The sequence below is a fragment of the Pan troglodytes genome, chromosome 3, assembly GCF_028858775.2.
Source record: "Pan troglodytes isolate AG18354 chromosome 3, NHGRI_mPanTro3-v2.0_pri, whole genome shotgun sequence".
Taxonomy (NCBI): domain Eukaryota; kingdom Metazoa; phylum Chordata; class Mammalia; order Primates; family Hominidae; genus Pan; species Pan troglodytes.
This window is the reverse complement of record NC_072401.2, coordinates 138,215,052-138,287,140: the sequence shown is the minus strand read 5'-3', so window position 1 is coordinate 138,287,140 and position 72,089 is coordinate 138,215,052.

Here is a 72,089-nt window from a genome sequence, read left to right as displayed (position 1 = left end):
ATTAAAAGCCTACTTCAAAGAAGTAACATAAAGAAAATATTTTAATTTATTCTGAGTTTTATTCTCTCCTCAAAGGTATCTAAATTCTGTCTTTGGAGCTAGTCCATCCTTTGAAAATCTATGCATTCTAACTGCATTAGTTTTGTCCTCATAGAACCGTCATTGCAGTGTTGTGTTTTATTGTTCTGTCCTTTATTGTGTGATATAAAATCATATGAAAATGAAAATATATTTACTTTTGTATTGTAAAAACAACATTTAGGTATTTCTCATAAGTCTTTATATTTATTTTAAATTTTTATGGGACGAAGGAGTTAATAATTCAATGCAAGAAAAATATTACTTTTTCTAAGTAAGTGGTATCATATTCCATTTTAAACAATGTATATGAGAAAGCTCAGACTAAAATATAAACAACAAATATTACTATATTTTGTGTAGCTTCTAGCCACTTTTATTTTTTAACTAGTTTACAAAGATATATGTTTTATTATGTGTTTACTCCAAAATTTATATAAATTGTGCTGTCTTTGTGTATCTCTGCTGAACAATTTAAAATTCTCTTTAGGCTAGATATGGTGGCTCATGCCTGTAATCCCAGCACTTTGAGAGGCTGAGGCAGGAGGATCACTTGAGGCTAAGAGTTCGAGACCAAGTTGGGCAACAAAGCAAGACCCCTTCTTTAATAAATAAATATAAAATAAAATAAAAATCTCTTTAAAATATGTGCATTATAAATGATGCCTAAAGAGTTCACAAGAAATAAGAATAAAACACCAATGGATAAACAGCAGAATTCATTTACTATATAGAAAATTATTAGAGTTTGCAATGTTTGAGAAAAGTTAAAATCGAGTTCTTAAAATCATAATTGCAGAAGTTTATGTTTATAAAAATTAGAAAATATAAAGAAGCTAAAATAATTAAAGGAAAAAAACATACTGGAAATTCCACCACCCAGAAGTATGTATTATTAACATTCATTAGCACATGTATCTCTAGATTTATATAGATGTTTATCTTTAAAACTTAATTTACCTTTATATTATTTAATTTCTTGTTTTTATACTTATTTAATGATTATTGTCTGCCTTGATACCCAATTCTTTATTTCCTTTTCCAACTCTTCCAATAAACTTAAATGTTGATTAATAAATCTAATATACCTATGAGAATAAATACTCTCAAGAATTGCTTGAATATTTCAGTAAAGGCAAGTTACTCTCTTTAGAAGGTTGATTATAATTTTATAATATTATTTCACTTTTGTCTTGTATTTTCCTCCATGGTGATATCTATTTCTCACTATGTATAATCAACAAAGTATTAAATATTTTTATATGCCATGGTATATAATATTGATACAATTATTTAAAATAGATATGTAAAAATCACAAAAGAACAGGAAGAAGTGATAAAATGTAGAAATACAAAGCAAAAAAATCATCAATTTTCAGGGTTTTTTTTTTAGTTCAAATGCTGTGTTCATTTCACAGTAACCAAAAAATTTAAAAGAGCAACCATGCAATCATGGTAGATTTTATAAATCTCTATCGTTTCTCAACAGCACAATAATATTCACAGTTTTGCAGCTGATAGCATACTTGTGAATTGTTGTTTCTATTTTCAGTAAACTTGGACTTGAGGGACTAAAGCACAGTAAACCTGAATAGCAGTCTAGACTAGTGTACTTCGGTTAATTCTGTGCGTATGAAAGCTGCTGAAAATCTTCAGAAACTGTCTTATCCTCCCCGGAATTAACAAACAGCCTAAACTCTTTCACCTGAGAGTGTCATTGTTCCCTTCATTTGGATTCACCAAAAGAGAAGAGCACTTAATGTAAGACATGCCTTTAAAGGATGCATAAATGTGGGGATTATCTCCCTTTTTCCAACAGTGCTACTTTATCAATTGTCATAAAGCAGAGAAACCCTCATCTTATAATAAAGAAAAGTTTGACAGCAATTTTGATAAGACAATTTTTTTAAATGCTTTTGTGGCCAAACCCATTAAAACTAAGTCTTTCTCAAACTGAGAAGCCTAAAAAGAATTTAAAAACTATGACTGCCCATGACTCAACTCTAGACAGTAAGCAAAGAGGCAGCATGGCGTCTAGATAAGAGAAATGCTCTCTCGAACATATGCAGTCTCTTAAGGAGCTAAAATCATCTTGTAATGTTTGCACTTAATGAATTAAGAATGGATTTGAGTTGTTATTAAAATTGTCTAATAAGGTATTTTCCCTTATCAAACCTTTATGAGATATATGGTCTTAATTGAAATATTCAGTCATTAGATCAGGGCACTAAATCTTTGTATTAAATAACATGTGATTTTTTTTTTTTCTGAGAGGGCTTTATACTATATAATTTGTCTAAATTGCCTAGAAAATAGCCTGACTTAAAGATGACATAGGCTTAATGTTCTTTTCCTTTTTGTTTTTCTATAAAAAGTAAAACAAGTTTCACCTAGGTTTATCATAAATCTTACAGTAAATATTATGCATTGTTAATGCATTTACTTCTGCTTAGTACTTACAGCTTGATGGATCCCAGATCCTTTATTACACACTGCTGCCATTTCATCTCAGAACCAGAAAATATTAAAAAGAGAAAGAAAAGAAGGAAGAAATGTAGGAAGGGAAGGGAAAAAGTAAGAAAGGAAGGAAGGAAGGAGGAAGGAACTGCATTAGCATTATTTAACAGTGAAGTTATCTGTATGTATGAATTACAAACTTTCTGCAATAGATATCCAAGTACTTATTATGGATTAAGAAAGGTACATTATGTTATCAAGGTTTAAAAGAAAGCATGATTAAAGAAATAAAAAGACATTGTAGAGTTCTTTTTAAGAGATGCCTATATTGTTTTGGAATCAGCTGTCCAGTGAGATCAGCTATCAGTATTTAGTTTCAGTACTTGTCAGGGAAAACAATGTTAATATTCCAATTGTGCTTGACTTTGCTGTGACGTCAGTCACATCACTAAGTCCCAAGGCCTCAGACTGATGAAATGGCTGACTAAATTGGAGTTTGTTTCATCCTTTCATAACTTATATGCATCCTTCCTGAGTGCTTCCTTCAGAAGAATAGAAAACATCCATGGTACTTAAAAGCATTTTTAAGTACATTTTCAAATCAGTTAACTCAGATTTACCTGTTCAGTGTTTGTTTTTCTGGTTGTAAAGAATTCTTACTGTTTTCTGGTGAGCTGAATGCAACGTGACATGATAGAGCCAACAGAAAATAGAATAATCCAGAAGGAAGCTAAAAACCTGGGAGGTTCCGAATCTGAGCACCCACAGCCATCATAATTTTCTTCATTGTATTAGAAATACACAGGTTACCTGAGTATGGAGACTTTAGCTTCATTCTCCTTCCCAGCAAATTTCCAATGTGGTATCTGAGGCTTGCATTTGGGGGAAGGTGCCCAAACAGTGTAGTCTATACATGAAAAGCACTGTAATTCTTACCATGTTGGAGTATTCCTTAGAGTGAAATAAGTAGTTGATAAAATTTATCTAACCTTTAGGACTGTTGGTTTAGAATTATCAGTTATCCACATTAATTCAAAAACTGTAATGGGATGCAGAATCAGTACAGAAACCAAATGAGGCTCCTAGTGATAAATATAAGGTACTATGTAATTTTTCCTAAATTTTCAGATTAAAAACTTTAAAATACATTTTATTTCTTTATTTATTTATAGCTGTTGGGCAATTACATTATTTCCTATACTTTAGTGAGTAGGACAATTAGTAATTGTCCTTACATTAATAATTACAATTAATGTAATTGTCCTTACATTAATAACTTAATGTAAGATTGCAGGCCTGAAATCAACATTCTATAACTAGAGATTTGATACAATCTTAATATTTTTCCAATTAACTATGTTGGACATTTTAAAATTCAGGTTCTACCATGAATCATTTATAATTGTGTTACAATGAACATTTCACAGTCTTTCAAATTTTCATGAGTTAATTTTTTTTAATTTTCCAGAATCAATTAATTTTACAGCCAGCTATGTATAAATATATATTTTGTTCAGCTGGTTGAGACACAGATTGAATCAAGTCAAATACTTTGCTCTTAAAAAAACTAACTTGTTTTAAGCTGTGTTAATCACCAAAGAGTCTGGTTAAAACAAGTTGAATGAATTCATGAAAATCCATCACCATGCTGGGAAGCCATACAGAATACTTTATTTATAGATGTTGTGTCAATACCGTCATCTTTGTTTACAAAAGACAGAATTATAATTAGAATCAAATAAAGTAGTTTTGGCTAATTTGCTCTACAACTCTACAAATTCATTACTAGTTTAAAGTTTAATAACTAAAGCAAAAAAAAAAGTCATTTCTATTGCACTCTTCTTACAGTTTTCTACATGATAATTAAAATTTTAAAAAATGACCACTTTGCCTGCCATGCTAGTAAAATTAGTGAGCATGAAATACATCATTTTGACAATATTAAAGTAGAAGAACATTTTTAAAATGTAAGATTATTTAAGACAAATGCAAAACAATGGGGCATGACATTAAAGCAAATGAGATAACATTTTAAACAGGGTGACACTTATTTTATTGTTTTTCAAAATTTTTGAACCAAAGTAGGTATAAATAAGACTAAAAAATTGATTTTTTCTCATTATTATTTGTATCTATTTGTTGTAAAATTAAGATAAAATGTAAAATAAGATTGAGAAAAAGACAGATTAAGAAAGAGAGAAATACAATGCCTTCAAAATATATATTTACTCTCTTTACATATAAAGGCTGCTTATTGAATAAAGTTGGCCAATTATAACTTAAGTCCCAAAAATATAATCTCTTATGAAAAAAGAAAACTTCATTTTAAGAACTGATATACTAAATCAATGATAAACTCTCTGGTAAAGGGTTCTCATTAGTAAATTTAATTTTTAGTGAACAATGTTGTAACAACTGTTTTAAAAAAGGAAAAGTTGAATCCATACCTCACTACATCTAACAGAATGACTCCAAATGAATAAGAGATCCTGAAAGCATAAACATTCTTAAAAAAATAAAAATGGGGACATGTCAGAGTACAGTGGACCTAACTAGAAAGCGGACCCCATGGGCCAAATTAGAGATAATTATTCACCACAAAAATAGTGAGAGAACCAATTATAACACACTGAATTATAACATATTATGCATGAGTTCATTGACCTACTACAAAAAAAGGAAAAAAAAGATTTGTGAAGGAGGAAAGCTCTTTGTTAACAGAATATTAGCTAAGATGTAGGAAGAAAATAGACTTAAATTATCAAGGGTTGTTAAAATCCACTTATACAGGTTCTAAGCGTCATCCTACATATTATTTATATGATACCAAAGGAAAATTCTTCCTTTCCAATAGAGGGATCTAACAGATGACACCAGATAAAATGATCAAACTTAGCAGCACTAATAAGGACCAGATGGTATCGTATGCCTCATAATGTTTTTCAATGCAAAGTCACCCATGTAGTTTTTTGACAGACACAAAAAATGTTTAATTCAATTCTACTTGACAAAGAAATAATTGGAAAAATTCATATTACACTATCTTGCACATAATATTTGGTTTGCAGTCTTATAAAATATCTCATGCTCTACATCCCACCTTGCTTGAAGGACCGACCCTCTAGCATTTTTATGACTATCCATTATGGCTTCAAAATAATTGTTTACTCATTGTGAGAAAAAATGCTTTGAAGTTTAGGCTATCTGAATATTTCTCTACTATCTGTCTTCGTTTTCAGGTACAGAGACTTCACAAAAACTATTGCCATTAGCCTGAATGTGTGAATTATATGTTATGTCCAGTAGCCCCATACTCTTCACTTCATTCCCAGTGATTCCCCTCTCACCTCACTTTGGTACTCCATTCTTATCACAGCTCCATGAACCTCAGCATAGCCAGAAGTACTCAAACGACAAATGTAAACTTCATTATCCAGCCTCTAATGAAAATGGACTTATTATTTCTTCTGGTTTCCTCTTTCATTTAAAATAACTGTTTTAGTATCATTGAGACCTTCAGGCCCTTGGCCCACTTTTTCCCTCAGTGTATGAACTTCAAATTTCCCATTTTCATGACCTCTTGGTATAGGTCCTAGAACTTTCCCTTCAACTTTTCTTTTCCTCAAAAACCTCAGCTTCTGGTCTCTCTGAACTTTCCATGTACATGTTCCATTGTGGATTAGTCCATCTCAGTAAAGCCAGCACTACTGTCAGCATGCTAATGCTGCAAATAAATATACAGTATTGTAAGGTCATTAGTATATATACCATCAAGAAGAAACCAAAAGTAATAAACAAATATCTAGTAAGTTTTTTCTAGTTAAAAATGTAATGTTTACTCTAAAGGGCAGAAAATTACTTCCTTAGTGAAATAAAACATATTTAATGAGCCTAGGCAAATTTATTGAAGACAAAGAGTACCATGCACTCTTTTGCATAAGTAGGAATTTAAACTGGTACTATATTTGGGGAAAATTTTACAATATCAACATGCATTGAAATTTTTATACATTAGACTCAATAACTCTACATATGTGAATATATGTGCCAAGAAAAAATTCTGAAATATCACAAAAATGCTCGGATTGTTTACAGTAGTTCAATTTATAACTAAATATCAACATTAAGACATCTTTATATAAATTATTTTGCTGAAATATGATGGAATATTATAAAACTATAGCAACTATTTTTTGCAGTGTCCTTAGAGCCTAATATGCTAGCTCTGTTCAAAAAGAATTGTTTCAAGAAATTTTGATAATTTTGCCAGAGACCAAGAGGATATTTTTGACAGAAACTGAGATAGGGGACATTTTTCAGTCCCTAAGGCGTAAGAATGTGCCACTAGAGAGAAAAACATAATGAATACAATATCATGTTTTTCTTAACTGTGGATAAGCTGCTGTCTGAATTCACAGATTTCACCGTTCACTGCTGTGAAAGCACAGCTTTCCCCAATGACACCTTCTATTCTGTGTTCCAGGGAAATCCTGGGAAGCCTATTAAAAAGCCATTTGGGTTCTACATAAAGCTGCAATACTTTTATGAACCAAGGTGGGTCCTAGGGAAAAAATCAGAAGGGTCATATTTCTTGCATCCTGATGGCCAGAGAGGAGGAGAGAGGCAAACTGGCTGTCCTTTCGGTGATGATCACAGTTTTCTACTCACTCTTCTGAGAATGTTTCACAGTGCTGCTTACGACAATACAGGGAAATCTGCAATCCACTTTCTTCTATAGAAGGAAGATAGAGGTGGCTGGTATGCTACAAAATAAGGACACCTTCATTTCTTCTTTTCTAGAACGATCTACAATCAGAAAGTGATTCAAAAGACTCTCAGCTAAGTGCTACATAATGAGCAACTCGTACTCCTCAACCAAATGGTAATATGAACGAAAGACATTTTCTATTTGCATAGAGATGCAGATTAGAACCCATCCGTGACTTCTCACTGGTCACTATGCAGGTTGAATCAATCATTTGAGGTGAAGCCAAGGGTGGCAAAAGTTCGAGCGTAAACGATGGAGTACAACCATCGCTTCTCTTGCCACTGTCAGAATCAGCATATATGCATTATTTTCTAAAAGTGATTTTCTTAAAGCATTCTCTTGAAATGGTCGCCTCGTTATGGTGGAAGCAAGGTTTATATGGCTTAAAGCCTGTCACCAAAGACACCAAGTTCTGCCCTCCTAATGATTGTAGCAATGGTCGTCCTGAGTGGGGAGGTGTGGGCAGTGGCGCCAGGCTGCGGGAGCAGCAGTGGCGGCAGTGGGTCCCCTGTGCCCTGCGTCCCTGAGGCAGCTGACTGCAACGCTCTCATCCTTGCTGGGCCAAGTGGAACCTGCTCCCAGGTTAGGAGCCTCTGTAGCACTGGACCCTGGTCCACTCTCGCCCGCCGCTGCTGCAGGGAGAGTAAGGGGTGGAAGCCGAGGTGGGCCCAGGGCAGTGCTGCACTCCCGGGTGCTGGCAGGAGCCAAGGACAAGCGGGAGCCCCACTGGAGCCCGCCATCCTGGGGGCCAACGCGAGGGGGCCGGCCCAGCTGCCTGCCAGCAGGGGAGCGGCACAGTCAGGCAGAGGTGGGCCCCCAAGGTGGAGCTGGGCTTGGGGCAGTGCCGCGCTTGTACGCGGAGCTTGGGGGTCGGGCCCGGGGTGGCGGAGTGAGGAGCTGGTACAGTGCTTTGGCGGCCCAGGGCGGAAAGTAGGAGTGGCGCGCCGCTTCAGAGGCCCAGCCAGCGACCTGGCCAGCGGCATGGCCTCCGCCTCCAGCTTACTGAGGGCCCTGGGTTCTTGGGCCTCAGGAGAAGACTCTGGGCTGGGGTTTCCTGGGCTGCATCCGCAGAGTCCGCCCCGCATCAGTGTGACCGCCAAGCCTGACACTCCGGACGGCCGTGTCCGGGGCCCACAATCCTCTCCCAGAGACGCCCTTGGGCAGAGCCGCCAGCTAGATGACTGGGAGCCCCAGGTCGCCACTGAGCATTGGGGCCACGGAGGGAGCTCACAGCGATATTTCTTCTGCCCCAGAAGCCGGCCCAGGCACAGCAAGGACCTGGAGCCCCCTGCCCCAGGCTGCTAGTAGGCTTAGCTAGGGCTGCCTGCATGCTCTGCAAAGTGGGTGAGAGCCCCACTTTCCCAGGAATAAGACCCGGGCATCTCTGCATTCTGCACCCTCAGGGACCCAGAAAGGCTCCCCCTTCCCCCACAGGCTCGGGGTGTCTGCTTCTGCTCCTGGCCTCTCCCTGCTCCCAACTCCAGTTCCAATCTCAGAGTGGGGTTGGGGCCGAGCGCGGGCGCTGTCGGTGTGAGAACGCTTGGGACCGCACTGACACGCTAGCCCCATGCTGCCTCGTTCCTCTCTGGACTTTGGGTGCTGACTAGCACAGGGGGAAGCCAAGGGAGTGCTGAGGGCAGCTCAGCACTGACCTGCAGGTGGCCCTGGGTGCAAGCAGCCTGGGCACTATGAACAACAGCAGAAAGCAGACAGGCTCCTTGGAAGCTAGCAGGTCCCCAGTGAGGCTCCACCTTCAGGCCAGTGTTGGCCTGAAGGCTGGGGGCTGGACTGCCGGTCCCAGGGACCAGAGTGGAGACTTGTGGAGCCTTTTCTGGGCCCACCCATTGCCTCCCATGGAACAATCGGTGCACACTTCCTCCCCTCTGAGGCCATGAAGGCCCTAGGCTCAACCAGGGATGAGCAGACTAGGAGATGGCCAGTTGTAGAGAAGAGTTACCCTCTCTGCTGAGAACGAAACACTTGTTGAGACAGCCTGCTTGCAGAGAGGAGCTACGCTCTCTGCTAAGAGCTGAACACTGGTCGTGAGGACCTGCTTGCAGAGAAGAGCTGCCCTCTCTGCTGAGAGGTAAACTCTCATTGGGGTGACTTGCCCAGAAAAGAGGAGCTACCCTCTGCAGGTTTCCTCTGAGCTGTTCTATTGCTCAATAAAGCTCCTCTTCCCCTTGCTCATCCTCCACTTGTCTGCATACCTCATTCTTCCTGGTCACAGGACAAGAAATTGGGACCTGCAGAATGGCAAGGCTAAAAGAGCTTGCCATTCTGTAACGCAAACAGGACTGAAACATGCCCTTGCTCGCCACGTTGTGGGCAAAGAGAGGGAGAGAAAAGCTGTGGCCCTTCAGGGAGCCTACACCTGGGAGCTCCCTGACCCAAGAATGTAACTCCCTCTTTGGGGCCCTGCGGTTCCTGGCATCTCCAAGCTTCTGGGCGCCAATGCACCACCATTCCAAACTGCTTGCAGTGTTGTTGGTCCAACCACAGCCTCACACAGCCGGTGACTATGCCAGGACCTATGCCGGCACCTGGAGCTGCCCTCCCAGTGGCAGCAGCCGGCATGTCGTACTGTGCAGTGGCCAAACACCAGGCTTGCTCACACCCCCATCATAGCTCCATTCCTGACTCACAGTCTCTCTTGGAGGCGTGGGATCCAGGATGGTAGAGTGAGCCATGCACAGCCTTCCAGGCCAAGTGAGTGGAATGAGCCCAGCAGGCCCAAGGAAAACTCAGGCAAAGGTACCACCAGCCACAGGTTTCTGGTGAGAAGAGCAAAACCCCAAGGATCCTGCAACACTAAGAAGCCCAATAAAGCTATAGGGAAAATGAATTCCCCAGTGAAACGGGGTCTCTTGCTGCCAGTTCCACTAAACAGAGGAAACCTATCTCCAAGCCCTTCAAGTGATTAATCCTGGAGCACTGGACAGTGATGCTTTTCTTGTGAATGGAGATACAATTTCAGTCAAGGCTCATATTGAATAGGTGGCCCAGACCCAGAAGGCTGGCTTCTCTTATATAATTGGAAATGAGAGAATTCTACTTGACTAAATTACTTCTCAACCCATTATAAATGTTGGTATGAATCCATTAGTAGATGGCCTGCAGCAACTTCACTCTTTTGTATTGGTGTACATCATGTAATAAGTGATATTTAGAACCTTTCCAAAATGCACAGACCAGTAGTCCAAGCATGCTTCAGTCCTTCACAGTAGTCACACCTCTACCCTAACATGTATTTGCCTAGGTGTTTTAAACATAAATCAACAATACTATACACCATGCCCACATGTATGCTTGTTTTCAGAAGAAGGTAAACTAGTGCTCAATAAAGAAAATCTTTCATATTTTGTTTGCAGTATTTCAACACAATGGTTGAGACAATTTAACCAAAAAGAAGTAATGCTGTAGACTGAATGTTTGTGTCCCCCCAAAATTTATGTGTTGAAAATCTTATCTGCAATGTGATAGTATTCAGAGATGGAGACTTTGGGAGGAAATTAGGTCATGAAGGTAGAGCCCTCATAAATGGGATTAATGCCTTTCTAACAAGAGACAGGGAAGAGCTTGCTTCCTCCATCTCTGCTAAGGACCAAGGAATTTAAACCTCAAATATAGCACCCTGGTATGCTGATTATTTTAAATTAAAGGCTCTTGGAATCCAGCAGATACTACAAGAAGGTTTACTCTGATATTCTCTTATTTGCTTAAAGTTCAGACCAACCAAGGAAGAAAACAACTACTTTAGGTTCCTCCCCTGAGTTTTCATTAACTTAAGCCATCTTGCAGAAAGACTGAAGTATGTTACACTTGGACAGACTTTTGTCACAAACCATTTTCTGCTTTGTGGGCCCAACAGACGTGGTTCCAGGCCACTGTGTGTTCTCCAAGCCCATTGAATCCCCTTAAAAATAATAATATCTCCTTTAAAATCATCCATATTTCCCCATCTCCCTTTCTCCTATGAAAAAAAAAGAAGTATATAAGCATCTACACCCAATTAAGTTATTGAGTAATTATTGAGTTATTGAATAATTTTTCTGCTGCAATTGGCATGTGCTATGCACATTAAAATAAATTTCCTATTCCTTTTTTCCTGTTAAACTTTTGTCAGTTGATTTTCAGTGAAACTTCAGAGGGCAAAGGGGCAGCTTTCCCTTCACCTCTACACTACTTTCCTCCATGTTAAGGCACAGCAAGAAGACAGCCATTGGTGAAACAGGAAGAAGACCTTCATCAGAACCCAATCTTTGTGGCACCCTAGTCTTGGACTTCCCAACCTCCAGAGTTATGAGAAATAAATTTATGTTGTTTAAGCCATTCTAGTCTATAATATTCTGTTACAGCTACCCAGACTAACTGAGACAACTAGAAATCTAAGAATTGTACAAATGCAGCTGATCCTGTTTACTCTGTTCTTTAAAATCCCAAAATTATATTTACCAGGCAGTCATAAATACTTTATAATTTCAGGGATCAGGATAAATCACCCCACATCAAGAGAGCCTTTAACTGAGTAATTCTACAACAGTTGGAATTAGCCCAGGTAATCAATTCTAAATAAACAACCAGCTGCTAAATACAGCAGTGTCTCTTCCTCCTCTGTTCTCCTTACATTGGATTTATTCCTCAAATTCTCACGTCAACCATATCTACCTCCTTGTTATAGCTATAAAATCTTGTTTAAAAATCTAGACATGTCACTGCTTACTTTAAACTCTCATTATTTGCTCTCTCACCCCTTAAAAATCAATAGCAATTTTTAAAAAAACTTATTTTCATTAAAAGCATATAAAATTGAGATATTCTAAAAATGAAACAAATACATAACATTGCTTACACATGAGAGTCAATTTTACAAGTAATAATGGCTTTTAAATGAGAAAATGCTTTCGGTGCCAGGACATATGACTCAGGTATGGTCAAATAATTATCATATTGTTATCAAAATTAACACAAGGGGTCATATAATGTCACAGGGTTTATTTCTACTCTATATAATCATATCTCCATGCATTATGTGTATTTTATGTATTTTAAATAACAGTTCAGGATAAGTTGGACCTTGTCAAAATAATGAGGTTTTACAAAATCTGTTGAGTGGTGATTTGCAACTAGATAATCCACAATTCTTTTCCATGATTGATGTGCCACACACGAGTAACCCTAAAAACGTAAAAACTTTAGCATTGAGGCCATTCGTAGGGGAGACTTGTTACTTAACATTTACATTTTTTTCTATTTAAAGGTTCTTCATGGTGAGAACCTATGAAAGTTCATGCCTGCTAATTCATTGCAAGTGTGTCTGATGCCCATAATCCTAAACATAAATTCATTAAAGAAAGTACCCAAGCTGCTTTGACCCGGCCTAGGCATTTCTTTTTTTAACAGTTCCATGGAACTTTTTCAAGAAGTTCAATGCTGCTTTACAGTATAAGATTATTCTGTAATAAAAACAAAGCGTTTTCCAGCTCTTTTTATTTTTTAAGTATCTTCACATTTAAAAAGTAATATGACATAATCATTATAATAGCATGGGTTCTGCAGCTAAATCAAAATCTGGGTGTGAAACCTATCTCTACTCTCTTTGTTACATTTAGCACGTTATGTAGCGTTTTTCTCCTCTTCAAAATGGGCGTGATAATAGTACATACTTATTTCCCACCGCTGCTATGATCAGTAAATAGGATAATTAATTTTAAGCTCTTTGAGTCTAGTGCATTTTTAAAGCTAGAGGTAATTATTGATTATTCTCATAACAGTTTTATTCAATCAGTATCTGCTGATCATCTATTACGTGGAACACATTCTGCTAGGTCTTGCAGGGAGTTAGCCCTGGTAAGCACAGTAAGTTTAACTATAAAGAAAATTGGTAATTTACAAGATTCTAATACTTAAAATTATTTTAGCATTCTAGTAGATATTTTTCTAAAAACTATTTCACAAATATAAACTCTCATTGCTAAAAATAATATTAATGTCTATAGATCTGCTTCTAAAGACATAGTTTAGTAAAATAAAAAAATAGGCATGGCAGACATACTTATCAAACTTATAAAGCTCTCATGTAAGTTATATCACTGTATTGCAGTTGTTATTTCATGTTGGCAACCATGGCCTGTTTTCATCATAATATAATGCATCAAAGTCTCTCAATTGACTAAACACAGGCAAATGGCACAGCAGCAGGATACACAATATTCTAGAAAAGCTTTAAATGTTCTAGAGAAAAGACAAGTTGCAAAATGTTGTGACTGTGTCAAGATCTTCTTGTGAAACATAATTAGCTGAATATGAGAGTAGGCCAGTGGTCAGACTTGCTACCGTGTACCTAACCATTAGAAATAGCCTTAGGGAGCCAAAAACTCCATATTCTAAACCAGATTGAAGGAAGACTATGAATATGCAAATAGGCCTCCCACAACTGCATGGCTTAAAAAGCAATAAAAGTAAAACAAAACAAAAAACAAACAAAAAATTCCAAATTTAATCTGCCTTGGGAACAGTTTTCTATCAGTATAATTGTCAACCCCAGTATACATGGATCTTGTGGAAAGTAAATGTGTTTTCAAGATACGTCCAACATGGTCACTGATGACTGAAAACATTATCATGTTCACGTCGGTATTTACCACATAAAAAAATGATAAAAAACCTTTGTATGCAGTTACTTCTGTAGTGGTTTTATAACAATGGAGATGTTACATGGCTTATGAAATTTAAAATACAATTATGTTGAGCACTGACACGCAATATGTGAATTATCTTTGACAATGATTTGCTTTTCTGATAAAAATGTTATTTGCTCATAGAGGTACAATGTGTATATTTAAAATTTACTCTTCATTTCACGAGTAATGCATGATAATTTAACTCATACTGCAATTTTTTAAAAAGTGCATGTTTTATAATTTTGCATGTTTCACTGGAAGGTGAGTTTTACTTGCATGTTTCACCAGAAGGTGAAAGAGATCTGCTAAGGTGTGATTGCATGTTTCACCAAAAGGTGAAAGATCTGATAACTACAAAACACACCTAGAAAGAGTAAACTATGCCTGCCCTCTGTTGCAGGGGTTCCATCAAGATTTATACAGTACTAGTGTTTCAGTCTCCTTTTGCCCCTGGTGTTCAATGAGGTCTGGGCTCTTGTCCTACAGCCAAGAAGAGTAAGGCACATGGACACTGGGGAGTGAGTAAAATAGAGTAGGATTTATTAAGTGAAAGGAAAGCTCTCAGCTGTGAGAGGGGACCCTGAAAGTAGGTTGCTTCCAGGGTATCTGTGGTTGGGGACCTTCATGTGGAAGAAATAAGGAAGTCTTCTGTGGGTTTTGCCTTAATGGGAGGGGTAAAATTCCCTCCTAGGGTTATTGCATCTGCGCTTGCCTGGGGTTGGCCATAGTGACTCCATCTTAGTTGTTACCTATGAGTGGCTAAGCAAAACCCATGGGTGGGGGGACTAAAACCACAATGCTAATGTCATGTTAATGATGTTATAATGAGCTGGGTTAAGTTAACGGCATTTAGATTGATTTATTGTGCCTGCACCTAGGTTAGGACAGTCCTTCTAAGCAGACATCCTGGCATAGGAGGAAGCTCTTAACCACATTTCTTTTGCTAGCTGCAGAGGCAGTGTTGGTGCTGTCCCGCAGGTGTTCCTGTGACTATTGCCTCTCTCCCGAGACCTCTCTGTCTGTCTAACCAGTCTCTAACTGCCTCCTCTCTCACTAGCATGTTCTGCTTCTGATTTGGCTTTGTAATTTCTGCAAGATTTTCAAAGCACAATGACGTTGGTTTTCTAATGTAAAAAACTGGGTTCCAGAGCTAACATTCAATGATTCTACCTTTATAGCCAATACAACAATAACATTTTAATTTGAAAATATTTCAGAGAGCTTTAATATGCATAGATTTCCATATTCTATCCCAACAAACTTTTTGATAAGTGCATGTTTCATCCCTCAAGCAAACTTTAAATTGTTTTGGCTATAGATTAAAATTCTGACTTATTCACTAGTTATTTTATGATCATATTCTGAGTTGAATTTGCCAGCCCCCCTAAATTATGTTACCGATATGTTGAACTCCTACCTCTCAGTACCTCATAATGTGATCTTATTGGAGACAGAGTCTTTACAGATATAAAATGATGTTGCTGTAGGATTTTTCTTGGCCCCTTTGCCGGACTCATAGCAGGGGCTTGCTATGCTCAACCCCTTAGAAGAGGGAGCATGTGAGTGAGCAAGTGCAGGATCTGGCCAGCCACTCCAGGTGCCAAACACAGGAGCAAGCTCTGTACAGGGCCCATGACCAGAGAAGGTGCTGGTGAGTGAGTGTGGGATCCTGCCAGTCGCTCCAGCCGCTGACACAGGAGTGAGTTCTGCAGGGCCCACAGCAAGACAAGGTGTATTGCCTCAAGGGGAATGTGGTAGTGCCCATGTGAAGGTGCCTGTGGCCCCAAAGCAAAGTTACAGTGCTCATGTAGTCCTGCCATCCACGAACTGGAGTGTGTTGGCAGCTCAGTTGGCCCCTTGCCTCATTGTATGGGGCAACTGCCCTCCGCCAGCGAGGGCAAAGGGCCGGTGTGACAGCCTTTCTGGGTACCCACAACCAGTGGTTCCCGAGCTCTTTTCTGGCATCCAAGAAGAATGAGATTACGCAGACAGTTGAAGGATGGTGAAGTCAGAGAATTTTATTGAGTGATGAAAATGGCTTTCAGCAGAGAGGGGAGTTGGAGGGAGGACAGGAAGCACAGGTCATCTTCCCCAAAGTCAGGTTGTCTCTTCCCTGAAGTCAGGCTGTCTCCCCTTCTACTGACTGAGTCTGTGGTCTTTATAGACACAGGATGGGGAGTGCATGCTGATTAGTTGTGAGTATGCAAAAAAAGGTTAAAGCAAAGATACCACTCAAAGGTGGGCACAACAGTGTAGAAAACCAATTAGTAAGGGGTAGGTATATGTAAAATAGGTAAAGGGTAAGGATAAATCAGAGGAAAGCACACCAAATGTGAAGACAGTTTCTCAACTTGGTCCAAGGATTTAATTTGTACCTTGGCTCTCAGGCTTTAAACTATCTTTGGCTCAGAGGTAGGGTTTCACCAGGGGCCCGCTCCTATCTGCATAGGCATTTGACAGTCTCCTGCTGCTCTCTATGTCGTTATGGTGGATCCTAATATGATTGATCTTATTTTTTTAAAAATAGGGGAAATTTGGAAAACACACACACACACACACACACACACGGTGAATGCCATATAAACATGAAAGCAGAGATGAGGGTGATGTTTCTCCAGGCCCAGGAGTCCCAAAGATTGCCCGCAAACCTCCAGAAGCCATGGGAGAGATCTGGACTTCAGAAGTAACCACGCCTGTCCGTACCTCGAGGTCAGATGTCTAACATCCAGAACTGAGACAATAATTTCTGTTGTTGAAGCCCCACTGTCTGTGGAACTTCCTTATAGCAGCTGTAGCAAATATACAAATCATGCCAAGCTAAAAAGAGAAAATACAGATGAACTAATTATATTGTTGATTTTCCTTTAACATAACTGTTCCCACCAAGAATTTAGTTTCTTATCTCTAAATGATTCAAGTCAAAAATTAATCAATGACTTGGGTCACTTTAGCTGTTACTTAGAATTACCTTCCATACTGACTTTGGGGGGTAGGGGCCTGGGGCAATCCCTCTCTGGCCTCTGGTTGACACACGCGCTAACTGGAGCTGTTGATGATTAATGCTACTCATCAGGTCGGCTCCTTCCTGCTCATGTATCATAAAGGTCTCCCGCAGCTCCCAGCAGTATCATACTAATTCAGTGCCCTAGCAAAATTAGCAGCAGGAAACAAACCTTTGTAATTTTCTTCCTTTATAAATAGCATTGTTCCTTCAGTAAAGGATAGCAGCTCCTGCTGTAATTGTTTCTGCACTGAAAAGTTACTTTCTTTCCATCAGTGTTAAAAATCAATCAAATGAGTGTATATAAAATTAACCAGCCTACTGAGAAAGAGAACATTCCTTTTACTTTTGAACTCTTCTGATTTCATCTCTCAGAGTGGGTCTATTGTACTGGTATTTTTTAGGGAGCACTCAATACTTTTAATGTGCCTTGAGGTTGTCATAGGAGAGAGAGGAACAACAGACGGAGCGTGAATGATCCTATGACACTGGTTTTTGGTGTTTTTTTTTTCTCTCAAAATTTATTTTATTCTCAGCAAAACAGTTAATAATGACATTTGAATGTGAAATCCGGGACTTTATGGTTCTTGAACATGAGTACAGAAATTATAGACCAAAGGTTGTGTTATGTATAGAAGGCAGTTATATAGAAACTGTAATTTCTTGGTGTGCAAGGGAATTCATCACAAGCATCCTCTGAGGTAGTATAATACATCATCTTCAAAATTGACTGGAAGTTTAATGGACATAGACCACAGTAATTTAAGAGCTTAGCATTTTTTCTCACATTGCAATTGTTGTGGAAAAAAAATATCATGTGGGTGTCAACCCACTTCTACTTAATCTTAACTCCAAGTAAATAAAATTGAAAAAAAAAAAACTTTTTTTTTTTTTTTTTGAGACGGAGTCTGGCCTTGTCGCCCAGGCTGGAGTGTAGTGGCGCAGTCTCGGCTCACAGCAAACTCCGCCTCTTGGGTTCACGCAATTCTGCTGCCTCAGCCTCCTGAGTAGCTGGGACTACAGGTGCCCGCCACCACACCCGGCTAATTAAAAAAATAACTCTTAATATAGACAATAACAAAGTGATCCAAAAGAAACACTTAATACAAACAACAGTTAAAAGGAAAAATATTTACAATAACAAAACATAAAAACCCAAATGTTAGAGAATGAGGATGAAAATCAATAAAAGTACATTTATCATTACATTTAGTATACAATAGAATTGGCTGGGCATGGTGGCTCATGCCTGTAATCCCAGCACTTTGGGAGGCCAACGCGGGTGGATCACAACGTCAGGAGTTTGAGACCAGCCTGACCAATATGGTAAAACCCCGTCTCTACTAAAAATACAAAAATTAGCTGAGCATGGTGGTAGATGCCTGTAGTCACAGCTACTCGGGAGGCTGAGACAGGCGAATTGCTTGAACCCGGGAGGCGGAGGTTGCAGTGAGCCGAGATCGTGCCACTGCACTCCAGCCTGGGTGACAGAGCGAGACTCCATCTCAAAAAAAGAAATAAAAAAAGTATACATAGAATTAAGAAAGATTGTGGGCGAGGCATGGTGGCTCACACCTGTATACCAAAGCCTATCATGAGCCTAAACTGAACTCTTTGTCAGGTTGTAGGCATTTATGGACTTTTGGGAGAGAACTGAAGTGCCAGGGCAGACCTTCAAGCAAAGGAGATTAGAAGCCTCTTGGGAAAGAAACAAAGTCCTGAAGTAGAACTCTCCAAGGAGAGTCTTGCACACCTGCCTGAAATCACAAGATGGTAGCCTTTCAGTCTCTGGGTTTTATAAGTGCTATCTGTTGCTTAAAATTCACATTTATCCCCACCTTCACTATACCATGCCCCAACACCTACGGGCTCATGACTGACTTTAAGATCGAGATAAGTCTGTAAATAAAAACTGAAAAGGGTGTTTTTGTTAAATTTCCATTATATGTCTAGAGAAAAATTAGCATTGTTTTGAAACTCATCTAGCATAGTGAAACTGCAAAATGTAAGAGAAACATCACTATCCCTGTATTGGCATAGAACACAACACTGTATTCAGGAAAACTCTGTAACTCATTCTAAAGGTCCAGGGTCCAGCATTCTTGTTCCAAAGGCACGGGGTGCCACAGCATAGCACTGCCTCATATAATGATAATGAAAGCAGATGCTAAAAGCTGGTGTCATTAAATGGTTGAGTTTGTTTTGTAGAAACATCTCAGGAACAAATACTGATGACAGTTTGCAGGCACTTTCAGGGAAGAGTAGCTTTAATAAGTGAGTATGATAAAAAAATGAGTTGCATTGTAAAACAAGTATTTTTCCTTTAAAAGTTTAATTTAGGATTTCTACATTCTATTCTATAATTTTCTGTTTTGCTGTAAGCTTACCTTACTTTTATATTACAAAATGTTAAAAAATAATATTATACCAGCAAAATTTTGGAAAGAAAACTTGCCCTAAGTTGAATCTTCCTGCTAGTTTGTGAAGAAATGAAATAATTGCTCTATGACAATAGATTTTGTTCTACACAGTGTCATCCAAAATCAGAAAAATAGTGCTATATTCAACAACTATTTGTAATGTTAATTCAAAAACTGCAATCATAGAGACTGTTCAGGATCAGTACGGTGTTATTTAATATTGTGTTCACATCACTGAATTTTTGAATGGCACCAAATTGGGTGATTGGTCTGAACTACCTTGTTGTTTTGGTATCATGCAAACATCTTGCTAAAGGGACTCTATTTACGTGCTCTCTTGTGATGAAGTTGGGTTATACATTACTATGAGCAATTACTAATAGCATATTAAATTTTAAAGACCGATTTTATCTACCAAGTCAGGAGAAGTGATAGGTCATGAATTTAAAATAGGAAAGTAAACGTCCAAGTTTTTTTCAAACTTGACTTCCATGTTTTAGCTGCAATTTCTTACCCTTATATAATACTCTCTAAAATAGGCAATTTACTTCATCAAGGCAATAATTTAACTAACATTGTGTTTAACCTCTAATGACCAAATATACAAAAAAGAAAAAATACCCACAAAGGTAAGTATTCTTTAGGCTTAGCAAAAGTGACTTGCTATTAATATTATTCTCAATTTGTTTCGAACCTGTTGAGTTGAGCAAAACGGCATGAATGAGGTCCTAGCTGAGATTATTTATTGAAGCAAAAAAAGAATTAGAAAGGGCGGTGACACATATATCATTGCCACTGTTACAAACAGCTTCGAAAATTCAGTCTCAGTTGAGTATATTAAACTCTATGAATGACTGGGCAGGCAAAATTATAGTCCACTAGGATAATTATAGTTCACAGTCATATCTAATGGGATCTGCATAAATCAGGCTATTGTTTGCCACAAAGTGTATTTATACTTGTCAAATGATTGTAATTGGACATTTACAAAGGACCATTTCAATTTATAAACATGACTTTTTAAATGAATATTTATAAAGCACTTGTTAAAGAAAATAAATTTACTCAGGTAATTTTGAACTGTGATTTTACAGCATGTAATGTAAAACCATCTCTTACTAAGAAAATCTCCACTAAGTGTCTGTTGATGGAAAACCTCAAAATTAGATAGAGAAAAAATCCTTTCAGTGGTTCACAGCGAAAAATTATTTTGTAGTACCAAAAACAGTAGCATTAAGTTCAAATTCCAAGCTGTGGGACTAATTTTTATGGCGGGAATAGCACCAAGCCTATATACAATGGCACACAGATGCAGATCCCTTATCTATACAACTTACATAAAGCCTATCAGGTAATTCTACCTATATTTTAGAACTTTCCAAAAAAATTGAGTACTAATTTATTCCAAAATAATGAGTAATTATGACATTAAGTAAGTCTTTTAGACTACCACATATTCTACTATGGATAACTTCTTTTATTTAGACTTTAAGTTTTTTCATCTTATTCAGTATTACACCGTTTACTAGTAAAAGGATCTACAAAATAGATCCTTGTCACAGAGCCTTTGGCATTACCTGAATTGAGGTGGAAACTGCCAATATAAGGACTTCATTCTATCAAGTCTTTGACCAACCACTTACTCTGTAGCTAATTTTATTAGTCTGATAATTCTATATATCATAGAACACATTGCTGGAAAATGTACCCTGTCATTTATTACTAGCATATGACCCACAAAATTCTCCTTGGATTTTGATTCCTTTCAGTTGGGCTGGACCATCGGAAGCTTAGAAACACCCCATGAAAAGAAATTTAGGACAGATATGCTTCTGTGGCCTGTTCTTGCCCTTTATCCATCATGGGCTCTGCTTGGTTTTCTCTTTATCATCTAAGGTTGGATATCTCCTCCAGGTTACACAGGACATAGCAGTTGCTTGAGATGGAACAATCTAAAAGCAAATGATGTAAGTTAAAAGAACATACAACCTGATATAGTTTGGATATTTGTTCCCTCCAAATCACTTGTTGAAATTTGATCCTCAGTGGTGGAAGTGGGGCATAGTGGGAGGCACTTGGGTCATGGGAGCAGATCGCTCATGAACAACTTGTTGTCACCCTCAGGGTAATGGGTGAGTCGCTCTATTAGTTCCTGGGAGAACTGATTGTTAAAAAGAGCCTGGCACCTCCATTTTCTCTCTCTCCTTTCTCTTTTGCTTCTAATTTCTTTGGCCACGTGACCTCTGCACATGCCAGCTGCCCTTTGCCCCCATCTCACCGTGAAGTGAAATCCTCACCAGAAGCAAATGCTGGCACCATGCTTCATGTACAGCATGCAGAACTATGAACCAAATAAACCTCTCTTCTGTATAAATTACTCAGCCTCTGGTATTTCTTTATTGCAGTGCCAATAAACTAAGAAATGGCCATTTCAGTTCTATGTATAACTGCTTATTCTTACTGGCAAAACTTCCCCTTCCAACCAACTCTGCCCATTAGAGTGATCCAGTTCCGTTGCTGAGAAATCCATTTTCCCTACATGTGCAATGAATCTTAACCTCTTCAGGAAGAGGAAAGGCAGTTTCCTATTTTCTCTAGAGATTGGGATGTCTCCCACCTCACCCTAATATCCCAATTATATTAGGAGCGTATGTTTTCACAGTCGCACTAGCATCTATTCCACTTTCTTCTTTGTACATCTTTCCCATTTGTTTTACTACCTAATTTACTCTCATCATTCAAGATTCAATTAAACCAATATATTGTGTTGAAATATTATTCTCTCAAGCACATCAGATACTCTTCTCTGAAATTTCTGCATTATGGTGTTGATCAAACTTTTTACCGTATTCTTAAAAGCTACATTTCCTACAATGAGATGCTTTGTCCAGAAGCCTGGGTCATTAAACTTTAGCATCTAATTAGCAAATTTTCAGTATATGAAGAGTTCGTGATAATTATTGTGAAGGCCTCAATTCCTAAGAAAAATATGTCACCTATTTTAAAACTTGAATATAGTTTCTATGTTGCATTAGCCAATTAAGATGATTTATCTAAATCCGCAGATAATGAAAGAGAGGCACCTGACTCAAGCAATGGATGTAGGAGCAGAAGACTAGAAGGTAAAGCAAGTACATGCTACCTGTCTGGGCAAGACCTTTCAGTGCCTTTCCATATTTCAACGGGTAGTCATCTGCACACCTTCCAGTCTTTTCTTCTGTATTGCAAAGGCTAGAAGCCTTGGTACTATATTTATCAAACTTACTTTTTTTTTTTTTTAACAAATCTTCAATGTGATTCTCATTTTGCTAAGATACATTTGTATGAAATTTTGAGATAGAAAAGTATGAAAAAAAAAGCATTGCCTTCTTTCTCAGTGGCAGCACACAAACATATGGACTTCACAGACATGACATTTTGCAGCAACTTCCACATCTTCCCCCTGTGAGTGCCCTGGGACATCATTACAATAAATAAACCATTCAGGAAGTCAAAGGATGGTAGTTTTCACAGAAGCATTGCAAGCATTGAGAAGAAAAATAATCCATATCTAGTAGGTTTATTTTTATGAGGATAAATCTCTGGCCTCTCCATATTGAAAAGGATCTTCTGTAAGTTATCCTGCCATCAGGTTGCTGGCTGGTTTGCCTGGGATATAAAGCCCTATTAGTGAGCCAGTGGTGACCTTTGCTGCTGTCTGGTTAGATGCGCAGCAGCACTGCAGTCACCCTTTCTGAGGGAAAGTTCACGTTTTGAAGCCTAGGTAGAAATTCCCTCTGTACCACCATGGTTTCACTGAATGTGAGTCAATTGAGGCATCACCAGGGTGGCAAAAAGTTATCAAGTCAAGCCCAGTCAACTCAGAAAATTCATCTCAGAATTCCATTTTACGTCAATTTCCTGGCATAATGTTGAAACACTCTGCCCTTTAGTATCTGGAACAATGTCTAACACAATAATGCTTAACGCCGGGGAAATGAGGGCATAGGTCTGAATCTCCGGAGATTCCTTTTATGGGGAATATCTTTTAACACCCCTTAGGAAACAACATCAACTCACTAAAGACAGTACCAATAAGGTCTCCTGCCTGCCCCAGGAATAAAGATTTAAATCACACCAGCTCAATGCTGGTTGAGGGCAAGGGAACAATGAATGGCTTGTGGAAGGGGAAAGTTAAAAATGCAAATTACAACTTTGTGCCCCATTTAAGGAAAGAGAACTTGAATAGCTATGCATATTTGTGTTTTCTTCCTTGCTTTATTATGTACATATTTGTATATATTAGCCACTAACTTCTTATCTTTCCTTCATTCTTCACTTACTAATTTACATAAGGTACTGGTAGTTCATATAAATTCATTTTTAGAGACTAAATATAAAAGCGGAATTGCAACTGAACTTAAGCAAGAATCATTATCACCCAGGGCTAGATTTGGTGACTAATAGAAGTTTGGATCTCTATTTTTAGAGGAGGGATTGAGAAAATTTTTGTATGGGGAATAATTCTATTCTATTAGCAAGAATCATGTTGTTTTTTGCCATTGCTGCTAATTAAAATTTTAAATATTGTCAAAAGTGGTATATATTATGCTCGATTTTTTCCTTTTGGCACCCAGTATATGTTCCCAAACTCTCCTGTGCTCTTTTTGCTATCATGAGAGCTAAAAGCCTGGTAAGTAGATTTTTCAGACTCCTTTGTATTCAGTGTTCAGTGTATGATGCATGTTTTGACTAATGGGTAACTGCATCTTTAATCCATATTGTTATTTAACATACATTGTAATTTCCATACTTGTTTTCAATCTCCCACACTAGAATGGCAATTGTGAAAGCACGGAGGTTTTTTTTCTTTTTTTTTTTTTGAGATGGAGTCTCGCTCTGCTGCCCAGGCTGGAGTGCAGTGGCGTGATCTCGGCTTACTGCCAGCTCCACCTCCCAGGTTCAAGTGATTCTCCTGCCTCAGCCTCCCGAGTAGACGGTACTACAGGCGAGCAACACCACGCCTGGCTAATTTTTGTATTTTTACTAGAGACGGGGTTTTACTATGTTGGTCAGGCTGGTCTCAAACTCCTGACCTCGTGATCCGCCCACTTCAGCCTCCCAAAGTGCTAGGATTATAGGCGTGAGACACTGTGCCTGGCCACAGAGGTTCTTTCTATCTGGTGCTCAATAATATTTCCTGCATGAATGATTAATAAGTGAATTAATATTAAAACAAAAAAATAAGAAAAGTCAATGACTTTATAGGATTTGCACATTGAAATATTTTAAATTGAACTAGGGTAACCTCAACATGCTAACACATGCTGAGACATGGACATGGTAAATTTTTCAGATCCATAATTTTATAATAATTTTCAAATTACATGAAAGCTTTGCAGCACTCAAAACCAAGGTACAAAAAGAAAAAAAAAATCTTACAATCTCAGATTGTAAGAACCCAAAATAAGAACATTTCTTAAATTTCTGCAAAAATATTGTAAAAATGAAACACATGAATAGAAAAATAATCAGTGATAAAAAGTATTGATTGATTAGGTTAAATTGATTATTACTAGTATCCATAGTAGAGAAGAAAGATAGTGCTATTCATTACTTGTTATTTTCTTATCCTGAAAGACTAGATGCTCTTTTAGTTTTGCCTTTCTACCCACATCAGAGATATTTCCTCACTACTGGTGTTTGTGTGTATTTTTCCAAGGGAATGATTAAATTCTGGAGGAGAAGGTTCATGTGTTGGTGATTTTTGTGTCTTTCAGGGTATAATATAACTTCTTCTCACACAGTGGGAAAAGATATATTTTTTTAAATTGAAGTAAAACATTTGATGTGCCTAAATAGCTAGCTAGAAATCTTCTGCACATACAAAGTTCAATTTCATAAATTCTATAGTACATTGACTAAAGCTATATAAAAATAACACAAACTTAACTAAAAGAGTAAGCCTTCAAAATAATCCTGATTAATGGATGGACTAATTATTCTTCACTATGGAAGATATTTGATAGCATTCATTAGTCCTTCTCAACAAGTATATCCTTGCAAAATAATCGTAAGAATCATTTCTTTTAAATTATTTAAATCGTTCTTTAAATTAAAACATATTATACTTGCATTGTCAGTCATTTGGAAACTTTAATAATCAAAATGAATGTCAGATTTTAATGAAAATTAGCCCTCACACCTGTCATCCAAACTTATCATATTTCTCATTTTGACTTGAAAGTGGAAAAAATACACCCTTCTATATCTGATTATTCAGCTTTTGACCTTATTGTATTTAATTATATATTTTATGCTTATTATGAATCTCTTAATGTAGATGAGTTTCTTTTACCCTGTAGTGGCTCATTGAACTGATAGAGTTGACAATTTTTCCCAAAAAAGCATGCATTAAGTGTCATCATAAAATCTAATTTACAGCTGTCCTACATTTGAGTACAACTGCTTTCTACACACTGTACTTAGTTATATCACTTGTTAAATAAATTTGCATGTCATATATGAAATTCTGTTCATGAAATGTATTTCCATAAGACTCAGTTGTCAAACTTTTATCTTCATTACCTTGAGATTTCAAAAGCAAAAATCAAAACCTCTTTGGTTTCAGCTTTTTCTAAAGAACAATTTTTGAATAACAATTGTTAGATTTCATATTCTTTCAAAATGGAAAAAATGCATTACTAAAATGGCACATTTTTGATATCAGATGAATGCTCTTATCTGCTATAGAAATACAACTTTATTATTAACATATTTTTGAAATAATTATATACATGTATTTATTATGCTAAATAGCTATTATCTATTATGCTAAGATTTCGTGGGATTCTTATATCGTTATAAATGTCATTGAATGACACAAATGTTACTTAAAAGGTTTCCACCATCTGATAAATCTATTAGAAAATAGTCTGAAGTAACTGTTAACCTGATTTGCCAAGTTGAGCTCCAATTACTTGCCATATATTAGAAGCAGCTCCAAAGATCTGGTTATTCTGGAAGGATTAGGGAAGACAGAAAAGAATGCCTGCCTGGGAGCAGAAGACCTGGTTTCTAGAATTGGATCTATTACTAATAATTTAAAATTGTGAAGCCATATTTGCTCATCTGCAAAATGTGGAGCATAACTCTTGTTTCCTCGACTCAGGATTATGCTAAGCAGCAACGTATTTATAGTTTACAAAAATAGTTTACAAATACTTGGAGTATCCCTGGAGGACAGCAGGCTGAGGTCTGAAGCCCTGCAAGGGAACTCCATGCAGCAAAGGGTATAGCAAAGTCTGTGGGCAGCTGAAGAGAGCCTTCGATTGGGAAACAGAGAAATGAGATATGCATTCTTAGAATGTGACCTTCATGCTAATTTCCTTTCTCTTTCTTATTCGTGTATGCTTCTGACCTATAGAAGATGTAACTCCCCATCTTCATATGAAAATCTGAAATCAGAAATCACTGAATATTTCACAGAACTTCTTTACCTCACCATCCACATTGAATCATTTGCCAAGTCCTGTGGATATTATCTCCAGAAAGTTTTGTGTTTTTTTACTATTTATTGTGAACATGTGTATACTAAATCCCATGTTACATTAATATTTTATATCATGATTTAACTTAGTATAACTTAATTTCATCATGTGTACATGTGTAACACAATATTTTTACAGTCTATTGCTCTCTGAGTTCTTCCTATACTGCCTCAAAAAATTAGTCTCATTGTTTGAGTAAAATATAGAAATTAATTCCTTCCACAAAACAATGCTGTTAGGTATTTTTTTTAAAGTCAAAGTAATTTAAAACTAGAATAGATAAAAACACTTTGTAAAACATCGTTTTTCTTAACAGAGAATATTCATGCACTGTCAAGGGATGAAATAGATGAGCTAATATAATTCTGCATATTTAATTTCTGCAATCTTATAAGGTCTGACAGTTATTAAACAAGTAATTAAGAGGCATTATGCAATTATATTTAACTTGCATTCATATATGATGTTTGATTTAAAAAGTAACTGTATCATAGTTTTCATGATAGACATTTAGAGGCAAATTTCAGGAGACAGTGAGTGTATGAATTTAATATATGACAATTTTTAGGATAGCTTTTATTCTCCACCTAGATAAATTAAATATATTTATAATTAGGACTGTGGTGAAACCCTATTAAGTTTTCTTAACTTAAATGCATTAGTCTAAATTTATGATAAAATAATCTTTTGAATTTAAAATTGTTAAGTTAATAACCTTACATTGAAATGTAGTCAGTGCCTTAGGATGCATCTGTTGAAACTAGTGGAACAGAGTATAACATATTCTAGTCTCTTAACCTGTTTTAATGATGAAAGCATTTAAGTATATTGTGAGATTTCGATGCTTGAAATTCATTCAGAAGACTATAAAAATAATTGCAATGTAATAATCGAGTTTATAAACAGGCCGTTTACATTTTTAATATTAATTTTTAATTTGTTTTTTACAATTGCTGTAATGCATTCAGTATCAAACATCTGTAATTGTAGATTTTAATAATTTAGTATATATCATGTGCTAAATTGAAGAATAGCAACAGAAATTTCCATGTTATTTCCTAAAGCCAGTCTTCTGAGTTCCTCAATTCAATCACCACATTTAAAATTTGAGGTTATTTTTATATGTCCCATATGAATTTCTGGACTATGTGTGTCTGTTTTGAACTTTTTCCTCCCCTTTAATTTGGATCTCATTGCTTCTCAATTTTACTCCTGTACCAGCTTCAAAGCTTCTTCTCTTCAATCCACCCTTCCTTTGCCACTTTCTTATTAGAGCTTCACTACTTTTATATCAATCTTTTGCTCTAAGTCTCTTTTAAGCTTTCCTCCTAGCCTTACTGGAAAAAAACATTTTAAGTACATAGTATGGCCTTATTGCATCCCCACCCCTCCAGATGCACACAGGCGTGGGCACACATACAGACATGAGTCTAGACTCAGTTTACCATAATAGCTTTTCCTCTTGCCATATTTCCCTGTCTCTTCTATGCTAGGAACACTAGACTACTGGCTAATTCCAGCAGATGTTTAAATTTCACCATCACCATGTCTTTACTACCAGGGTCCTATTATTGAAATGTTTTTCTTTCTTCCTCACCTCTGACCCTCTTAGTCTGTTGAGATTTTAGGTAGAATCAATCGATCAACCAATTTTCTCCAGAGAATCTTTCCCTTATTTTGTAATAAGAATTAATTCTCATCACTTTGTACTCTTTGTGGCATAGTATTTAGCCTAATCTACCTGAATTAGGACTACCATCAGCATTACTTTCTCCACTAATGTATGGGTATTTGTCACCAGAGAAGATCCCAAATTCAATTTTGTTTCTTCCTCCTTAGTACCTAGAAGAAGAGTTTTCGTTGAGTATAATATCAATGAGCACGTAGTGAAAGAAGAAGGGAGAAGGGGGAAATATGATTTCTTGATTTCTTCCAGCTCTATATTTCCTTCCTGAATTAGTGAATATACACTAATCTGATAATTTACAAAAAATCTCATTATAAGTACACCATATTTGAACAATAAAAAGAACCACATAGCCACTCCTTCCTCTTTTGAAGTTTGGTATTTGTGCAGATGTTTTGTTGAGCAATATCATCTTTAAATTTGTCATGACTTGGAACATAATGTTTTTAAAAACATAATTCCAATTTTGATTTTAAGTTCAGGAGGTACATACATGTGCAGGTTTGTTACCTGGGTATACTGTGTGATGCTGAAGTTTGGGGTATGATTGATCTGCTTACCAGGCACTGAGCATAGTACCCAATAATTAGTTATATAGCCCTTGCCCCCTACTACTCTCAGTCTCTGTCATTGCCATTATTATGCCTATGAGTACCCACTGTTTAGTTCCCACTTATAAGTGAGAACCTGTGGACTACAAGCTTTTAACCACTTTCTGTAACCCTGTCCCATCTAAACTAACCTTACAGATATTCCTCAACTTCTTCTGCACAGTATTCAATTCAAAGCCTAGTTTTAGCTGAAGAACCAATGAAAACACTTCTTGTTTTCTCATCCATCTTTTCCTGTTTAATGTTGACCCAAACATTCCTCTACTTGGAGTTTCTTCATTAATTATTTCAAGACACTGTACATTGTGCTTTCACACATTTTACTTTCAGATGGTTCTTGAATTATTTTCTTAACTATATAAATTTTCTACATAGCAGAAGTCAAGAGAACTTTTATTGTTTCTATATTTATTGCAGTATATGTTAAAGGGAGTACAAACAAGGAAGAAATTTAATAAATGCTTATTAATCTCCAAAATTTGGCTAACCATTGCAAATTTGTGTATGAGATTTAAATGTATTGCTTGATTTATTTGTGATTCTGACTTTATTTTTAAAATCATTATAAAATCAGTTAATTTTTTAAGTTATGTTATTAACAACGTCTTATGAAATATAATGATTTCTTTTTTATCTTTAGTGAAGTAATTCCCACTTAACCTGAAAAGAGCCAGTGGTAACTCCAGTTAATAAGAATCCCTGAAACAAATGTACTAGCTTAGAAATGGCTGAATTGAACAGCTTATAGTTCTCACATTAATTGGAAATGTTTCTTCTTTTATTATTGTCAAGTTAGTTACATATGCTAGTAAAATTTTAATATGTTTTTTAAAATTTAAAAAGTAGTATTGACACATGATATTACAACAGAATATTTTGACCAGAAATATTGTGCTGCTGAACCTTAGAGTCTAAAATAAACACACTACTGGTGGCAAAGAATGACTCTATGAAGAGGCAATGATACAGAGTACAATGCAAAAAGATTGGCATTCTGGACTCCTGTGTTTGAGTTCATGGTAAGGCAAACCTACTGTGTGATGTTGGGCAAAGCAATTTTCCACATATGTGGACTACTTATTCTTTATCTTTGAAAATGTGAATAGCAGTTCTTGCCTCATCAGTTTACTAAGAGGGTTACATAAAGTAACATATATGAAAGCCATTAGCACAATTACACGTTTTATAATCATATTTTTAGTGAGTGCTCTCTACCCACCATTTGCTTTTCAGATAATTTCATGCATATTTTATCAACGATTTCCATATTTCATTTTCATGATTTTGTCACACTGAGAAAATAATCTGCATAATCTGTTTCCTACTTGATTTTCTTTAAAATGAACTCACTTTTTCCTTTTTTTCTTGTTCTGTGTAATTATGAGTTTCCTAATTTATATAAATAAATATATAGTTACATAAATATGAATGTAATTATATATATTTTTTATATATGTACACATATAGTAGTAGTAATATATTACTATTATAGTATTTTAACAATGCCTTTCCAGCACCAGGTAAACATACCTCATGTACCACTAGTGTTATACTTTCACTGGTTTGAGAAATGATGCCCTATGTACTGTAATTCTTGTCACAACCAGGGGCAAAGGAGATAAAGATTCCCATCTTCTTTTTATAAATATTAAAGCAAAGAAAATTTAAGTCACTTTCCTAAAGTATTACTGGGATTTAAAAATTTCTGAGGATTCTTTTAGGGTAATATAGAGGGATACTTGATTTCCCTAGTCAACTTTACTCCAAGCTCCTGCTTTCTTCTCAAATCTTTATTTTTTTCCCATTGACTTATTACCTCCCCATATTACAGTGTATTTTCTCATTTATTTTCTACAAATCCACTAGCACACGGCTGTAGATTTTTGTAGACCTTTAAAGAAAGAGTTATCATTTAAAGAAAGTGCAGAAATGATTATCTACAAGAGAAATATTGAAAATTAGATCTCACTCTATCATCTCTCAATTTTGTCCATGACAAGTGCTCTGACCCTCATCTAAAACATTCTCTCATCTTTTCTTTTACCACTTCCTAGTATCCATTATCTCTCTGGAATAGTTAAGAAAAAACTCACGAATAGGTTCCTTTTAGTCTAAAATTCTACTTTAAGAAGCTCCAATAATAAGTTTTACTAACTAAAATTTTCTCTTCCCTGAATTAAATCCCTCTTCTCTAAAGTTTGGGTATTCTGTGACCATTTACTTTTCTTAATTTTTCTTTCTGTTACACTGATATATTATTACCATACAGGATTCTTAACTTAGTGCAGTGGAATAACCATAAGAAAATGTGTGGAGAAGGTTTTTGCATTACCAAATGCACTTTCAAGTGAGAACTATATACATAGATTAAGAAAACAATAGCAAAGCTTTAGAGTTGATTCAAAACAAGCAACCCATTTTTGTTCTTCATTACTGAAGAGTTGGTGATGAGAATTGGTCTCTGTATTTGTCGTTTTTCATGCTGGTGATAAAGACATACCTGACACTGAAGTAAAAGAGGTTTTAGTGGAGTTACAGTTTACATAGCTGAAGAGGCCTCACAATCATGGTGGAAGGCAAGGAGGAGCAGGTCACATCTTATATGAATGGCAGTAGGCAAAAAGAGAGAGTTTGTGCAGAGAAACGCCCAATTTTAAAACCATCAGATCAAGTGAGACTCATTCACTTTGACTAGAACAGCTCAGGAAAGACCCACACCTGTAGTTCAATCAACTTCCACCAGGTTCCTCCCACGACACATGGGAATTGTGGGAGTTACAATACAAGATGAGATTTGGGTAGTGACACAGCCAAACCATATAATTCCATTCCTGGCCCCTCCCATATATCATGTCCCCTCATTTCAAAACCAATCATGCCTTCCCAACAGTCCTCCAAAGTCTTAACTCATTTCAGCATTAACTCAAAATTCCACTGTCCAAAGTCCAAAGTCCAAGACAAGGCAAGTTTCTTTCACCTATGAGCCTGTAAAATCAAAAGCAAGTTAGTTACTTCCTAAATACGATGGGGGTACAGGCATTGGGAAATTACAGTTATTGCAAATGGGAGAAATTGGCCAAAACTAACGGGCTACAGGGCCCATTCAAGTCAGAAATTCAGCAGGGCAGTAAAATCTTAAAGCTCTAAAGTGACCTCCTTTGACTCCATGTCTCACATCCAGGTCACAGTGATGCAAGAGGTAGGTTCCCATGGGCTTGGGCAGCTTCACCCCTATGGCTTTGCAAGGTACAGCCTCCCTTCCAGGTACTTTCACAGGATGGCATTGTGTGTCTGCAGTTTTTCCAAGTGAATAGTGCAAGCTGTTGGTGGGTCTACCATGCTGGGGTCTGGAGGACAGTGGCCCTCTTCTCACAGCTCCACTAGGCAGTACCCTGGTAGGGGCTCTGTGTGTGGGATCTGACCCATATTTCCCTTCTGCACTGGCCTTGCAGAAGTTCTCCATGAGAGCCCTGCCCCTGCAGCAAACTTCTGCCTGGGCATCTAGGGTTTTACATACATCCTCTGAAATCCTAGGCAGAGGTTCCCAGATCTCAATTCTTGACTTCTGTGCACTTGAAGGCTCAACACCACATAGAAGTTGCCAAGGCTTGGGACTTGCACCCTCTGAAGCCATAGTCTGAGCTCTATGTTGGCCCCTTTCAACCATGGCTTGGAGCAGCTGGGACACAGGGCACCAAGTCCCTAGGCCGCACACAGCATGGGGACCCTGGGCCCAGCCCATTCCTGGGCCTCTGGGCCTGAGATGGGAGGGCCTGTCGTGAAGGTTTCTTACATGCTCTGAAGACATTTTCTTCATTGTCTTAGAGATTAACATCTAGCTCCTCATTACTTATGCAAATTTCTGCAGATGGCTTGAATTTCTCCTCAGAAAATGGGTTTTTCTTTTCTATCATTTGTCAGGATGCAAATTTTCCAAACTTCTATGCTCTGTTTCCCTTTTAAAACCGAATGCCTTTGAAAGCACCCAAGTCATGTCTTGAATGCTTTGCTGCTTAAAAATTTCTTCCATCAGATACCCTAAATCATCTCTGTCAAGTTCAAAATTCCACCAATCCTAGGGCAGGGGCAAAATGCTGCCAGTCTTTTTGCTATAACAAGAGTCACCCTTGCTCCAGTTCCCAACAAGTTCCTCATCTCCGTCTAAGACCACCTCAGCCTGGATTTCATTGTCGAATATCATTATCAGCATTTTGGCCAAGGCCATTCAACAAGTCTCTAGGAAGCTCCAAACTTTCCCACATTTTCCTATCTCCTTCTGAGCCCTCCAAAAACTGTTCCTCCCTCTGCCTGTTACCCAGGTCCAAAGTCACTTTTACATTTTTGGGTGTCTTTTCAGCAGTGCCCCAATCCCAGTACCAATTTATTGTATTAGTCCACATTCATGCTGCTGATAAAGACATACCTGAAACTGGGAAGAAAAGGAGGTTTTAATGGACTTACAGTTCCACGTGGCTGGGGAGGCCTCGCAATCATGGCGTAAGGCAAAGAGGAACAAGTCACGAGTTACATGGAGGGGAGCAGGCAAAAAGAGAGAGCTTGTGCAGGGAAACTCCCATTTTAGAAACCATCAGATCTTGCGAGACTCATTCAGTATCATGAGAACAGCATGAGAAAGACACACCCCCATAATTCAATCACCTCCACTAGGTTCCTTCCATGATAAATGAGAATTGTGGGAATTACAATTCAAGATGAGATGTGGGTGGTGATGCAGACAAACCATATCAGCCTGGGTTAAAATAAAAATGGCGATGGTTTAGTCTGGAGTCTTTGTTTTGTCTAATTTGCTTCTGTCTCATGTCCGTCCCTCTAGCCTGTAGTTCCTGCTTCCTACTTCAGGACTTTTATTATGAATTATTTCAATAGAGAGGCCTCATGATCACAATAGTTAAGTTTTGAATCCCTGCAGTTGCAAGGTTGCAAAAAGAATACAATATTTTTGCAATTTTAAAAGCATTTAGTACTGAAATATCAACTATTAAATTACTTCCTATTTACATATTCACTTTTCCCTTTCCAACAGAGACGTGTATACATAAGTTCAGGCAGTTATCCCTGGAAATCTCCTGGTAGTTCTTGAATGCTGTAAACATCTCAGTGTAAAATGCAAATATAAAGAAGAATGATTACAAAGTGAACTTGTATATATCTTGGCAAAGATGAAGAATTTCATGAAGCTAATAATGTGAGATGTTAAGCAAAATTTTTCATCATTTAAAGCCATTGAAGATTATGCACCTGGCAGTGTCTATGAGTTTAAAATTGAAAGGGCTACTGACAAAGATAATGATAAAGAGCTTGTGAAAGTGATCTATTTAAATATCAACTAATAATGAGAGACCTGTGAGAAAACTGATAAAGTACTGAATTATTTTTATTAATAATAACCCTTTTTTGTAATCTTTCTTTAGAAGCCAAACATGAAGTGAAGACCATTCTATGATGCCATTTATGCAAATAAACTATTAACACTTTAATCATTTCTAACAGTCTAAAACTCAGTATATAATACAAAACAAAATCAAATTTGAACCCCTTCTTAGCTATTCAACCAATTCTACTTTCTTTTCCTTTCTTTTTTTTTTTTTTTTTTTTTTGAGACAGGGTCTCACTTTGTCACCCAGGCTGGAGTGGAGTGGTGTGATCTTGACTCACTGCAGCCTCCACCTCCTGAACTCCAGCAATTGCCCACCTGGGCCTCCCAAAGTGCTAGGATTACAGGTATAAGCCACCATGCCCACCCTACTCAATTCTTAATACAATAATGTAGAGGCAATGGCAAAATAAAAGAAAGAAGATAAAAGGGACGAAGAAAAAGGGAGGAGGGAAGGAAAAGGAAGGGAGGAGGGAAGGAAAAGGAAGGAAGGAAGAAAAAGGAAGGAAGGAAAGAAGGAAGGGAGGGAGGGAGGCCGGGAGAGACAGGATTTACATTAAAATAACAGAGCCTAGAATTAACTATTACAATTTAATTTACTACTTTCCATATGTAGTTTCAGAAGTCATTTTCTGCTGAGAGATATCATTTAGTAAGGTGTAAGTTCTATCTTTAGGCAAACATTAAGAACTGTAATTGTAGGTAGAATGAAAGTAGCATTACTTCTATATATTATTTCCACCTTACAGAAAACATACATATTACTACTATCACTGTTACTTCCATTAGTTGAACAGAATTACTGCACTGGTATCAAGTTTATTAAAGTAGATGCTAAGTACAAATTTTCAGATGGAGTGCCTAACTCAGAGTAGAAATTCAAAAATTTCAGTTCATTCTCCCTTGAAGATGGCAGAACGCTTAACAGCTTACTTGTTCCCATGAATGAAATAGATTGAGTACATGGGTCAGTTTTAGGCCATTGATTACTCAAGATAGAGACCATTGTTGGTCTATTTCCTCCCTCTTTCTCTCCGCTCAATTTTCAGAAGAGGAAATTTTTACAGTGTAACACAGAATTATACTTTATGATTTGTGATGTCATTTTAAAACTCACTGAAATGTTACTATGACTCATGCCGACTTTTCATGGATTGTGTTTTAGAGTTTGAAATGAGTGTCAGCAGAGGATGTGGAATTTCCTTTGCTTAAAAAAGGTAAAAATTGAAAACATAAAGGCTTGTGAACTCTGATAAAAAGAAACTGCAATGATGAATAAATATATGCATTTATATACACATATGTAAACACACATAAAATACATGTAAAAATTATTATTAATTTAGTCTATGTATACTTAGAAGTAAAAAGCAAAAAAAAAAAAAGTCCATCTTTTCTTCTTACCATCTGTGTGTTAGGTGGCAGAAGGCAAGCTGGCCCAATCACCATTTCTGAGTAAATGGTCTTGAATAAATTTACCTCTTTGCTAAAGAAACTAGGGTCCACTTCTCACTGTTGATCACCACGCAGTCAGAACTTATTATAAGTAATATTGGATAGATCTGGGAGGACATCCAGATGGATCTGGGAAGGCATAAGCAACTCTACATTTTAGAAACTCCTCTCCCCAACTGACCTGTGAAGTCACTGGCTAATGAGTTTATTATTTCATACCACTTTAAGAGCTGCTTGGTTCTATGTTCACTTTTGAGTATGATGGAGTAGATTGAGGCAGACCATTTCTCTCTCTAAGAACAAACAGGAAAGCCAGATAAATACCAAAAGAACTCCCTTACCATTACTTTTCACATTTGACTTCTAACTTCACTTGTACATATGATTTTTCTTTCTAATATAACAAATTTGAACAATTTGTGTGTATCCCCTCTAATTTATTTTTATATGACATAATTTCACCTAATGAAAAAAACAAATTGATTTTTTATTTAAACAATCACTTTGGCATATTAATATCAGATTGGAAACAGAAGCATTTATTCATTTTAAAAAATTTAATAATGTTTTGTTGGGATACATATTCTACTCCAAAGAGTAGAATTTTAAGAGCAGAATTAAGAAGCATAAAAAATGATACATAATATCAACATGCCTGTAAATTTTTGTTGTGTAGTTGGCGCTGCAAAAAGAGAAAAAAAAACACTCCATCTTCCTTCACTGACAGTCCTTTTTAACCAGGTGTCACAAACAAGCATTGCTATCAGAGTGCTGAGTTTGCTGAATACAGAAAATGTTTCTTTAAGGTACAAGTAATATACAATGAATCTGCTTGATAAACATGATTGCCTAGTCAAAACTGCATTCTGCCAGAAAGTAAATGTACTTAATATGGCTACCCAATTGAAAACATTTGCAGACTGCATCAAGGAAAATTATAAATATCTGACATCACTTGGGATGCAGTTGATTATATTTGTGGGCAGCATTTTTATAGAATTTATATTACATCAAAAGTGCTGACAAAACCAACATTTTACACTATTGAAAAAATTATAAGACTGCTCTGTGGCCAAGTATGATTGATGAGCCCATTAACTTAATATATATTTTTAGTCAAACAGTTTCTTTTGAAACTATATTGCTATATCCTGTTTTTAGGTATTCTTAATAATGTTAAATTAAAGTCATTTTTGACTTTGATGAAGGAAAAAGTGATGTTAAGAAACTGTTTTTAGTCAAATTATTTTAACAAGACATATAAAACCTGATTTCTATAAGTCTCAGATGATTAAACATACTTTTCCTCCTATTTAGTCCAGAGAAACCAGAAAAACTGCTGATATTTTCATCTGACTGTCCAGCATGTAAGCTTAGGTTAAAAGTTCCGTTTTCCCTTGATACCTATTCATATTGATTTTTGAATAGCCTTCTTCAATAGCGGTTTTTTGATAGATGTCAATGTCTTTACCCTTGGCTCTGATGTTTCAGAATTGCTTCAGTTAGTCTGAGTCCTCATGATCTCCCACTCTGTGGGCCACTTTGTATACACTAGACTCTAGACCAAAGCAGAAGCATTTTTACTGCTTTGATTCAGTAGAATCAAGAAAGACTATATTTCTTTTCCTTTTCTTTCCTAACCTTTAGCTTGAAAACCAGGGGACTTCTACACAGCACTTTACAATGGTTTGAGTTTCATGAATTCTCAACCAGTGGATGAAACTGTATTGAGCACTGATTTGATTGATTATTGCCCTGGAAATGCTTGAGTCCTTATGATTGTTCATCAGGAGAAAAATGTTAAAAACAAGCTTGGTCTCTAGTAAGAGATTTGAGGACAATCAGAGATAAAATTCTTAAGACCTGTTACCTGTATTATTTGGGGGATTTATGATTTATCTCTGCTTCCTGATATCAGAAAGGACTAACAGTGTTAACTCAGATAGTTTTCCTGTGATCACGTATAGGAGTAGGAAATACTTTTAGTTAATTGATTCATAAGTTTTCTATTATTCAAAATTTCTTTTTAAATATTCCTGTCTTCTTAAAGACTCTTTTCTCTCTAACTCATCACTTCCACACAAGTTTTACATGAAATCCCTGCACTTCTATGCATTTTTTAAAAAGGGGTCTTTGAATATGTCATGTTGACACATGTATGTTCCAGACGATTAATATACAAGCATTGACAAATATTTATTATTTATCATTACACCTTTATAGTTAGCAAATATTTTAATTTAAATTAATAAAAAATACTCTGGTGATATGAAATATCCTGATCACACCTCACACATGGCACAATTATAAAATAATTTTTACTAAATACTTAAAAATCAGTATTTTTATGGCAGTCAGGCTCAGTAAAAGTGCACAGCACTTTAGAAAATCAAACCCTTGAAATAAAGGAAGTAGACTGGGTCTAATTGCTTGTCACTATTTTGCCTGAGGGAAGACCTCAAAATCTTAGGTATAGCATATTAAATTAAGTAGTCTTAATTGCTCGGTGTGTCCAAATACAAAGTTCAGGGTTAGTACAGTAACTTTTTTAAAAGAAAAATAAAACTGAAATGAGAAGAAATCCTGACAAATGAGAAACATAGATGTGGAGTTCTACCATTTGTTTGTAAGCTTTGCTCAGATCATCAGTTGATTATTGAATTATGCCTCTAGGAAGGAAACTCCAGAGCATATATTGATAACAGCATCTAGAATCTAAAACAACTAAGTGGAGATTTCTAGTGTATACTGCTCTAGAGAGAAAGGAGAGTTAAGAGTCAGAGTCTCAGACAAATTAGTAGCCTCCTAGAACAAAGATCAATCCTCCTCAAAGCAAAACAGTTAAATGCAGGGCATCTAAAACAATACTCTTCAAAACACTTATTGTAAGACAAAAAATCAAGTATATTCAAGTGTTTAATTCTATATAAAGTCTCACATTTTTCTCTCTAAGTACATCATGATTAGTTAAATATGCATATTGAAATGCCAAAGAAAACATAACTCATACCAAAAAAGTCATTAGATACAGATCCCCAGATGACCCAGATGTTGGAAAAATCAGAGGTGCCATTTTAAATATGTTCACAAACATGAAAAAATATGGTAATAAACAATTAAAATAAGGACTTTCATCAGGCAGCTATCGATAATAAAAATAAAAACAAATGGAAATTCTAGAATGGAAAAGTACAATCAGTGAAAGGAAAACATGACCAAATAAGCTTAACAGCAGTATTTAAGAGTACAAAAGAGTGGGTCAATGAAGTTGAAGAGATATCAATAGAAATTATACAATCTGATCCACAGAGATTTGTGACCAAAGGACAAAAATTAGGTGGTCCACAATCTATATGATTAAAAACCTGGAAGATGAAGAGAGAAAAAGTAAATAGAAAAAGTATTTGAAAAAATAATAGTAGAAATTTTTCCAAATAGTTGTATAATTTCTAGCTAAGTTTGAAGAAGCAAAGTGACTGCTAAACAAAATAAATGAAAGAAAATCGAACCTAAAATTTCATACCAACAGTGATAAAATGCAAAGACAAGAAAGTAGCCAGAGAAAACTGGCAGGTTTCATATAGGGAAACAATGTGTGAGGCTGATCTCTCATAAGAAAAGCAATTGGAGGCTAGAAAGAAATGGAGCAAAATCCTTAAATTGTTAAAATAATATAAAAGTATCAATCCATGAAATCTATAGTTAGCAATTCTGGTCTTTAGGTGAAGTGGGAATAAATGCATGCTTAGATGAAAGAAAACAGAGAATTATTTTCCAGAAGATTTACATTACAAAGAATGACCAAAGAGTGTTCACTGGGCTAAAGGGAAGTAGCTTCAGATGCAAACTCAGATCTCTAGTTATCAATAAAGAGCATAGGAAAGAGTAAATATGTGCAGAAGATAGTGATTTCTAATTTTGTAAAAGATATATGACTGCTTAAAGCTAAAATCATTACACAAATTGCAGAGCTTATACAAATAACATAATACAGAGGAGGTCATCTGAATGATGCAGTTACAAGGTTCATATATTCTATATAAAGTCTCACATTATTCTCTCTAAGTACATCATGATTAGTTAAATATGCATATTGAAATGCCAAGACTCAATCACTAATAATTAATTAAACCAACAAAATGTGGGAAATGAGGAATGGAGGAGCAAAAATAGAACAAAGAAAAGCAAATCGTAAATGGAAGATAAAAATTCAACTATATCAATAATTCTATTAATTAGACTAAACAGACTAAACATTCCAATTAAAAAGCAGAGAATACCAGCCTGGATTTTAAAAAGAAGGAGGGAAGGAAAGATGGAAGGGAGGGAGGGAGGAAGGAAGGAAGGAAAGAAAAGGAAAGAAAGGAAGTCCAACCATATGTTGTCTGTTACAGAAACACTTCCAACGCAAAGACACAGAAACAAAGGAAAAGGATATTCCATGAAAACACTAATTATACATAAGCTCTAGTGACTACATTACTACCAGACTATGTATACTTTGATACAAAAACCGTTACCAGAAATAAAGTGGGAAATATAATATGTTAATAGGATCAACTAATCAGTAGATTAAATATTTATAAGTGTGTATGCAAGTAGTAGATTTTCATAAATCATGACAAAACTGAAGGAGAAATAGGCAAATAAACAATCATAGTTGAAATTTTAGCAAAACTCTCTCAATATTTGATACAATAGACCAAAGAAATTAATAAGAATATAGAATATCTAAACAGAAAAATCAACTACCTTGACATAATATTTACACAATGTTATGCTCAGCAGTTATAGAATACATATTTTATCAAAGGCACATAAGATTTTTACCTAGACAGATAATATACTGGACCATAAAAAATAGTCTCAATAAATACAAAAAGACTAAAATATTTTTTAAAAAAGATATTTTATGGTGACTTTAGACTTAAATCAAAATGGATAACAATGTTATATCTACAAAATTGCCAAATGTTGAGAGATTAAACCATACAACAAAAGCAGTACTCACAGGAAAATTTTTAGTTTCAAGTGTTTATATCCAAAACAATGTTTTAAAATATTGATCTAGATTTGTTTTTTAGAAAGCTGGAAAAAAAAGTAAAACAAAGGAAGTAAATTAAAATGAATAATAAAGAGCAAAAATCAATTGCATTAGAAAAATAATCAAAAAATTTACAAAACTCAAAGGTGCTTCTTTAAAACTATTAATAAACTTAAAAACACATAACAAAATGGATCTATAAACAAAAAAGAGATAAATTTCTAATATCAGAAACTAAAAAAACAAAATAGATCCTCTATATATCAAAGTAATAAAATATGTACAACTTTATACTAGTAACTTTCACATTTAAGATAAATTAAAAATTATCTTTAAAAAATGCAACCTACTGAAATTGACACAAAAATTTACTTGGTTATTAAGTATTTGTAACAAACAAAGCTCCAGATTATATGTAATGATTAAGAAGAAATTGAGTCAAGTTCATACATACTCTTTCAGGAAAATAGAGGAGGAGAAAACAACTCCTAAATAATTTTCTGAAGATAACATATCCCTTATTCTAAAACATGTCTCAGATATTAGAAGAAAAAAACTTATTGACAATCACCTTATAAGCCTTGATGTGAAAATACTTACAAAAATATTAGCAAATTCAACACACAGATATATTACACAAAAATAATATTTTATGAATAAAATAAGTATATTAAGGATATAATTTAAGATTTAAATAATAATATCAATCATAGTGATATTGCTATCATTGCTATCAATTATTTTAAGGTTATTTTATTTAAACAGAATTGGCTGCCTATTCAATAGACTTTTTTTTTTGAGAAGTTTTAGGTTCACAGCAAAATTGAGCAGAAAACTGCTACTTTTTAAAGAGGCAGAAGCAATTTCAAGCAAAGTAAGGATTTAATATTAACATATGCAATACATTGACTATTAATGATTTTTACGGGTAGTAGAATGGTTTTCCCCATGTAATTAACATTCAGGATTAGTTGAGACAGTGTTACTTCCTCAAAAAACCCAACTGAAAACTTTAAGATATGTGAAAGATGCTTTGAGAAGTGCAGTGTGATACAAGAAATGAATGCTATGAAAGAGTTAACAGGATTCAGATAGGAATTGGTAAGTCCCATGAAAAGGGTGATGGAATGTCAAGTACGCATTCACTGGAGTTCTCTCTATATTTCTGTAGCATGATTAGTAAAGTTCCCAGATTCCTGAATACTGAGAATAAAATATGGGACCTGAGCTAAGGTCTGGAGCCTTTGATACAGTGAAAGTAAAAGCGGCCTGGTGTGATGGCTCACACCTGTAATCCTAGCACTTTGAGAGGCCAAACTGAGAGGATTGATTGAGCTTAGGAGTTTGAGACCGGCCTGGGCAATGTAGGGAGACCCCATCTCTACAAATAATTCAAAAATTAGCTAGATGTTGTGACATGCATTTGTGGTCCCAGCTACTTGGGAAGCTGAGGTGAGAGATCCCTTGAGGCCAGAAGTTCAAGACTGCAGTGAGCTGTGATTGCATCACTACACTGCACCCTGGGAGAAAGAGTGAGAATCTGTCTCAAAAAACAAAATAAAACATAAATAAATAAATAAATAAATAAATAAAATAAAAGCCAAAATCTCAATTCTAAATTGGCTTCATGAGGGTAAATTATGGACTTTTATAAAGAAAAATATGGCAAGAAGAAAAATAAAACAACTATATGAAGTTAGATACGCACATAAATTGTCTGACATTTGTATAATGAATGACTCTGCTTCATCACTTTAATAAACCCTAAACTCCGTTGTTTCAACATCAATCATTCATTCATTTCAATATACTCCTCATAAGTCAATGGAACTTAGCACAGTTCATCCCGACATGCATTAAGTATGTATACATTCAAGAGGTTAGTCGGAGTCAGTCAGCAGTTTTTATTCAACATTACAGTTCATCTTGGCTGCCCTCCCAAACTTATTCAACAGTTATTACTTGTGGCTTCCTATATATCCCTTTAGGAAAAGAGATCTGGTCAGAAACACTAAATGGCTTGCCTGGTCTTAGAATAAATTGAAAATTCTCAATATGGCATTTATTAACTTTTATAAACAAACATAACTTTTTAAACATTTACTTTTTACCAATTTCCTCCAGTCTTCTGCAGGAGACAATTTACTACTTGATAACTTCTGAAAATGTTTGCATGATTATTTTTCTCCATGCCACAGTTCATGATTTTATTCTTGGTGTTCTCTGTAAACGGTGAGTAAAGGGACCTAATCAGGCTTCAGCTCCAGCTGAAGTACAGTCTCTTTCATGATAACATTTTCAGCCTCAGAGATTCCCCAGATGAAATATATATTCTCTATGCTCAATGTATTAATCTATTCATAGTGCTATAGCAAAATAACTGAGACTGTGGCTGGGTAATTTACAAACAGAATAAATTTATTGCTCACAGTTATGGAAGCTGAGAAGTCTAAGATTGCAGGGCCAGATGGTTTGGTGTCTGGTGAGGGCCCAGTCTCAGCTGCCAAAATGCTGTTGTATTAGTCCATTTTCACACTGCTCTAAAGAAATACCCGAGACTGTCTAATTTATAAGGAAAAGAGGTTTAATTGACTCACAGTTCCAAATGGCTGGGGAGACCTTAGGAAACTCACAATCATAGTAGAAGGTGAAGGAGAAGCAAAGGCATGGCTTACATGGTGGCAGGCAAGAGAAATGCAGAGCGAAGGAGTACAGAATCCCTTATAAATCCATCAGATCTCATGAGAACTCACTCATTATCAGGAGAACAACATGGGAGAACCACTCCCATGATCAAATCACCTCCCATGAAGTCCCACCTACAGCATGTGGGAATTAGAAATCAGATTACAATTCAAGATATTTGGATGGGGCCTCAGAACTAGACCACATCATTCCACACTTGGTCCCTCCCAAATCTCATCTTTCTCACGTTTTAAAACACAATTAGGCCTTCCCAACAGTACCCTAAAATCTTAACTCATTTCAGCATTAACCCAAAAGTCCAAGTCCAAAAGGTGTCTTGTTGCTATGTCCTCCATAGGGGACGACAAACACTGTGTCCTCACATGGTGGAAGGTGGAAGGGCAGAAGAGCCTAGCCAGTCACCTCCTTTTTAAGGCTCTAATCCCATCCATAAGGATGCAACTTTCATGGCCTAATCACTGCCAGAAGGCTCTACCTGTTAATATTAGTGTATTTGGGATTCGGTTTCAACATGGATTTTCAAGGGGATACAAAAATTTAAACCACAGCACTCCATGCTGAAGTTTGGAGGAATCCTTAAATAATATCGTTACATCTTTAAAATATAAGTTGAGTATCCCTTATCCAAAATTCTTGAGACCAGACGTGTTTTGTATTTCAATTTAAAAAATTGGGAATATTTGCATTAAACTTACTGGTTCAGCATGCCAAACCCAAAATTCTGAAATCGAATATGCTCTAATGAGCTTTTCCTTTGACCATCATATTTCTGCTCAAAAAGTTCTAGATTTTGGAATATTTTGGATTTCAGATTTTTGAATTTGTCATGTTCAATCTCAATCTGTAATGCCACTTTTCTCAATCTAAGTTTGGAACTCAAAGAGAGATAGACACTGGAGTTATTCAAATGTATGTAAAAATGTCAACTTTGCTACTACTAACAGTCTGTGTCTTTAGATGGGTAAGCCAAGTAGGATCAATCATTGAATAAAAAGATGCAAACAGACACTGTATTGTAATATTTCTCTTATTGTCTAGTTAGTATTACCAAAAAGTTACTTTAATTTTCCAAGGATAGTTCCTCATTATTTAACATCTATTATTTTACAAAACAGCAATAAATACTTACCCTGATCTTAACTATCAATATGTAAATATATTCAGTATTCACTTCTTTGGAATACAACCTTGAGTAAAAGAAAAAGAATAGTAAAAGTTAAGTAATTCAGATTCAGAATATTTCCATTATTCAATTCTTCTCTTTCTATCAGAATCATTCTTTTAATATTTCTATGACAATAGACATAGTTTCCTATTTCAACCCTTAGCTTCTATGTTTGTTGTCTATGAATCGAAGTTGAAGGAAGGCTTTGGTAAGATGAGGTTAAAACGTCCAGAAAAATAAATAGTTTTAGTATAAGTGTATATACTTATATTAAATGACCTCATTATGTGCTAGGCTACTATGTCTTAAAGAATACAACTGTAGATAAGACAAACACAATATCTACCTTCATAGAAATTAAAGACTAATGTAAAATAGACATGTAAACAGGCAACAGCAGTATTGTGAAGTTAAGTAAAGAATTAGGGGAGTTATAGAGTGCAATGTGAACACTTGAAAGGTGGTTACTTAATCCTCAGGAGAATTTGTTCCTTTTTTATATGGTTTATTCTCTCATTTCACTACAGCTGTCATTTGGAATAAGAGAGATTAAAGAACAGTTTTCTGAAGTAAGTTTATTTTCTTTGTGTATTCTATTCTAACTACTGAAATAGTCCCTGGAAGAACACTCATACAGTACTTAGCCATTCTTTAAACATTCATTTTAATCTAGTAAACCTCCTATGAACCACTCGCTTCAACACCAGTCTCATACTAAGCAGAAAAAATGCCACATTGGTCACTGTTCTTTTGAGACACTACTTATCTTACACAGCTTTTAGTTTCTAATATATTGTACTTAATGTTAAGTGCTGTGTAGCCCAATGATTGAGAGTACAAACTTTATCTTATTACTTTTAATAACTAAAAGGCAGGTGCTTGAGTTTGAATCCTAACTCTGTCATTAACTAGCTTGAATTTAGGCAAGCTTTATTTTCAAAAACTTCTCCAGGCCTACCTAGCTTGGGGTTACAACAGAAAGCATGTCACCACTAAATGCTAGAATTTTTATTGATTTTGAGTTCCCACTTGACCAATTAGTAGAACACATTGCATGTTTCCAGACTTTACTTTTTATGATAATTCTAAGAAATTCTAGGACATTTACACATATCTGAAATCAACTACAGCTATCATAATCACTTGCCAGTGGAGAAAAAAATTCCAAAGTGACCCTAAAGGGTGTTTGATTCCTGAACATTTCAGTTAATGTTAGTTTTCTCCATACATATGCTGCCTACTACCTGCAGATGCTACCAGTTTTAAGCCTGCCTGAACAAGAAATGTCAATGAGGTTCTTTAAAGCAGAGAATCAGTTCCCAATCTCTCAGAATGAAGAAACAGAAAAGAATAGGGGTAATGAACATTCAAATAAAATTCCTTGATCCCCTACATGTCACTGCCATTCAACAATAATGTTCTTCTTGCCACTGGGACTCGCTGGTCAGAAAGCCATGTAATTCCCAGAGACAGGGGTTCTAACCAATTCACACAGTCTTGATGATCCCAAAGCCATGGCTGCTAATCCCATCTGTAAAGTCAGAATCTACAGGGTAAAATCTGAGGTCCATACAGATATGTTTCTCACCAAGGTATGTATATAAATGAAGCTGGTTTTGGCTGCAAATACTAAAACACTCAAACTAAAATGAGTTAAATATTAAGAGGACTTATTACAAAGCCTGGGAATAAAATTGTTTCTGCTTTTGTCAATTTAGGTTCTCTATATCATGATCAAGCGTCCATATTCTTTTCACTTTTTTTCTGGTGATTCATTCTCAGCACATTGGCTCTCTCTCATTTTGCTGAAAAATGGTTTAAGAATCCCCAGGCATTCTAATCTCACACACCAATGTCTGGAGTCAGATCATTTTTTTCTTAAGTCTTACTTATGACCTAATTAACCATTTCACCACTAGGAGATTTAAACTCCTCATTGGCTAGAATTGAGACGTAAGGACATGCCCATATCAAATAAAAAATGTTAAATATACTATGGCCATGAGTATTTTATAGCAAGGTAAAATCTACTACTATTATTTATTAATGAATCTCTCAGGAACACTTTGTGATCTACCAAACAATTGTCTGTTTTATCACTCACAGGTTCTGTTGTGAGAGTTTATTATATTATGATTTTACTATAATTTATCCTTATGAAGATTTAAAGTTTTTAAATAATTTCTGTGGATATTTATTAATAATTTTAGTCATTTAATTTCTCCATAATAGATCCATTTACTTCAAGAAATTATACCAACTTTACCCATAACTTTGAGCAAAGGAAAAAGAAAAAAACCTGCCCACTGATATCACTCATTGACAACATGGCTAATTGTTTATTAAACTTAAAGCATGGTAGTTCAAGTGGGTCATGACCCAGTTTAATAACATGTAAGTTTTGGATATGCCTTTCACTTTGGTTGGACTAAATAAAATTGATTATTTCACCTGAATGTGGTGTCTCAGAGGACAGATTAGTTGAGTGTATTTAATGAGTCCTATTGGACAGTGGAAGGAAACAACAATTTTGAAGAGCATCTAGGTTATTACATACTAAATTTAGTTTTAGTTAACATTGAAGAGGATGATTTGTTATTATTCATGTATGTATACTAATTATAAGAACCCCTTGCTAATAGAAACAGCATTATACTTTGGAATGTGTGTTTGTATTTACAGCTAGCCTTACAGTAAATATCCTTGAATGTGGTTGTTAATCTTAAAGAAAATATTTGATAATTTTAGAGAAGCCTACCACTTCAGCTACAGATCCATGCGTACATTATTGATGAGTATAGCTTTATAGTAGGTTTAGTGAAAGAGCTTTAGGTATCATTATTTTAATAGCATCACTTTTCTAAAGAAGGTACATTTAGCAATGTGAAATGTTAGTGATCATGGGTCTCCTCTCTACTGAGGATAGAAAAGTTATCTTCTTTCATCCGAGACACTGAAAGTGCTTAAAAGACATTATCTCATTATCTCTATAACATCCTCTGACAGAATTGGCTTGTAGTATAATTCCCATTTTATTGGTGGATAAAGTCATGTACATTATGGTTTTATAATTTAGCTAGGCAGTTGGTCTGCCCTGGCAAGAGAGCTTTCAGCTTTACTTCATCTTGAAAATTTGTCTCATTTATGTCTTCACATTTCTAGTGCAGACATGACCTTAATGTTCCCAGAAACCAAGTATTTAAGTGGTCATTTGTCCAATGACTCTTTTTCTCCCTGAAGAAATGTTGCCAAATTTTACTTTATTTCATTTTGACATGAAGGAGAAATGAATAACATTTTGGATAACTGATAGAAATAGATTTGAGTCATTTTTTAGATTAAAATAAATAATAGAACTCCAGAAGTATTTTTTTCATTGTGTTAAATGGTTTTGACTACTTTAAAATGTTTAAAAGCACAACTTTTAAAGGGTGAAAGATTATACGAACTGAAGAGAAACCAGAAGATAAAATGCATAACTTTTAAAAAGCAACCTCATGTAATTCTTTATCAGACATGTGCAAGTTAAATCCATGATACATATACTTCTTGTACATTATTTCCCTACAAGGCAATGAAAAATATATAAAATTTTGTCTAAGAAATAGACTAAAGCCATGATGACATAAGAAGTTTAGCTGGCAGAAGCATGCCAACTTAATGGAAGCCATTTCAGTGACTCAAGACAGAGGACTGTAACGTCCTTTATCAAGTTTTGCAGTTTTTCTATTTTTTTTACAACTAGAAGTAAAAGATGGGCAAATAAAATATATGGTTTTATAATGCACAGGTTTACAACAGATATGAGGGAATTTGTGGAAATCTGAATCATGAAATTTCCGGGAATGATCAGAGAGACTTGATAGTTCATATTAGATTAGCACTATTAATAGGTACATAGTACGAGGGATAAGAGAATGAGTAGGGAAAAAGAGAACATGGAGCTTTAATTATTATTCTATGTATCTTTCTTGTCTTACTATTAAAAGGAAATGTATTAAGTGTCTTTTTTATATGAGGTCTACTTTAGAAACTGGATATATACAATTGTGTTTCAAACGTGAGCCTGTCCTTCAAATAATTATATATGAATATTACTATAAAAATTAAAAGCAATACCTAGAAAACAGAGTGAAACAAAGCATGGATCGACACATAATTTTTGTACTTCGAATATTTTTCTACTTAGCAGAGTTCTCACAAATCTATTATGGCTCAAATAAGGGCTGTTGCATGCTCCAGTATGATAGGAAAATGTGAAATGGAAAAGGCAAAAGACATTTTGTTCTTTAAAACTAATGTTGGAAAACAAACTTTATGATGAAAGCTCTGGACCTCACTAATGTATGAAAAACAACTTTTAAAAGATGTCTGATTTTGACAGATAAATTATAATTGAGTTCTAAAAACTGAAATTTCGATCTATTAGAGAAATGATATTAATATTTTCAATGCATGATGATGATTATAATAGATCCTTTTTCTACTCTAGAGAGCCATCTAAATAAAGTTCTAGTTTCAAAAGATTATAAATAACAATTTGATTTAAGTTCAGAGTAAGCACATTCATTTTTTTAAAGTTTATTTCACAATGAGAACCATTCAATATAAAAACAGACAAATAGATGCATGGAAGAGAATAGAGAACTCAGAAATAAAGCTGAAGACCTACAACCATCTTATCTTTGACAAACTCAACAAAAATAAATATTGGGGAAAGGACTCTTTTTTTTAGAAAGTGGTGCTAGGATAACTGGCTACCCATGCAGAATAATGGAACTGGACTCCTTCCTTTTACTACATACAAAAATTAACTCAAGATGAATTAAGGTTGAAATGTAAGAGTTCTTCATACTATAAAAACCCTAGAAGAAAACCTAAGCAATATCCTTCTCATCATCAGCCTAGATAAGGAATTTATGGCTAAGTCCTCAAGAGCAATTGCAACAAAAACAAAAACTGGTAGTGGGACCTAATTAAACTAAATGACTTCTGCACAGCAAAAGGAGCTATTAAGGGATTAACCAGATAACTTTCAGAATGGGAGAAAATATTCAGACACTATGCATCTGAGAAAGGTCTAATACCCAGATTCTTTAAGGAAATTAACTAAATGAGCAAAAAGCAAATTACCCCATTAAAAGGTGGGCAAAAGACATAAACAGACGTTTCCCAAAAGAAAATATACACACAGCCCACAAACATATAAAAAAATGCTCATCACCCCAATCATCAGAGAAATGCAAATCAGAACCACAATGAGATACCATCTCATCCTAGTCAGAATGACTTTTGCCAAAGCATCAGAAAAATAACAGATGTTGGTGAGGCTACAGAGAGAAGGGGACCCTTATACATTCTTGGTGGGAATGTAAATTAATCTAATCACTGTGGAGAGCAGTTTGGAGATTTCTCCAAGACTAAGAATTGAACAGTCATACAATCCAACAATCCAATTACTGAGGGCTACCCCCCCAAAAATAAATTGTTCTACCAGAAGGACACATGCATCCATATGTTCATGACAGCACTATTCATGATAGCAAAATATGGATGCCCATCAGTGGTGGATTGGATAAAGAAAATGTGGTACATATACACCATGGAATACTATGCAGCCATAAAATGAATGAAAATGTTGTGGGACTTTTCCTTAGTTCAGCTAAATACAGGGTTCTTTTCCGTCCCACAGCCATGAAAATTTAGGCTAGCAGACAGCTTAAAGGGTAAAAGCAGGGTTTTGTACGACGAAAGGGAAAAACAGGGAAAACAGTGACTCTGGCTAGGCCAGATTCCCTCCACTAGGGCACTTCCTGCCCGACAATTTGAATCTCAGGTTCCACACAGGAAGAGGAGGGGCCAGGCTCCTCCCTGCTGCAAAAGTCATGAACTTCCAAGGCTCCACCGCAGTGAGCAGGCTGGTTTGAGATTCTCCAGGGACCCCCTTCCACCTGGCTGTCTCAAAATCATGTCCTTTACAGAAACATGGATGCAGCTGGAGGCCAATATCCTAAGCAAACTAACACAGAAATAGAGAACCAAATACTGTATGTTCTCACTTCTAAATAGAAGGTAAACATCGAATACACATGAACATAAAGATGGGAACAAAAAAAAAGGATAATTAGAGGGTGAAGAGAGGGAAGTGGGCAAGGGCTGAAAAACTGTCTGTTGGGTTCTATGCTCACTACCTGGGTGACAGGTTCAGTCATACTCCAAGCCTCAGCATCACACAATATACCATTGTAACAAATGTGCACATGTACCCCTGATTCTAAAATAAAAGTTGAAAAAAAATGAATCATTTAATATATTTCCCTTTTCTCTTATTATAAAGGTAGAATTTGATATTGTCTTTCTTAAAAATAAACCAAAATAAGGCTTTGATACAACCCCAATTAACATAAAAATAACTAGAGCTCTGCCAGTGTACAAATTTGACCTAGATTGTTTTCAGGTTTTAGGATGAGTCATATGACTTTAGTGGAAGAATTGCTTTTGAACCAGAAAAACTGAACTTTTTTAAAAAAATTAAAATGCTATCCTCTTCTGTAATGTTTCACAATATGCACAGAAGAAAATATAATATTCCTTGAAATATTCAAGTAACAAATATTCTGTGCAGACATTGCACTGAATATTGCCTGCACTGAAGTAGATGCACAATGTTACACAATGTTCTGTGTCTTAAACTAAGCCAGCTTGAAAGAAATGTTTGTTTAGTGCCCTGAGGGTCAAAACCCCTGGGATTCCTGTTCAGACAAGGACAGGCAGGGGATTCCAAAGATGACTCTAGGGCTTCAAAGTGTAAATTCAGGAGCATTTTGACAGAAGTACTTCAGTCCTGACCTTAACTCCTGCTGAGTGGCTTGTTCCTGTGAGAGAAAACCTCTCTTCTGCTGAACTGTTCAAAATTCATTTCCAATGTGCATTTGCTCTGCTCCACTCTGTCTGAAAATATATGCAGACAAAGTTGATTGACAGCCCTCTAGTTACCATACCATGAAGGTTGACGCCAGAAAGGCTACAACTTTAATTCACTGACAGCTGAAAGCTACCGAACTTAATTTCTTAAGGTTCATTCTTAAATTTCTACTCATTGTCCCAAGAGGAAAACAAATAATAGGGGATTACTTAGGACTAATGGAACTCTGTATAGAAGGATGTAAATATGGAAATTGCAGTCATATATTCTCTGCTCTTCTGAGAAGAAAAGAAATCACATTATTCAAGTAATTCTCACAAAGATGGCTGATGAAATCATTTCATTTGCCAAAATATTTATTTTTCAAGTAGGAAAATAGGGTACATTTAATATAAAAATATTTTAAATAATTTATCATTTTCAAATTAATTTTTAAAGAATTTATTATTTAATAATTTAGACATTAATAAAATATAAAATTTTCTTATAATTAAGTATTGACATTGTAGAATAAACTGTCAAGTGGCTCACAGAAAATTAAAGTTCAATCCCATTCTCCTTTTTCTATCTCTAAAATTCTGGCTGTGCAAACTAAATTCTCGCCCTGTCCCTCTTGTATCTAGAGATAGTTCTGGCTAATAAACTACACTCTGAAGTTAATTCCTGCTTTTATTTTCTGCTTCCTTTCTCCTTCTACTAACATAAAATTGGATGTGACATTAAAATGCAACAAATACCATGCAGTATGAGGGAAAGGCAGAGAGAGAGAGAGAGATCAGTGTGAATGTTATTGATTCTTTATATTCCTATTTCTCAATATGTTAAATAATTTTCCTCACCCACACCCCAAAGATGCTCACATCCTTATCCTCAGAACCTGTGAACATGTTACCTTACATGGTAAAATGGACTATGCAGATGTGATTAAATAAAAATCTTGAGAGGTTGTTGTGGATTACTAAGGCCAGCAAAATAGAATCATAGTAGGAGGCAGGAAAAAGGATGAAAGTCAAAGAGAGATTTCAAGATGCAACATTACAGGCTTTGAAGATGGAGGCAGGGGCCATAAGCCAAGGAATGCACACATCCTGTAGCAATTGGAAAAAAAAAAGAAGAAGGAAACAAATTCTCACCTAGAGCCTTCAGAAGAACACAGACTTCCTGACCTATTTCAGATTTCGGAAGTCCAGAATTGTAACAGAATGAAATGTGTATTTTCTTAAGCCACTACCATACTGGCAGTTTATTACAGCAGCAATCAGAAAATAATTCAGCCACCGATCAGCCACCAATTTCTGTTATTCGCAATGTAACTCAATCTTAATGGAAACAATTGCACAAGCATTCTTATATCTCAAACAAACATTCCAGAAAATCCCTCAAGGGAAAGCTTTAAAATCAAGTGAATCTCCAATGGGAAGTGGCATTTTTCGTTCAGGGATTCATGTGTTTGATTTATTTAATTAGGAGGAATTTTGTTAAAGCAATATTGTCAAGAATGATACAACTTGTTCATCAATTTATTTGTTTTTTTTTCTTCTTTAGCAAGAATGATAACCTTTTCAGCATCCCTCCTTGCATGTGGGCATAACCTGTGATTTGTTTCTGTCAATAGAATATGGTAAAAGTGTTGAGATGTACCTGATTACATTGAAGAAGATGGAAGCATTGGTCTGCTAGAGTGTCTCTCTTTCCCCTGTTGGCTTTAAAATGTCCAGTAACTGACTTGGCAAGAAACTCAAAATGCTTCTAGAAACTGAGAGTGACCTTCTGAGGACAGCCAGCAAAAAGCAATTTCCCCAGGGACTAAAGTTGAGAAAGCATGGCAGTGATGCACCTTTAGCCTCTGGGTATTGTGTACTTGTGTTTTTTATTAGCTAAACACCAGTACTCTTATTTCACGGTCACTGCTAAGATAATAAAAAAAAATAATCTAATGCAGTTATACAACCCCGACTCTAGTATAGCCTGGCTGCATTCATCCAATTATGTATTAGTCCATCCATTAATCCATTAATTTATACATACATAAGGAAGATGAATTGAGTGTGTGTCATCTTCCAGGTCCTAAACTAGGTATTCTTAATGATACAGACAAATGACAGAGCCCAGCCTCATTGATTTATCATACTCTGCCTTACACTAAATATTCAGGTCCAAAGTAGACCTAGGCCCCCTAGTTTGGGGGGCATATCGATCAACTCTGGCCCTATACTATGCCACTAAGTAGCCAATTACTCTATGGCTAAATTTAACACTAATGCAGTTCTACAGTTGGATGCACTCACTTTAGTGAGTACTTTTAAAAGCACAAAATAACATATAAAATTTTGAATATATGTTATAGTAGTGAGTTTTGTCACTGATTAAAAACTCCTCTGGAGTCTAACCACCTGCATTGAAATTTCAGCTATACCAGTTTCTAAGTTTGCTCCCTTAAGCAAACTACTTGTTTTAAACTACTTAGTGTCTATTTCTTTATCTGTATAGTTGAGAATACAATGATACCTACATAATCAAATTGTTGGGAGATTTAAATAAGATAAAACATATAAATCACCGGGAACTACCCTAGAAAGTGTTCAGTAGATATCAGCTATAATTATGAAAACAGTTTCTTCACTATCACCCTAGTCTATACAAGTAGGCCTTATCCCTTATATTCTGGGCCTTGTCCTGCTCCTTTTTTCCAATGAAAGTGGAGGGAGCTATCTGTTGGCAAATGTTGGAGCAGAACGTGTGTATTCTTGATCAAGTCTTTTCCTCCTTCTCTTCTCCTGGGGATCAGGCTGTCCACAGAAAGTAGCTTTTCAGCTCCAATGCTTGGTGCTATATATATCACAAGGACAGCCCTAAGCCTATGACAGACCATTTTTTTGACTCTAGGTGTTACTGTATAAGTCTGCCTAATAATGAATTTCAGTTTACAAAACAAGTATTTCATTTTAATAAATGATTATAGCATATTCATTTTACTAGTTAGGAATCTATTTCAGGAAAGAGGGTACCAGCTGGAAGATGATTTTTTTGAGGTAATAAAGGGAGGGAAATAATATTTTTTAAAATGTTCTACGATATATCTCAGTAAACTTTAGACATATTTTGCCTCGAAAGATAAATAACTGTTTGTCAGATAAGGAAACCTTGGTAAATATTCTTCATATATACTCTAAAGAGCCTACAGGATAATTTTGCCTATATTACTTTATGACTAATATTAAAAACTAGATTATCTGCATATAATTAATGACTCTAATAAACTGGAAGTTAAACTTAAATAACTTCTTTATTTTTATTCACACTTATTCATTACATATTAAAAGTTCAACTATTAAATTATATAATTTAGATTTGAAAATAAACTTTTAAAAAGGTTTAAGTATTTTCATACATCACAACTAACTGTGTAAATTGGTTTTCTATTTAAAAGCAGTTGATGATGGTATTAAGTATCTCAATATATTTACACACTTTAACCAAATACTTTGTAAATATATTTCTTAATTATCCTTCAAAAAAATCAGAAATAAATATAGATGCTTAGCATGTATATGTTTATTAAAACTTAATTTTGAGCCAGGCATCGTGGCATATACTTGTAGTACTAGTTACTTGAGAGGCTGAGGCAGGAGGATCACTTGAGCCCAGGAGTTTGAGGCTGCAGTGAGCTATATGCTCTGGCCACCATACTGCAGTCTGGGGGAGAGAGGAGAGAAAAACGTTGTCTCTGAAAGACAAACAAACAAATGACAACAACAAAACACTCAATTTGAAATTGTAAGAGACTGAAAGAAACTTTAATAGTCAATGATAGGGAAAGGCTTCATAATCTTTGCTACGGCCATAGATTTTTAATGAATCAGGCCTTAGAGTTAATGGTTATATATTTTAGGTAATGGCATGGATTTACAGATACATAATAATCTTAAGTGAAAGCAAAGTTTGTGAATGTATATGGACAGTGTGTAGCAGCTAAGTTAAAACAACACTAATAACAATAACAATTGCAATAATCCACATAGAGAAAGGGATAATTTTGAAGAGGTGATTTTTGATGTTCCTCTAAACTGTTTCCCACTTTTTTTTGTATTTTCCATTTAGGAAAATCTGTATTTGTTTTACAGCTACTTTTTTTTAAAAAAAGTATTACCTTGTTATTTTAAAAAGCATTTTGGTTTTGTTTGAAAATTTATTAATGCATTCACTGGTCAAAATTTTACTTAGTATTCGAATATAAATTCAGGTTGTTATTACAAACTCTTTTATCCTAGTTTGTAATGGGTTACAAATCCCCATAATAGATTTAGAATACTTAATGAAATGATTTAATTTTGAGATGAACTATAGTAGGGTTTCCTTATGCAACCCTGTGTCTCAGCTGGATCACAGTATGAGTTCATATTGGTAATCCGGGTCACCTTAGGCAATACCCTACTGTATACCACTCCCTGAGCACCAACTTCAACCTCATATCTAGCTACATCTGCTGATTTGCCAAGGCATTAGGACTGTGTTCTCTCTTGGGATTCAGCTATGAACAGAAGAACCTGGTACACACGTTACGGGGGGTCAGAGTCAGAACTGAAAAGAATCCAGTACAATTCACCAGACTGAGCACAGGAGTTAGAGTGGAACACTCAGTCCTCACAGCTGTGCATCTCGAGGAAGAAAAGACTGATCATAAAACTACAAGTGTTTTAGGATCTGGGCGGTTAAGCAACTGTGCTGTGGGATCTCCCTAAAATATTCACGCATAGAAAAAAAAAAGAAGCTATTTCTACGAGCCAGGAGAAAAGGAAACTTTGTTTATGTAAAACAGCAGAGTATATCAGTTGGCAGCTCAAGAAAGCAGCAGTGATGGAAGCAGGGCAATGTCTGGAGCAGATTTGTGTAAAGCAATGAGGGGATGTGGTCTGAGCACAGTCCTCACACCCCATCCCCTAACATAAGTGGGGGTGGCTCCAGTATCTTCTGAATAAAAGGAACAGGCCAGGGCAGATTTGTGTTTTTTGAGAATAAGCTAAGTGGTGCACAAGCCTGAGAAGTATAGCACCAGGGACTGTTCTCAATTCAACAATGTATTGAAAACCTGTGGAATGTTAAAAAAAAAAAAAAAAAAAGGAGAGAGAGAGCAAGATGGAAAGAAACCTCATAAAGGAAACCAACATGCACATTTATGAAGTTAAAATATTATCCTTCTAGCACATTAGGAATCTATTAATGTGACTTAATTAGTGTGGTTAGGTTTAGAAACATTCACGTAATATTCTTTTACTTTTTTTAATCTATCAAATATAAGTGAAGAAGTATGTGTCACGGTTATATGATTTTTTGCAAGATTATAATTAAGAAATTTTCAAGACATTTGCAGTTGCAATACATTAAGATAGTCTATTTGATATGATGATATAAACCTGACACAAAATACTTGTTACACATTGCATTTAGTTTCAATAATATTTTAAGAAAGATTTGTGAATTTGGTAAATATCCCTTAAAATAATTCAACATTTTCTTGAGTGTCAAAAAGTAAAATAAAGTTGGAATTTTAGGGCACGTGTAAGCTATGATAAGTAGGAACTGAAAGATACCTTAGAGATAATGTACTTCCTGTCTCTCATCTTATATACAATATACAAGCAAAGGAATTAATTTGACCAAATCCCATAGCTGCTGACACGCCGAAAGTCACATATCTGGGCAATGACAGTCAGTAGTCCTGAATCTGGGTCTCCATTACAAAGAGCTGCCAACACTAGTTTTGTTTCTGCTTTGTGATAATTCAGATAAATTTTCACTGAAAAGGAAAAAAGAAAATTGACCTGGTAATGTAGGAAAAATAGGCCTCTTAATACATCAGTGAGTCAATTAAGTGAATGTAGTCTTAATCAATAAATGAAGTGTGTCAAACTATTCTCACTGAGGTAGTCAACGATTCTGGAAAGTATACCTATACAAATCAGGCTGGTAGGCAATTAGGGGATTTTATGTATTTCATTTCAATTACTTTTTGTTGTATTTAGAAAAAGTGTTCCTCCTAAGAGATTATACCTTATTTATATTCTTACATTTTGATTATAGGAAAGTGGTCCATTTTTTCTTTTCCCGGATAACAAATGTTTAAAGATTAAATTAAATGTTAAAAATATAAAATATTGTTATCTAAATGAATATTATTTTTATTGACACAAATATAAAATCTCATTTTATTGGTTAAATAATTCATGTGGGATTTTTTTGATGAGCACTTTTGCCCATGTAGTTGGACATATTTCTCTGAAATTATTATACTAAAAAATAACTGGAAAATAACATTAACTTTTTAGGAATAAGAGTTGAGGAAATCTGGGCTATATTTCATTAAAAAGAGAAAATTTGGAAAAAAAATTGATAATGCCATGGTAATAAGAGCTAGCATGAGCCAGCCCTCACAATGTGCATTCACTACAGCTGAGAACAAACCATGTGAGAAAAACTCTCATTATCTTCTGATTTCCATTTTGTAGCTGAGAAAAATGAGATACAGAAGGTTAGACAATTTGACCAAAATCAACAGCTATTTAAGAGATAGAGGTAAAAAATCAAACCTAAGTAATCAGACTCCAGAATCTGAATGCTTAACCAACACCAAACTACTTCCTTTTATTATAACTAGCTTATCAAATCCATTACAATTTCCAACCAGGAGAATTAAATTATTTTCATGGTTTTGTTATCTAAAATATTTTAAATAATATTATTTCCCCTTCTGAGGAAAACATGGTTTAGAAGCACTCTAGTCTCTGTCTGAAATATTGTTTTCCCTTTTCTTAACCTGAGCAGTATTTGGAATAAAAAGTCACAGACCCCAAATTAATAAAAGGAGGAAAAAAGACACTCTGTCAGTTATACCTGCTGCATTGCTAGAGCAAAACAAAGAAAGTAGAAAGTACTCCCCGAGCAAGGCTTAAGAATAATGCATCCAGTTTTTTTTTTTTTTTTTTTTTTTTGAGATGGAGTCTCACTCTGTCACCTAGACTGGAGTGCAGTGGCGCGATCTCAGCTCACTGCAAGCTCCCCTTCCCGGGTTCACACCATTCTCCTGCTTCAGCCTCCTGAGTAGCTGGGACTATAGGCGCCTGCCACCACGCCCGGGTAATTTTTTTTTTTTTTTGTATTTTTAGTAGAGACGGGATTTCACCATCTTAGCCAGGATGGTCTTGATCTCCTGACCTTGTGATCCGCCCGCCTCGGCCTTCCAAAGTGCTGGGATTACAGGTGTGAGCCACCGCACCCGGCCCCAGGTTTTTAATTCATCAAAAGAGCAGGCTTTCTTTTATTTCTGTGTATTATCAACATTTCCTCAATGATTTGTGGCCAGCAAGAAAGGAGGAATCTCATGTTGTGCAAATTAGGAAAGATGGTACATTATACTAAGACTCTGAGCAAGAAACTGGAAAGGGGACTATGTGGTCATGAATTACCAAACTTCAAGATGGGTTTTTTAGAATGAGAGTGATAAGGTATATTTGAATGAAGTCAAATATTTCTCCAATAAATATTAGAGATCTATAAAGGTGTTGTGGTATTTGTCATTTGTCTAGAGAATAAAAATAGTTAGATCAATAAAGTGACAATAGTATTTATCCAAGCATGAGTTCTGTTATTAGAGATCTCGTTAGCTATATGTAGAGATATCTGTTAGTTCAGCATTTAAAGTTTAGAGTATGTGAGAATAGTTCTATTAATCATGGATGGGCAGAGTTTTTAACCATTGGTCCGCCTCGTCCTCCAGACCTAAGTATTACCAAGACAATGAACACTTCCTTATGGCTTTTATTAAATTTGTAACAAAAATGCTTCTAATGTACTCTTTTATTTTCTTTATTGCCCACCATATTATAATTCCATGATAACAGGAATAACATACTACTATTAATACTATTATGAATCCAGCATCTAATATGGCACCTTACAAATAGTAGATTCTTAGCAAACATTTGTTAAAATGTGTTAAATGAATGAAGAATTTACTGTACAATATCAAAATACGTAACCTTTTTTAGGGAAACAAGGATAACATGTTCCTTGGATAATGTAACAAGAAATAAATTAATCTTGCCTCTAGCCGAATGGATGATAGAAAATTTCAGATTAATTCTACTAGGGCCACCTTAGGTCTCTTATACAGCTAAATTCAGCTGGTGGGTTGGCTGGAGGCTGTGGTCAGCGAGAGGAGTTGGGATGGCTGGGATTCTCTTTTCATGTTTTCTCACATCTTACGCTTCTTAATGACATGATGTTTCAGAGCACTGTTGCAAGGAGGTGAAGGCAATGTTTCAGTCTCTGTTTGTTTCACATTTGCTGATGTTCAGTTGGCCATCACAATTGACATGACCAAGCCCTGATTCATCGTAGGCAGATAGTAAAACAGGGCATGGGTACTGGTAAGATATGTTCACTGACAGCTGTCACTGTAACAAGCTACCACAGTAGCCCATAAAATCTAGCAAAAGATTTAAATCTAGAGAAATGTACTTGCATAGGGAATTTTCAACGTAAACAATTGGGATACAATTTCACCAAAAGAAGAGGAAATGGCATTCATTTTTCCCTGATTTCAAACAAAACATTTGATTGTCAAAGAGGTATCAATTAAATAATTCAAGCATGAAATTAAGCTTCTCTTTCAAAAGATACTATTATTGGTATTATTGATATAAGAGGATGAATCAGTGAAACAGTGAAATCAGAGAGCTTAAATGGGTGTTAGGAAGAAAATACCATCCATTTTCCTTTCTAGCAAGATATTACAGTTAACTTGTTTTAGAAGATTACAATTTATAATTTGCTTTAAGCATTTCTATAAAGGGAGATTCAGCTTCTCTTGAAATGTATTTTACTTCAGAAGTAAAAATGGAAAAGTAGAAGGGAAAAAGCATTATATTATAGAGAGAAGGCATTACATCAAAGTCAATACTTTGGAGTTAGATTTGGACTTGAGTTGCATCTTGCCCTGTATAGTACAGGTTTGCCTTCAATCAACAGTTTAATACTTCTAGGTCACAATTTATTGCTGTGTAAAGTGAGACAGTCTCATTTGCTTTGTTTTGAGTTAAATTCAATAAGCTATTGAGAACATTTTCACAAAATGCCTGACATATAGTAAGCACTCAATAAAACATAACTGATTATTATTACTTGATATTTTTAATAAAAAGCAAAAATTCCAAGAATCCCTTAGGCCAAGTATTTTCTACTTAATTTTTAATTCACTTTTAATGGTCAAGAATAGTGTGACACTAATATATTTCAGGTATTTTTTTCCATTTTCACTTAGGTATAATCATAAACATAAAATGAATAATAAACATAGTATCCCATAGTTTAAATATTAAATAATGTCAATCAACTACTGATAGAATAAGTAGTTATATAATGTTTATTACTCTTTAATGCACTTTCACATGTATATATGCACACTCACATATATACATCTGTCTTTCAAAACATTTTTTGTGGATATTGTCTGTGGTTGTAAAATTTTACACAAATAATTAGTTAGTTTTGAAGTTCAAAGGTATTTAATTCAAGAGAACATATCTAGGTTCAAGTCATTTTTTAGTAATGTGGTTTCATTTAACTGGTAATGGTAAATTAATATATTTCTTTTTCTGGTTTTTTTTTTTTTTTTTTTTTTTTTTTGAGGCCAGGTCTTGCTTTGTTGCTCAGGCTGGAATGCAGTCATGCAATCATGGCTCTCTGTAGTCTCCATCTCCTAGGCTCAAGTGATCCTCCTACCTCAGCCTCCCAAATAGCTGGGACTACCAGACTGCACCACCAATCCCAGATAAGTTTTCATTATTTGTAGAGAGTGCATTTCACTATGTTGCCCAAGCTGGTCTTGAACTCCTGGGCTCAAAAGATCCTCCCACTTCGGCCTCCCAAAGTGCTGAGATTACAGGCATGAGCCACCATGCATTGGTCTGATTTTGCTTTCTTTGGGAAAGGAAAAGATGGGAAAGGTAGAGAGTATTTAAACTTATATTAGTGAAATATTTTGGGTTGCAAAAAACCAGAAATTTGCTAGATTAAGTAAAATATAAAATATGTATTATAAGTGTTCAAAGGTGTCTCACTAAACATAAAGAGCAGAGATGTAGATTGGAAAGAATGGTGCCTAAGTGGCTCATACCTGTAATCCCAGCACTTTGTGAGGCCAAGGCAAGAGGCTCACTTGAGCCCAGGAGGCAGAGACTACAATAAGCCTGCTCACTTGAGCCCAGGAGGCAGAGACTACAATAAGCCTTGATGGCACTACTGCACTCCCACCTGGGTGACAGAGTGAGGTCCTGCCTCAAAAATAAATAAATAAATAAATAAACAAATAAATAAATAAAAAACAAAATTGTCAGCACTTTCTGTGACTCAACTGGTTTTTGTTATGCGTTTGTTTCATTTTTCTTTCTCTTTGCAGGCCTGTCTGCATAGTTTAAGAACAGGATCAGCCTATACCTCTCTAGATTCCTGTTAACAATTTCATGTTGTAAACAGAGTATGCTTTGTATCTTCCACCTGTTCATGCTGAGTCCCTCTCTAACCTGTTTCTCCCTGAACCCTTCCCAGGAAGTGGAGCTGTACGGACTGCATCAACAGAGCTGTCATCTTCTCTGGCTTTTAGTTGGATTTGGCCAATGGAAAGCATGACAGACATTTTAAAAACTAATAATAGGGGGACCGTATTTTAATGCAGAGAGAATTCTGATGGAGACTTCCAACTGCTCCTGGAAGCCACACAAAAGACATTTTGAACCTCCCTCTGTTATGCATCCTGGTCCCTGAGAATCCAGAACTTAACTGCTATTCTCCTCTTTATTTTCTTTCACCAAGGTATAGAATCTGCTTGCTACTGGCTGGCCTGAATCTGATGATAGTTTCCATGTAGAATTTCAGAGCCAGTGTCAGCAGATATCCAGTTTGAGAGGTTTCTGTTACCTCTGCTTTTACAAGCCAGGATCTCAACATGAAATCAAGTTTTTATTGATCTAAAGATGAACAGTGAAAAAAACTCTACTCTTTTGTCTAGAGAGAGACTTCCACACAAACTGGGATATTGCCTTCCTTACTGCAAGTTCAATTGAGTGTGCTCTGCTTTTCAGTGATAGCTGGAAATATCTGGGTTTAGCTGAGAAATTTACTTAAAATAAAGCATATAGACCTGTGCCATATAATACTGTAGCCACTAGCCATAGGTAGCTAATTAAATTAAGTTAATTAAAAGTAAGTGGCGCAGTGGCTCACACCTGCAATCCCAGCACTTTGGGAGGCCAAGGAGGCGAGATCACGAGGTCAGGAGATCAAGACCATCCTGGCTAACACGGTGAAACCCCGTCTCTACTAAAAATACAAAAAAATTAGCCGGGCGTGGCGGCGGGCGCTTGTAGCCCAGCTACTCGGGAGGCTGAGGCAGGAGAATAGCGTGAACCCGGGAAGCGGAGCTTGCAGTGAGCCGAGATCGCGCCACTGGACTCCAGCCTGGGTAACAGAGCAAGACTCCGTCTCATAAATCAATAAATAAATGAAATCAAAAGTTCAGTTTTTTGGTTGCTCTTGTTACATTAAAGTGCCCAGTAGTCACATGTGGCCATTGTGATGATATGAGTTAACACACATCTCTCCTTCCTTTCAGAACGTTAGATTGGTGAGTGCTAATATAGACAATACACTAATTCTTGAAATATACAGCACTATATTGTTTCCATTATGGAGAGAGATTTATTCAAAACACTTTTAGGGTCAATTGATGTTTATTCTGTAAATATGCTGGAGGTTCTTTGAATTAAAAAAGCAAACCAAAGATAAGATGTACACTGGAGGTTCTTTGAATTAATAAAGCAAACCAAAGATAAGAATTGGTAATATTTATTGATTACCTATAAAGTACAGGTACTATGCTGAGTTCTTTTCATGCGTTAGCTCATTTGATCCTCAAAAATCCATAATACTTGCATACTATTAGTATCTCACACTCTGGAGTCTTACAGCTAGGAACTGGTAAAGGCAAAATTAGAATCCAGCTAATTTGGCTCCAAAACCTGTGTCTTAGCAATCATGCTCTACTGCCTTGCTAATAGTTGGGGAAATACTGAATTACTTGGGCCTTTTTTTTTTTCTGTGAAGGAGAACGAGCAGGTAACCATCATCAAGGAAAATGAGACTTTTTCATTACCCTGCAAGCATACAGTACTTCTGAACAAATTTTTAAATGCATCTGCCATTTATAAAAAAACTTCTAGAATGTTTTTGATTTTATTCAAAGGGATTTGATCATTATAAAGAGTATACAGTTAATTTTGAACAGATTTCAAAAAATATACTCCTAATACAGCATTCTTTCATAATCATCAGTAGAACATATGTTCTTTTCTTTTTTATTTTATTTTGCAAATTAGCTATTTTAAAAACCATCTCAGTGACAAAAAAAAGTAAAGAGATATATTGGAATACTAGTAGATGATTTAATTCCCTTAATCTCAGTCAGTTCAACCAAAGTCTTTACTAGGGAAAGTTAAAGTATTTAAAGAAGAATTTATGCCTACAACATTTGCATAGCCATGCTGAAGAAATAACATTTTATTGATGAGTTGCATCTTTAATACAATTATTAACTATGTCCAAAAATATATTTTTATTTTTGAAAAATATGTATTTTTATTTCACAAATATGACATGGAAGCACTTCAATGTCCATTCTATTTACATAGTATAAAAACATACAAGGGAAAAACAAATTAAGTAAGTAAATATTTTTTATTTAATGTCTTGTAGCACAAATATATGAGTTAAATAGCTGAAATGCATTTTACATTTTGCATACTTACAAAGCATGAAGTATCTTGGCATATTTACAAATATATCTTTAAAACAATGAAACACCTCTTGACAATAATTGTGTCTTTTTGCAAATACAAAACTCCTTATTTTTTTTTTTATTGGCAGCAGTTTGGTTTGCATAAGTTAGTAAATCCTGCTGTGCTAAACTAATTCAGAAAGGATGATTGACAGCAACTTAGATATTCAAAGGCCAAATTGCATAGATCAGACTGGATTGACTTCCTCACTTCCCAATATTCAAATAGGATATTTTTCTGATACCCTCAAGAGGTTTCTGAAGATTGCACTGCATTATTGCATCTACTAATTGCTCATCATGTTTCTCAACTTGTATGGAAAATGACAAGTGAGATTTTTTTCAAAATATGCCTTCTCTACTGTTGGGGAATATTTATTTTTTAAAGTATCAGGGAAATAGTGCATTATTCACTGTGGTTTTGAAATTTGAACGTTACCCATGATCATGTTTTCAAATACTTTTTATAAATTTATTTTAGAGCATTAAAAAGTAGAAAGCACATTTGGTTGGTTTTTTGGTTTATACGTTTGTATGTTTCACAGTCTTGCTCCTAACTAGTATCTGTGTAATTACCATTTAGTTGACAAGTTATGCACTGTGTAGCTAACGATTTACTCTGCAGGTCTGTGTTGTGCAAACTGCACATTCCAAGAAAGGATTAGTCCTTGACCAGTTCCTAGGAAATAACTTCTAAACCCTTGGAATATAATGCTTGATAAGAGTATTTGTGTTTACTTGGCACCTAGAGCCACACCAGGTAGTCTATGCTAACTGTGTAATTTAAGGTGGGGGTCTTGGTTCATGAGGTATCACTTTGACCTTTGGAGGGGCAAGAGACTGAGTAAATGAGGCCAGCTGTGCAGACCCAACATGACCAAACCCACAAACATATCTGGTCACCAAGCCTTGGATGAGCTTTCCTGGTTGGCAATACTATCTATGTGTTGTCCCACACAATTGCTGGGAGGATTATGTGCTGTTTATATGACTCAACTTGGAGAAGAAAACTGGAAACTTGCACCTCTGTGCCTTTTTCCTTTCTGATTTTAATTGACTTCCTTTCACTGTAATAAACCATTGCTGTAAGTGTAATAGCTTTTCTGAGTTTCTCTATTGAATCATTGAACCTGAAGATGGTCTTGGGGACCCACTGAATACACACAGGTAGGGGTGTGTGTGTGTGTGTGTGTGTGTGTGTTGAAAGCACTTGTAAGATCTTTGTGTACTTCACCTCATAGAATCCTAAAATCATTGCTTTAAGGTCACATAACATGAAAACCCACATATTCTTTTTGCCAAAACTTAAGATATAATAACTCTAGCATGAGATCTTCACTTTTTAAGGGTGTAGTCTAAATTACATTACGATTTCTTACTTAGGATTGTAATATAGATCCATGTTAGATGCTATGAGGTAGTTTTATGTAAGTTATACTGACAGCAAGAAAATCTGTGATAATATTTCATTTTTTCTAATATATTTTCTTTAAAATTGTACTCCTGCTTGCACTTAAAATCTCAATTATCCAAACTACAATAAGCTATTATTATTGTTTAACCTAAAAAAATCTTGATATAATACAAATCATCTTACCTAATTTAGAGCTTAACAATTGTTTTATTCATATTCAGGTGAAAATCTATTACATGATGAAGATAAATATTTAAATCTGTGCAAAAGGGGTGAACTAGAAATGAGAAATGATGTTCAGAAAATAAGCCACTCTTTGTGGGAAAAAAAAAGAAAATAAACTACAAATAATATTCTACCTCACCTAGTACCACAAAAACCTAGGTGGCTTAAAAAATATATATACAGTTTATATATATATACACAAATTATATATATGTTTATATTTTTATATATTATATATATAAATATATACACACATATATGTATTCATATACACATATATGTAAAAAATTAAAAATAATATTTTATCAGATTTAAGTAGGAAATGGCTTATAAAACAAACAGTAACCTTAGAGGAAAGAATGATAACTCGATCCTGTAAAACTAAAACTTTTTATAATAACAGGAACATGAAACATACTTCTAATAAAATTCAATTGACAACGTAGGCAAAAAATATTTGCAACAGAACAGGAAAATAATAAAGAAGACTTATCACTTAAAAAAGAAAGTGAGCAAAAATTATATATAGCTGTTTCACAAAAGAATGGGCAATAAATGTTAGGAAATTTGCTTACTGTAGCTATAATTAGGAATCTTGAACAATGAGTCATTTTTCCATCAAAGAATACAATATATAACTCCATTTATACAAAGGAAAATATGCAGGTTTACGTGGACATATATATGCATGAAAATACATAGAAAAATCAGTTTGAACAGAATTATAGCATATGGTTAATAGTGATTCTATCTAGAAAAGAAAACAGGAGCAGGAGTGGTAGTCATACTGGGTAGCTAGGGATGGGGAGTAAAGTGTATTTAAACCTTTTACTTCATATATTTTGTTATTGTTTGTATATATTCAGTAATTACATACTTGTGCATTTTTTATTTTTAATTTGAATACAATTTATACTCTACCATCTATTTAATGACAGCCTTTAGGTAGATCAATTTGAAATAGAACTTAAAGAATGTGAAAGTATTTTTCTTTCACCTGCAGGTGAGAAAATAAGTTCCAGACAATGGTGAGATACAAATACAGAGATCATGTTGATCCAAGAATAAGATTTCTACATAAAATTTCTCAATTAAACTTGAGTTCTCTTTCATGCCTTCTGTTGATGACTGGCTAGAAATGATTTTTCTAATCTCAAGAAGACTGCTATTTTATGACTGGTAGATATTATTGTGCTTTCTTAAATTTTATGAAGCATAAATTGCAGCACATGGAGCAAATCTTTAGAGTATGAGACTCAAAAGTGCCTTCTATTACATTATGAGCCTTCAAGCACTATTGAAGTATTTAAATGCCTTTGCAACTTACACATATATACACAACACTCCATCTGATTTTATGGACTAGGAAATTGAGGTTTACAATTTACAACTTCCAATTTGCTGAAAGTCATATAACTATTACTATAGAACTATAATTGTTATTGGTACACTTCACTCTCAGTCCAGTACTTTTTCTAATACAAACATTGTAATTCTAAAGTGCCTCATGGATTGGCACTAAATATTTAGTGCTGGTGAATCACTAACCTAGTTTTACTTCTGAAAATAGAAATTCACTTTTCGCAAAAAAGAAAACCCTATATTTGAAGTATCAGTTAGCTAAAATGTTATTACTTTTGGAAAATGTTCACAATACATGAAAAATAAAGCATTGCACCATTTGGTACATACCGCACAGTTCTAAGTATCTCACATTTCTTAGCTAATTTCATCTTTACAACACCCCTACTATGTAGCCACCCTTATTATTATTCCCTTTTCACACATGAGAAGGATGAAGCAATGAGACATCAAATGGCTTGCCTAAGGTAACGGGAAGTAATGACCAAGCCCAGACACAAACTGAGGTTTGAGTAACCTTATTCTTAACCATTTCACTCTGACTCTTGGAGAGTAGCAATGTCTCTGAACTCCCCATGTGCTTTACTAAGTTCTGTTTTATGCCAATGTGTCTTAGAATTAGTTGCTTTACACAATGTTCATCAAATGGTAAAAATTCAATTTTAAAAACTCATGTTGTTTTGAATTTTCTCCTGTTTGTAGTCTTGTCTTCTCTGCTATAAAGGAGGCCCCACAAAGATAGGAGCTAGGTCTTACTTTGCTTTAGATCACCTCCTATTGGCTACAAAATTGTGGTTTACTTAAAGCAGGTGCTTTTAAAACATTTGTTAAATGAAGAATGAATGAATTAATGAAGAAAAGATGAATTGTCCTGACTGAATAAATAAATGCATACAATATCATTTATAAAAAATAAAATGTACAATTCAATAATAGAAGATAACTTACCAAGATATTATTCAGTATTTCCTTTGAGAAAATAGCATCAGTGAGTGTTTTCATTCTTGCTGAGTGAGTGTGTGTGTGTGTGTGTGTGTGTGTGTGTGTATGTGTTTTTAATGAAACTTGGGATGCTTGGTCAGTGCTCAATGTGTTTGCGGCTGCTTCAAGATTATCATATTCAGGAGAGTTTAGTTAGACCAATTTTCTCCCTGAATTTAAATGTGGATGCCTCCTTTAGGTATTGTAAGCGAGGTTAATGAAACGTTAACTTCCAATCCTAGTTGAGACCATTTATATGCTAATTATTAAGCAAAGACAGTCTAAGAAACAAATATGCAACTGCACTCAAAGCACTTTTAAAAAATGTTGTCCTTATGGTCACTGTTATTTCTTCACTCATCTAGAATGACTTCTTTTATCCAGTTATTCCCTGTGACAGCTTTTCCAACTTAGATGACATTGCAAAGAAAGTAGGTTGTCTAACCTTCTCCCTCTAACTTTATAGCATTTACTTCAGAATACCCCACATTTTGTATGACAAAGTCAAACAGAGGGAAATATCTGGTGGTTAATGTTCTAAGAATCTGTCACATAAATAACATTGAATAAACAAGCCCTTTGTAGTTAAAGCCTTCATAATAATCATAATCATTTTCCTCATCATGGCTATTTTACTTTTTAGCAGGCATTTTTATTTTATATAGAATTTTTATGTACCCATGAAAGGCATAATAATGTAGTCCCTTCTTATCCATGGTTTTGTTTTACATGGTTTCAGTTACCCACAGTCAGCTGTGATATGAAAATATTACATGGAAAATTTCAGAAATTAACAACTTTTGCTTTTTAAATTGTGCACTGTTTTGAGTAGCATGATGCAATCTCGCACCATCTTGCTTCATTCTGCCCTGGACCTGAATCATCCCTTTGTCCAGCATATGAATACTGCAAATGCTATCACCTGCTGGCCACTTAATAGCCATCTTATGGCTCATAGTATTGCAGTGCATGTGTTCAAGGTCAACAGTAGCCTAAGACTACGTCACAGTGCCTGCATCATTCACCTCACTTCATCTCATCATGTAGGCATTTTATCATCTCACATCTTCATAAGAAGAACTGGGAGTACACCGTAGTAAGGTATTTTGAGAAAGAGCATATTCACGTATCTTTCATGACAGCATATGGTTATAATTGTTCTATTTTATTGTTAGTTATTATTATTAGTCTTTTACAGTGCCTAATTTATAAATTAACCTTTATCATAGGTAGGTATGTATGTATAGGAAAACACAGTATATACAGGTTTCAGTACTTTGGCATCCACTGGGGATCTTGGAACGTATCCCGTACAAATAATGGGGAACCACTGTACCAAATATATTGCAATGCCTCTCAAAACAGATATACTATTGAATCATTGTTATGATTTTTTTTGAGAAATTACTTCTCTAATTAACAAATGTCTAGTGTTATAATGTCTGTATTAAGAGAGCTACTAAAATGGAATCACTGAACACTATTTAGTCACAGGCAGAAACAGAACTTTACTGTGGTTAAGACAGATGTGTCTCATTGGGAGTTTTTGCTTAAAAGCTATGTCTAGCACAGTTGTGTCAATAAGAAATTGTTGATTTCACGACAGAGACTAATTTCTTTCTAAAACTTGCTCCTTTTCTTTAGCCTCACAGCTTATTGGTGAGGTTTGTCATTTCTTGTCCACAGCAGTTGGAATACATTTTTTCATTAAATGCTACAGACACTGATAACTTGATAACACATGCTTGCTCTATTTCTTCACTCACTCAGCAACCCTTTATTAAGCAGTGATCATGTGGCTGGCTCCAAAGCAGCTGCACTACTTTAATGTGGCTGTAACCGTGGGACCAGCCTAAATTTGGTCTGCTCTGTTAAAAACAAAATGTAGAGTTACTTTGTAGATATGTTGGAGTAGGCAGATAGCCAGCAATGGCAACCGACCCAGTAGTCTCATAGGCAATTATTATTATTCTTTTGACATTTTATTATTACATGACTCTTTTGACATCAATATTATTCAGATTGACATTTCTAGTCTTAAAGCTTAAAACTCACCAGATCCAGACAATGAGATATCAGGCCTCTCAAAGAGTATAAAAGAACAGAAACTCACCATATCATCGCATCCAGACAATGAGATGCCAGGCCCCTCATTCATCGTGATTCTTCCTTGCCCCTCCCAAGTTCCAGTTTTCATATATAGTTACATTTCTTTTTCTTCCTTGCTATATAAACCCCTAATTTTAGTCAGTCAGGAAGATGGATTCGAGACTGAGCTCCGATCTCCTCAGCTGCAGCACCCAATTAAAGCCTTCTTCCTTGGCAATATTCATTGTATCAGTGATTGGCTTTCTGTGCAGCCAGCAGCAAGGCCTAAATCGAATCCCTGGTGTGTAAGTAACAGATTGACTCCCTGACCTGGAACCCAGCTTGTGGCTTGGTTGCCATTGGCAAGGAGTCTCAGAAGCCCTCCTAAGCAGCTGCCTGCCCAATTTTGACTGGAGGAGAGTTTTGGTATCTCTCTGGCCCTGCTGCAGCTGGCCCCAGCCACATTCCTGATTGCCTAGGAAGAACTGCCTTTGAAATTTGGCATCTGCATCTGTTTAGGTAAGGGGCCCTTTGTGGGCCCAGGCACATGAACTACTCCTAACACTTTGGAAATTTTTAAAAAAATTTCTATTATTTGGTTGAACAAGCCCAACTGACTGAGAGAGGGAAGCACCTCAACTGTTTCAGTATGAACACTATGTGGGGATTGTTTGCAATTATATTATGTGTCCTGGAAAGTGAGTGTCCTTTGTTGGTACCAGACAGTGGGATTGGCTCCTCTCAATCAGAGAAATCTTGAGGGAATTTTTGTTTGCAGGTTGATCAAGCCCAACCAATGGAGAGGGGAAGCATCCTGTTTCCATTAGGACACTCTTGAGGTTAGCTGTTGCAGCAGTTGGAATGTGTTTTGGTGATTGATTTTGTGTGTGTTATGGAAAAATTAGAATTCAGTAAGCTGATACTCCTTTGTAATACTGTTTGGCCCCAGTAATTCTAAACAGTGTCGGGCCTGGTTAGCGTGTGACATTCTTCTTTGGTGCTGTTTGGCCCCAGTGTTCTGTGTAGCCTGGGAAGGTTTAGCCTTTAAAAGTCAAACTGCCATGGAGACTGCTTTACCCATAATGTTGATCTACACCCTTCATTGGATTAACTACCAGGGAAAACAAAGTGTAGCCATGTAAACTGATGAGTTTGTATTGTTATCTTATGGCTAGAGCTCTGAGGTAAATCTATTAGATCTTTGCT